The sequence below is a fragment of the Erinaceus europaeus genome, chromosome 5 (genome assembly GCF_950295315.1).
Source record: "Erinaceus europaeus chromosome 5, mEriEur2.1, whole genome shotgun sequence".
In the NCBI taxonomy this organism is placed as follows: domain Eukaryota; kingdom Metazoa; phylum Chordata; class Mammalia; order Eulipotyphla; family Erinaceidae; genus Erinaceus; species Erinaceus europaeus.
In genome coordinates, this window is record NC_080166.1 from 29,158,055 (window position 1) to 29,230,143 (window position 72,089).

Consider the following 72,089-nt stretch of genomic DNA (forward strand, 5'->3'; position numbering starts at 1 on the left):
TGTTGAAGACTTTAAAATATATATATATATGTATATATATATATTTTTGTTGCCCTTGTTTTATTGTTATAGTTATAATTGTTGTTGTTATTGATATCATCATTGTTTCATATCTTGCCCTTGCGCTACCTGCACTTAACCTGCTGTGCTACCATCTGCACTGTCCCTCCTCCCCATTGCTGTTGAGTTTTGTATTTAACCATAAGACCTTTTGCCAAAGACTCACCAGGCTATATGATGAGGTTATTTATTATAGTAACTCTAGTCTCATCCAGAGTTTAAGCATTTTAGTGTAAGTGGGACATAAAATGAAGATAAATAAAAGTAAATAATTAAATGAAATATTGCAATGGAGGGGTAAGTGTTGGCACACCAAGTTAAGAGCACATAGTACGAAGTATGAAGTGCAAAGACCCATGCAAGGATCTCGGTTTGAGCCCTGACTCCCCAGAGGCAGGTCTGCATGTGTCTATCCTTCTCTCTCCCTCTCTACCTCTCCCTCTTCTTTCAATTTCTCCCTGTCCTATCCAATAAAATGGAAAAAAAAATGGCCTCCAGGAATAGGGGACAGAGCCCCAGCTATAACCCTGAAGGCAAGAAAAAAAAAAAAAGATTGCATTGACCATGATAACTTCCTACCTTTTTCTAGCCTCTCTTGTTGGTTATGAATATTAGTTTTATTAACATTTTATGGTTAATTGCTCTCACATTTTTTAAGCTACATGATGAGAAAGAAAGAAAGAATCTTATCTTGCTGGCATTTTCCCCCAGATTAAATTCTTTTTCAGATCCATTTACCCTTGAAGAAGTAAACTTCTCAACAAACCAGGAGCAAGTCCACAAGGAGAAGGAAATGAGTTATCATTGACTTAATAATGGTCAAGTAATCAAAAACAATCAGCAATGGCCAAGATAAGAACAGAACTGTTTTCATTGGAAGATTTCCACTGGCACTTAGTGACTAGAACCTATTCAGTTTCTAGAAGTAAAGACAGAATCAAATGAATCAAATGTCCAAGTATTTAAGCTATATGATTTCAGCAGCATGAGCAGTAAATAAGCATACAAATATTCTTTTCACTTACAAATTACATGACACAAAAATTAATACATATCATTTAAATATTGAGGGTAGGAAGAACAAAACAGCTCATCTGCTCTCTCATGCATCTTATCCAAGTTCATCATATTGACGAAGGATTAGGTGTCTTTGGTGTCTTCCTTTCTCTCTGTATGTCTATAGCTGAAAAAAATCAACTTGAACAATAATATTGTGGAAAAGACAAAAATGACTGCTACATTAATATCTAGTCATAAGGTGTGTTTGGAATTTTATAAAAGTTAGTTTAAGATTTCTTATTTGCATTTTGTGAAAAAAAACTATCTTTTTTTTTTGCTTGATTTTTTTTTCTTTTTATAGAGGATGAGAGACAGATTAAGAGGACAAGAGAAGTGAGACATATGCAGTGGTGCGGCACCCTTTGTACAGCTCCTCCCTACAGGTGGGGACTAGAGATTAAACCTGGGCCCTTTCATATGGTGGGCCATATATGTACTCAACTAGGTGTCCCACCATCTCTTTCAGAGCCGACTTTTTGCATTTCTCTCTCTGCGTGTCTCTCTCTCTCTCTCTCTCTCTCTCTGTGTGTGTGTGCATAAAATTACCTGAAGACAGTTCTAAGCAAGGTTTTGAAGGAGTACCTTGGTTTCTCCTGAGTGCTTAGAATAGATTATGATAAGTGAAACTGTTAACTCAAAGTCAAAGTTATTTCAGATTGTAAAGAGTGAGGGAGCCTGTTCTAAAGAAACACTGCGGGCATGGCTGAGCAACCACTTAATAAACAGATCATCAAATCAACCATTTGATAAAGAACACTTTTGTCAGAAACTACCAAATAGCAGTGGGTTCTACCAGTAAAAACATTGTCATCTTGAACTCAAAGAGATAGACCACGCTGAAGACAATGATGAAGAACTATTGGATTTCTTGAATTCTATAAGATAGTTTTGCTGTGAAGAGACACTGTTCCTCAGAAAAAGGAAAGAGTAGTGTCAAGAACAATACAGAAATCATTAAATCCTCAACTTTGAACACAGGCTCAAAGAATTTGTCTAGCTCCTTCTGTATCCTGAAGGTTGGAGGTGCCATATTTTCAGCAAGTTTGTTACCAGGTAGTTTTATAGAGCATACCACCAAACCCAGGACTCTTCTACATTAACATCTATAGTTTGCAGTGAGTACCCACCAAAACTTCATCTGCACTATTTCCAACCTTTAGGTTTATGATTATTCAACAATTAGTTTGACTTTGTATGTTAACTCTCTCTTCAGCCAACAGGTTCCAGATGCCAGCATGATGCCGACTAGACTTCCCTGGACTGAAGATGCCACCAATGTGTCCTATAGCTCCGCTGCCTGAGAGCCGCACCCTACTAGGGAAAGAGAGAGGCAGGCTTGGAGTTTGGATCGACCAGTCAATGCCCATGTTCAGAGGGGAAGCAACTACAGAAGCCAGACCTTCCACCATCTGCATCCCACAATGACCTTAGGTCCATCCTCTCAGAGGGATAAAGAATAGGAAAGCTATCAGGGTAGGGGATGGGATATGGAGATCTGGTGGTGGGAATTGTGTGGAGTTGTACTCCTCTTATCCTATGGTTTTGTTAATGTCTCCTTTTTAAAAATAAATAAAAAAATTTTAAAAAGATCTAAGGATTCTCCTTACTGCATTTTGAACTTTATCAGAATACATCAATGTTCTTAATCCTATTTCTCTTTGGAATAAGAATGTCTATGCTATGTCAGTCCTGCCATTGGGCTTTAAACGTACATAGTTTGGGGGCCATGTGATAGCACACCTGGTTGAGTGCACATGTTATAATGCACAAAGACCATTGTTCAAGGCCCTAGTTCCCAACAGTAGGAGGATATCTTCACTAGTGGTAAAGCAGGGCTGCAGGTGTCTCTCTGTCTCTCCTCCTCTCTATCTCCTCCCTCCCCTCTTGATTTCTGACTGACTCTATCAAAAAAATAAAGATAATTTAAAAAAATAAAAGTACATAGCTTTTGTTCTTTCTCACGAGTGCACATTTGGAAAAGAAATTCACCTCAAGATGAAATGTGCTTTGTATATTACTCACAATCAATTTATGCACTATTTAAATTAAATTTTGAATTTTAAAGTTGATTATATAGTGGATCAAGACTTTTAATGGTATGGATACAGAGTATATATATATATATATGCATATATATATATATATCATTATTATTATTACCAGAGCACTTCTTAGCTCTGGCAGATGATGATGGTGGAGTGGGGGAGTGGGGATATGTATATACTTTAATGCAAGAAAGAATTTGGTGAATGAGGTGTAAAATATAATTGCCCTAATTATGTTCCTTCAGAATTCATATTGAAACAATTGTTAATTTCTACAACTGTGAAACCCTTAAGTACCTTACTTAGATATAAGTCAATCCAAGCAAGAGTGATCAGTAATTTTAAAAGTACTGAGAAGGGACGTCACAAAATACTATGTAAAATGGTTAAATCAACAAGAAGATATATTGGAGAAATGAACCAGGTCAAGAGACCAACTAAAATCCCCCCAAAGGTTGAACCACAAAATAGTGAGGTCAAGATCCAAATGCATGTTAAGGAAATAGTGACAGGGTGAGTAAAGAGATTGAAATAATTATCATCAGTAATGCAGAAACAACAAATGAGACTCTGGAAGAAAACATTAATTATCTCAAGGTTATTAGAGAGATGAAAGCTGAAATAGTTGAGCTAAAAACACAACTAGCTGAACAAGCTAAAACAGTATCAGAACAGGATAACAAAATAGAGGAAATCCAGAAAAAAGTAGAGGGGAGAGAGAATAGAATAAATAAGGCTGAAGACAGAATTAGCAAGATTGAGGGGGACTTAGAGACAACTAAGAAAGAAGTAAGATATGTCAAAAAATATTAAGAGATACTGAAAACAAAAACAGAGACTTAAGGCACAACTTCAAAAGAAATAATATCCGTATTATTGGCTTACCAGAGAAAGAATGAAAGGGAGGGGAAGAAAGCATTCTCCAGGATATAATACCTAAGAACTTCTCAAGTCTAGACAACAGAAAAGACATATAGGTTCAAGAAGCCCAGAGGGTCCCAAAAAGAATTAACCCAGACTTAAAGACACCAAGACACATCATATTTAGAAGGAACAACTATAAGGACAAAGAAAGGGTCGTGAAGGCTGCAAGAGTAAAACAAAGAGTCACCTACAAAGGAAAACCCATAAAATTAGCAACAGAGTTCTCCACACAAAAACTACAGGCCATGGGGAGGGTAGATAGCATAATGGTTATGCAAAAAGACTCTCATGCCTGAGGATCCAAAGTCCCAGGTTTAATCCCCCGCACCACCATAAGCCAGAGCTGAACAGTGCTCTCGTAAAAAAAACAAACAACAACAAAAAAAACTACAGACCAGAAGGAAGTGGCAAGAAATGTATGGCATGCTCAATGAGAAAGGCTTTCAACCAAGACTAATGTATCCTGCTAGACTGTCATTCAGACTAGATGGAGGCATTAAAATGTTCTCAGACATGTAACAGTTGAAAAGAATCAGCTATCACCAAGCCTGCCCTGAAAGAAGTTATGAAAGTTATCCTATAAACAGTCAGATCACCATAAATAGGCCATCTATCAGAACACTAAAAATCTACCAGAATGGCATTAAAATATTTTCAAGCTTTAATCAATAAATGTCAATGGCATGAATTCACCTATTAAAAGGCACAGAGTAGGAAGATGGGTCAGAAAACACAACCCAACAATATGCTGTCTACGGGAAACCCACCTAACTCAACAAGACAAACACAGACTCAAAGAGAAAGGATGGAAAATTATCATACAAACCAATGGCCCACACAAAAAGAAGGGGAATAACTATTCTTATATCTGATACAATATACTTTAAAAGAAATAAAATTTAAAAAGATAGGGATGGACACTACTTAATGCTCAGAGGATCAGTCAACCAAGAGGACTTAACAGTTATTAACATCTATGCACCCAATGAGAAGCCATCTAAATGCATCAAACATCTACTAAGAGAGCTACAGCAATATATTAACAGCAACACAGTCATAGTTGGGGACTTCAACACCCCACTCTCTCAACTTGACAGATCATCCAGGCAGAAAATCAATAAAGAAATGAGGAAGCTAAATGAAGAGATAGATAAACTAGAACTATTGGACATTTTCAGAATCATTCACCTAATAAACTGGAATACACATTCTACTCAAGTTCACATGGGTCATTTTCAAGGATAGACATTTTATTAAGCCACAAAGATAGCATCAGCAAATTCAAGAGCATTGAAATCATGCCAAGCATCTTCTCAGACCTCAGTGGAATTAAAGTAACACTTAACAATCAACAAAAGATTAGTAATAGTCTCAAAATGTGGAAACTCAACAGTATACTCCTTAACAATTACTGGGTCAAAGAGGAAATAAAGGAAGAAATCATAATGTTTTGAGAGTCCTGTAAAAATGAAGACATAAACTATCAAATTATTTGGGATGGGCTAATGCAATTCAGACAGGAAAGTTCATAACCATACAAGCACACATGAGGAAACAAAAAAAAGCACAAATAAATTGACTGAATGCATACCTTAAAGGCCTAGAAGAAGAACAAAGGAACCATAAAGAAACTAGAAGGACAGAAATAACTAAAGTTAGGGCAGAAAAAAATAACATTGAAAATAAGAAAACCATACAAAAGATCAAGGAAAGTAAATGTTGGTTCTTTGAAAGAGTGAAAAAAATCGACAAACCTTTATCCAGACTCACAAAACACAAAAGTGAGAAGACCCAAATAAATTGCATTGTAAATGGAAAAGGAGATATCACAACAGACACCATAGAAATTCAACATATCATGCAAGACTTCTATGAATAACTATATGCCACCAAGCTAGAGAACCTGGAAGAAATGGATGATTTCCTAGATGCCTACAAGCTTCCAAAATTAAATAAAGAGGAACCAGATAACATGAACAGGCCATCACAGCTGATGAAATTGAAATAGTTACCTAAAATCTTCTCAATAATAAAAGTCCTGGACCAGATAGTTTTACAAATGAATTCCACAAAACCTACAAGAAAGAGTTAGTACCTCTAATTTTAAAGTTCTTACAGAAGACTGAGACACAGGAATACTTCCTTCCAGCTTCTATGAAGTCAGTATCATTCTGACACCAAAAGCAGACAGGGATACAGCCAAAAATGTGAAATACAGACCAATATCTCTGATGAACATAGATGCTAAAATATTGAACAAAAGTCTAGCCAACCAGATACAGCAGTATAGTAAAAAGATTCTTCATCTTGACCAAGTAATATTTACCCCATGGATGAAAGTTGGCTTACTATACATTAATCAAGCAATGTGATCCACCATATTAATAAAAGCAAGAACAAAAACCATATGGTTATATCAATAGATACAGAGAAAGCTTTGACAAAATCCAACATCCCTTTATGAACAAACACTAGAAAAAATGGGAAAACATGGAAAATTCCTCAGATAGTGGAGTCTATATATAGGAAACCTATAGCCAACATCATACTCAATGGTGAAAAACTGGAAGCATTTCCCCTCAGATCAGGTAGTAGACAGGGCTGCCCACTATCACCATTACTATTCAACATAGTGTTGGAAGTTCTTGCCATAGCAATCAGGGATGTCCACTATCACCAATACTATTCAATATAGTGTTGGAAGTTCTTGCCATAGCAATCAGGCAGGAGTAAGGAATAAAGGGATAAAGATTGGAAGAGAGAAGTCAAACTCTCTCTATTTGTAGATGCCATGATAGTATACATAGAAAAACCTAAGGAATCCAGCAAGAAGCTTTTGGAAATCATCAGGCAATACAGTAAGGTATCAGGATACAAAATTAACATTCAAAACTATTGTATTTACTGTTGAATGTAAAACATTAATCCTCTAATAAAGAAATTAAAAATAAAATAAAATTCTGGTTAAATCAAAATAATAATAATAATAACAAATAAAACCCCAAAGTAAAAATTACTATTATAGTGGATGGGAAGTGGTGTCCTGGGTAGAATACCTATGTTCCTATGCTCAAAGACTAAGGTTAAAGGCTCTGTTCCCCTCCTTCTGGGGGGAAGCTTTATGAATGGTGGAACAATGTAAGTGTCTCTCTTAATCTCTCCTGCTCTCTATCTCTCTCCCTTTCTCTGTCTCTTTATTTCTCTCTATTTCTATAAAGAAGAATGAAAGGAAGAGAGAGAAAAGAGAAAAAGATGGAGCAGTAGATTTGTCAAGTCCTAACAATAACCCTTTGGAAAAAATATATATATAAAACTTCTATGTCAAGATAATTTGCAATTAAAATTATGTAGTTAAGGTTATTCTTATAATAAAATTATGCTCATTAGTAGAAACCCCCACTTTAATTATATAATTTTACATTATAATAACATCTCTACCTAATGTGTTTACTATACAACTTTAATACTACCAGCCAGCCAGTAGGACACTCTCTCATAAGACTCAAGGAGTGATCCATCTTTAAAAGTTCACCTTAATAAAGTATTTGTAGAGATAATTAGAATACAGGATCTGTTCATTAACATTTCAAATCTCATTTAAATGTAAATTGTAATATTCTCTTTTTCTGCAACACTAGGTAGTTAGTGTCTTTCATGAGTAATAAGTAATTTGTTCCCCATTAGTTCAAGAATGGTTAAGGATATAAATCAAAGTCTGATAAACGTCTCAGTTGAAATGGGAACCTACAGAAAAAAAATTAAATACTTGTTTACACTATTATTTCACATCTAATGTAAAATTAATTCAGATTACAATAGCTTTGTTATTAATTTGCTCTTATCGTGGTATATGTAATAAATATATAAATATTCTGTAAACTCTATAAAATTGGTTTATTTTACAATATTTTCCTTATTAACATAGCTTAAGCAAATCTGAAATGCAACGCTATGAACTGATATGCAGAAAAATCATACAACATTTAATATTTTGATAATTTTTCAAAATAGAGGGCCAGCCCAAGAGGAGGCTACAAACCTTAAGCTTTACATATATGATGGTCTAAGTTCTACTAAACATACCCCATAATAGTAATAAAAAAATTTTAAGAAATGAGTAATGGAGGAGTTATCTAAATTCTCTCCATCTCTAGTTTATTTTCTCATTAAAAAGTGAAAACAAAATAAATTGGTTTGTCGGTAAAGCACATGCATAAAACCTTGAGTTTAAACTTTTGCATGAGAAAAGAGAGTTGTAAAGAGAGAGAGGGAAGAGAGAGATGTGAAAACTTAGAGCAATGTGGATAAATTTTGAGTATGTTATAGTAAATAAAGTGTGAACTACATAGAAATAAATATTTTTCCCATATTTGGAATAATAATAACAATAAAAAGCACCCCAAGCCAAAGACTCATAAACATTGAGATGCCAACCTGTACTAACTTGTTAAAATAACGTTTTCATGGGTCAGGAAGCTCACTAAACAAGGCACATACCTGCCATATGTATGAACCACGTTTGAATCCATACTCCACGTGGCAATACCACAGCAGCACAGGGGAAGTTCTTTTTTGTTTTGATATATAATTTTTTATTTGTTTTTCCCCCTTTTGTTGCCTTTTTGTTGTTGTTGTTGTTGTTGTTGTTGTAGTTATTATAACTTGTTATTGATGCCGTCGTTGTTGGATAGGACAGAGAGAAATGGAGAGAGGAGGGGAAGACAGAGATGGGGAGTGAATTATGCCTACAGATCTGCTTCACCACCTGTGAAGCGACTCCCCTGCGGGTGGGAAGCCAGGGGCTCAAAGGGATACTTGAGCCAGTGCTTGCTTCAATGGCTTCAAGCCATTTGCGCTTATCCCGCTGCACTACCGCCGGACCCTGTTCTGATATTGTAGTATCTCTTCTTCTTTCTGTGTTTCTCTTTCCTTAGAACTATCTGAATGAAATCACACTTAAGTAAAACAGTTGACTTTTGGTAGTGAAGTCATGTGTGTAGGAAGTACAGGGTTAGCGAAAATAATGACTAATAATAATAACAATAATAATAGTAATTTCTTATCACTAAAACTATATTCTCAGGACCAGGTACTGAACACATTAACCTCCTGTCCTCACCTTCAGTGGGAAAGTTTCAATAACAGTGAAGCAGTATTGCAGGTGTCTCTCTCTCTTCCTCTTTATCAGTATCTTTATCTCAATTCCTCTCTTCTGCCTAATAGAAGAAAGTCCGAGGTTCAGTGCCCAGTACCACCAGAAAATAGAGTTGAACAGTACTCTGGTCTTTCTCTGAATCTTTCTCTACATATTGCTCTCTTTAAAATAAAACAAAATCTATTTTAAAGCAATGAATAAGCCATTTCTATTAGTTTCTAATATAATCTAGTAGAGAGATTTTCAACGAAAAATCCAAAGGATGGTATTTTCTTTTTTAGATTTCTTTGTCACTGAATATCAAATTTTGCCTTATTTTTTCATTTTTAGAATATTTTAGAATAAGTTGATGTGACTACTGATTTATCAATTAGCTGAGCTTTTCTGTAAATGACATAAATTAACATAAAGAGGGAACACTCATATTTTATTTGGTTATGGAATTTGAGAAATCTGAACTCACTAAATGATGAAAAACACCCCTGAAGTTAATATGAAAATAATTGATTGGATTTAAATTTTGAGTCCTATGACAGCAAATGTTATGACACTGGGACAAATAAAGATGAAAGAAAGATTGAATGAGCTGAGGTAATTTACCTCTTTTAGAAATAGGGGGACTCTTAATTTCATTTTTCCCTGAATCCCACAATTTATGTAAGTAAATTGAAACAGGAGATTTCCCTGTATTTCAGTCGGCTAATACCCTCTGAAGTCATGGATTAAACATGGATAGGTTCTCTCTCTCACCACCAGCACTGTGTGTTGTGACACTATGGCGTTCTAATTTGTGTTTGGTTTCCTTCCCTGAAACACCTTCTCACCCCACCACATACAGGAGCACCCATCTGAAGCCGTGGCTCTACTGCAGATATCTCGATTTAGTTGGTGAGTTTTCTTAAGTTGGATAATTGCTGATATTTGTTGTCTTGGGAGAGTTCTGTTCCCTGTTACTCCATGAGAGATCGATTGAAACATTCATCGTACTAAGATACGACACCAGTTGGCATTAGAACTAAGCTTAAAGAAATCATTGTGTGGGTCTGCAAAATAATTCCCTTCAATAGAGTGCTACTTTGCCATGGGCTCCATCCAAGTTTGCATCGTGTTCTCATTGCATTGAAGAGAACCTTGGTGTTCTGGTTTCTTTCTATCTCTCTCTCTCTCTTAAAAGAGAAGGGGGAGGAGGAGGGGAATAAATTGTTATTGTGTGATTATTCTTCTTATTACTATTTAGTGGGCTTATCTGTGTCCTAATAAAACATAATATGTTCTTCATTTAACTTATATGTGTTATCTTCTATAACAAGATCAGAAAAATGATAGAATTCAAGCCTTGATATGTATCAGAAACTGGAAGATTTTTCTCTTTTTTCATTTTTTTTCCCTTTCTGTTTTATTTGATAGAACAGACTGTAAGGAAGGGAGGGGAAAACAGAAAACAGAGAAAGACAGATACCTGCAGATGCACTTCACTACTTGTGAAACTCCCCCCTGCTAGTGAATAGTGAGGGCTGAAACCTGAGTCATTGACCATGACAATGTGTGCACTCAACCAGGTGTATCACTGCCAGGGGTTCTTGGGTCCTTAGAAGGCTTTTATTCAGTTGAAGAGTTGTACTTATAAAACCTCATTGCATATTTGTTTTTAGAAGTACCTATCAAGGTACGTTTTATAACTTTCTATTCTTCTCTAAAAAAAATGTGCTTGGATCTTAGAAGTTATTAGAAAAGTCTTAAGAGTGAAAAAAAAAAAAAAAGAAAAGATACTTGTGATAAATATTTGTTGGAAATTTGTTGGACTGTTGGAAAACCTCATTACAAATGGATTGATGTGGGTCCAGGTGGTGGCACAACTGGTTAAGTGCTCACATTGAAGTGTGCAAGGACCCAGGTTCAAGTCCCTGGACCCCACTTACAGGGGGAAAGCTTCATGAGTGGTGAAGCAGGGCTGAAGATCTCTCTCTCTCTCTTTCTCTCTCTCACTCTCTCTCTCTTTCTTTCTCTCTCTCTCTCTTGCTTTCCCGTTCTCCTTTCAATTTTTCTCTGTCTCTAACCAATAATAAATAAATAAAAATACTTTTAAAAAGGGATTGTTTTTTAGTAGTTAATTAGGCATTTTTTTATAAATCCTCCCAATTACAATAAAGAGGTATTCCAAGTGTGGAGGAAAGAATTCAGGAATGTGAATATTTTGTGATCAAAAATCTCTCAGCTACCACCACTGTGTAGACAAATATTCTACATTCAAATTACGCTGTTTATCACATTTTCAGGACTGTAGATTTTTTTCTTTTTATTGAAATGCACATATTCAATGAGCTCAGTCTAAGATGAGTCTTTCTTCTGACAGTGATATGTGTATACATTTATAATGGAGACTAAACTTTGCTGTTAGTAGGAAGTGCCTATTTTACCATTTAGCATGTAGCCTTTAAAATGTATTCATACAGCCCCACCTCCCCAGAGCCCTACCCCAGCTCTAGAAACAGGCTGAGGTTATAGACTGACCTACCAACATTCATGTGTAGTGGAAAATAATAACAGAAGTCAGACCTTCTAACTTCTGCACCCTCCATACTCCCAGAGGATAAAGAATAGGAAATCTTCTAATTGAGGGGATAGAATATGGTACTCTGGTGGTGGAAATTGTATGAATTGTACCCCTCTTACCCTATAATTTTTTCAATAATTATTAAATCAATAATAATAGCAACAACAATTATAATAATAATAGAAGTTGAAAAATAAGAAAACACAAAGTAGAACTTGGACTGGGTTTGGTGTATTGCACCAGAGTAAAATAAACTCTGGGATTGGGAGGAAGGTTAAAGTCTTGGAACATGATGGCAGAGGAGGACCTAGAAGGGGTTGAATTGTTACTTGGAAAACTGAGAAATGTTACACATGTACAAACTACTGTATTCTACTGTTGACTGTAAACCATTAGCCACCCCCCCATAAAGAAAAAGTAACAGTAAAAAAATATGCTGTTGGCTTTGTCACTGGCTGTTCAAACATTAGCCCAAAGCATGTGACATTTACAGATTTGGTTTTAACTCTTAGAAAATTTCCCATAGGAAAAGGATGACAGAGGACCTAGTGGGATTTGTATTGTTCTATGGAAAACTGAGAAATGTTATGCATGTACAAACTATTGTGTTCACTGTTAAATGTAAAACATTAAGCCCCAATAAAGAAAAAAAAAAGGAAAACAAAATGTATCCTTATAGATAGTTTGTGTTGATTAACTTTGCTTCTCAGAACAATTATGTAGTACATAGAATCTTTCTACAAATTCACACTTTTGGAAATATATATATATTATTGTTGTTGTTGTTATTGTTGTTATTGATATCGTCATTGTTAGATAGACAGAAATGGAGAGAGGAGGGGATAGACAGAGTGTAGGAGAGAAAGATAGACACCTGCAGATCTGCTTAACTGCCTGTGAAAGGAACCCCTGCAGGTGGGGAGCCAGGGGCTTGCAGGTCCTTGAACTTTAAGCCATGTGCACATAACCCACTGCTCTCAGACTCCTGCAAAAGAAAGCATGATTATGCAAATATGGGACTTCTAAAAGATTTAACTCCTTCGAAACAATCGACTATGTGCTGCAGACTATATGAATACTTTAAAGACATATACATTATGGAAAGTATCACAAACAATAACAGTGGAATGTCCTGGAAGAAACTGTTTCATCTTAGATATTTATTTCTATCCATCTGTTGGCCTCATACATTTGAAATTTCACGACTCTAGGACCTATATTTTTGTTCAAAGAAAGGTAAATACAATCACATCAGGATTTATTCCAGTGCCCTGACATCCCTTATATGAGGGTGAAACTTGGGCTGGGTGTATGGAAAGGCTTCCATCCTGCACAAAGAACTATCTCTTCAGAATCTAGAAGAAAATTTTAACTATTATTAAGCACATTGCATCTATGTTTTATTTTTAGTTCTATAAAGTATAATCAAATAAAATGTATATATACTTAAGGGGCAAAATTTGCTCTTTCATATATGTATACACTATGAAATGATAACCACAATAAAATTAACACTTCCAGCCATATTAAACAGCTTGGCTAGTTATAATTAGCATTATCTTATTGTATGTAAGTGATAAGAACAGTTAAGATCCACATTCTTCCTTTAATTTTTTTTTTAGTTTCACCACCCCACTCCAAGCATACTTTTTTTTTTTCCAGAAAGAGACAGAGAGACAATAGGAGATCAAGAAACACACCAGGGCACTGAAGTTTGTCCTGAGTTGTGCACATGGCAAATCAGACACAGTATCCAGGGAAGCTATCTTGTTGGCTTAATATCTATATTCTTATATAGTATACAAGTAAACAATGTATCAGCAATGTTTATTCTCAAAGAGACAAAAAATTGCACAGGTAATGAGACTGTAAAGGAAAACTCACAAAATGGTAGTATGAATGCTGACTGATACATTTTTGAAAACCGAATGCATAGTAGTTTAGTGAAGTCATGTCATTAATTAAGCCTATGCCCTTGCCAGGCCACTTAAACTATAGGGGTTTCTATTTTCATACTTGTAGATAAAAGTGATAATTGGGTTGTCATTTCTCAAAGTATGAAATTATTGTACTTCTTACTTATATTATGGTAATATTAGTTTGCAAGACTACATGGTTTAGGCATAGGATTTTACCTCTGTTCAAATTGCATGCCACCAGACCACATCTTTCCCCAAGGTTTCGACTTTTCTCCCAACTAATAGACAGTTTAACTTGTCTCAAACTTTTAGTGCTTATTTTACTTTCCTTCCTTCCTTCCTTCCTTCCTTCCTTCCTTCCTTTCTTTCCTTTCTTTCTTCCATCCTTTCTTTCTGTCTTTATTTGCTTCTTCCCCTTTTTTTATTTTACTTGATTTCCTTTTTCCAGCGCATTGTTCAGTTTATAGCAGTGAGGTTGATTGAACCCAGGAATTTAGAGCCTCAGGCAGGAAAGTCTCTTTACATAATCATTATGCAACTTACTCTCATGCTACTTTGTTCTTTTACTTTCTTTTACTTTGTTTACGTTTTCTTTCTTTTCCAGAGCACTGCTCAACTCCAGCTTATTTGTGGTGCTGGGGATTCAACCTGAGATTTCAGAGAATCAGGCATGAAAGTTGATATTTATTTGCATAATCATTATGCTGTCTCCCCAGCTCTGCTGTGTTTCTTTATATCTCACATACTAATGAGATCATATAGTGTTTGACCTTCTGGTTTACCTTGCTTAGCATGACCCCCTCCATTTCTATCTAAGTTGTAGCAGAAGATAAGTTCTTCTCTGTCATATTGACTGAGTAGTGAATACCATATTCCTATATGGAACGTTCACATGCTAAAAAACTTGGTATGTTAATTGAAATAATACTACACATATTTTTATTCCTCACACTTTCTTTTCATCTTTTTCCATAGATACTGAGAAAGTAAGAGAAAGGAAGAGACAGAGAAAGAGAGATATCACAGCACTCAGCACTGCACCACCACTGTGCTCCCAAGTGGCGAGTGGAATTTAAACCTGGGTCCTCACTCCTGGTAAATCACACACTGTTGCTCTTACTCTTATCTAAATTTATAACAGAATGAGGAAAAGTTTTCTCTTTACACTTTCTGCACAAATGTTAAAACTGTTGGGCAGTAGTGCAGCGTGTTAAGCACAGGGCTCAGAGTTCAAGGATCCCAGTTCAAGCCCTCGGCTCAGCTCCCCACCTGCAGGGGAGTCACTTCACAAGCAGTGAAGCAGGTCTGCTGTTGTTTATCTTTCTCTCTTTCTGTCTTCCCTTCTTCTCTCTATTTCTCTCTGTCCTATACAACAATAAAACAACAACAATAAACAACAAGGGCAACAAAAGGAAAAAAATAGCCTCCAGGGGCAATGAATTCATAGTGATAGTGCAAGCAATGAGCCCCAGCAGTAAGCCTGAAGGCAAAAAAGAAAAAGAAACATACATTCTCAGTGAAAAAAAAAATACAGTACTATTTTATCTGGGCAAGTTAAACTCAAATCAATGCTTATGTATTGAGTTTTGCCATTTTGAGTTTCTTTTAAAAATTCACTCCTATGCTTTATAAGCCTAATGTATAGCAGTAGAAAGATTGCATTACCTGTTTTACCCTCTGTTGGGGAATGGAGTATGAGTGTAGCAAAGGTGATTGCTACAAGTCCCACTGTGTGATCAAACCTGGGAGTGTGTAACGTGGAATAATCATTACAGTATTCTTATTCTTTGATTTGTTTTTAATTCATAGACTTTATCATCTAAAGTATTGAGTTTTTCCTTGGTTACAAATTTCCACACCTAAACTGACTTTATATCTTTTCTTTTTGAAAATTCTCCCCTAAGGGAAGAAAAAGTTCCAAAGAATCAAAGATTGTTGTATTGCAAGACAATAAATGAACTATATTTATAAGATTGCTGTTACAAATTTGACATGTCTATGTTACTAAATAACAAATTTAGCCTTTTGAGAAATATCCATTCTGTAGTTAGTATTCAATATCCATAGAAGTATACTGGAAGCACGATATGTGGCCAAAGGGAAAAGAGGTTTATATATTTGCCCATGAAATCACTTGTAAATTGAGCTTAGAAGGATCTCAAGAATTGATACCTTTCATATAAGGGAATACTACTTTTTTCCATTTTATTAAATCAACTCGCTAGTGAAAGATATTAATTTTCTGGTGGAAGACTGTTTTCATAAGCAAGTCTTTTTTTCAGCTTCAGTGGTTTTGTTGTATTCTACAAGCTGGTACAACTGCTTCTTGGATTCTCTACCCATTAAAAGTCTCCATTTGTTCCAGATGCTAATAAAATGGAGCTACTTCAGTGAACTTTGTTCTCACTACTTGCCATGACTTAATTCTAAACTCTCCAGAAAGATTGTGAACTACAAAATTCTCGGGCTTTGAACTTATACGTATTAGAATTGCTTTTGAATTAAAAAATAAGTGATCCTGATTCAGCTACCCCCCCCAACTTTGTATTTATGTTGAATGTGAGATTTTTATACTTCTTAAACAAAAACTTTCACAGTAAGCTTCTATTTCTTTTTTTGTATTCAGTTTTCTTAACAGTTATAGTTAAACATCTGCTTCTTGCTTGGCAACATGCCATTAGTGACTAAATTTTCCCCCCAAAAGAACTTTTTCTTTGCCTCATACATTTGTCATCTGATAAACAATTCTGTAAATATATAGTGAGTGTGTCCAAAATAAGCCTCCCCAATTTCTCTGGGCTGATCCCCTCAGCATGCTCCATTTTGACATGTATATCTTCAAGTTAGACCCACTGAAGAACTGTGCACTCCAGAGAGATTCTTGTTTTTCCTCTCACTAAGGAAGTAGTAATCTGTCCCTTACTTAGCTAATGAATATTAGGATAATTATCCAGATGTAAGAGTAACTCTGAGGAAGTCTTTCTTATGGGAACAATGTGTTTCTATTTGTAGAAAAACCTCAGCAACTCTGTTCTCTCATTTATTCCCCGTATCGTAGTCTAGGGTAACAGTTCTGTCCTTCAGTACTAAACACAAAAATCTATGTGATTTTTCTTCTATGAAATTCCCTATGTAATCTACTTTACTTTAAAGAGGTATCTATAGTTGTTACTGTTGTATGAAAGTAATTAAAATGGGTCAGAGAAGGTGGGTTCATTGTTCTTCATATCTGCATAGTATTCCATTGTCTATGTATACCAAATGTAAGAAATAGCCCTGTTGGTTGTAGCCTTTTCATTGATGTCTATCAGTCTAGTCTGACTACAGACCCCTGACTTTTACATGTCTACGTGACTATAACCATGCCTTGTTTTTCTTCAAAATTAGCTTAGAATTCCCGCCCCCTCCTCACTCTTTCTTTCCCATTATAACCACATTGTAAACTCAAACTTCCTGGCCAAAAGCCCCTTCCTCATTCTTCCTTTCACATTATAGCCACATTGTCCTGGCCCAAATCCCCTTCCCTGCACTTCTTTTCCCATTATAGTAGACCCCTGGCTCCAACCTAATTTCTGCTCCCATCCCCTTTTTCTGATCATGGTTAGACTGTGAGCCAATTCCCTCTAGTCAAAGGGGAAGAGGACAGGTTGTTCCCATGTCCAGTAATGTATAAAAAGGCTCTGAAGGTTGCCTTTGGTGTACTTGCTGGCTTACACCCTTGCATCTATATATCTATATCAATATCTATCTATCTATCTATCTATATCTTTATATAAATGTAAGATTATTGCTTTGTTCATGACTCTTAATATTTCAGTCCTTGTTTTAAGGCATAGACAGAGTGCATTTTGTACTGTTTCACACACCAAAGCTTTCTCAGCTATTCATCTGTTGTTGGGCACCTGATTTGCTAACAGGTTTTAGCTATTATGAATTGTGCTGTTATGAACATAGGTGTACACATATCTTTTTGGTGGGGTGTTATGAGTCCTTAGGATATATCCCCAGAAGAGAAACTACTGGGTCATATGGGAGGTCTATTTCTAGTCTTGTGAGAGTTCTTCAGACTGCTCTCCACAGAGGTTGGACCAGTTTACATTTCCAACAGCAGTGCAGGAGGGTCTTGTTATCTCCACAACTTCTCCACCTCTCCAACATTAGTTTACTGATGTCATTTTTGATGTATGACATTCTTACAGGGGTGAGGTGGTATGTCATTGTCTTTATTTTCATTTCTCTGTCAATCAGGGTCCTGGAACAATTTTTCATATGTTTGTTAGTCTTTTGGATCTCTTCTGTAGTGAATATTCTATTCATATCCTCTGCCTATTTTTGGATGGGATCATTTGCTTTTTTGTTGCTAAGTTTACTGAGTTCTTTAATATTTTGATTATTAGTCTCTTGTCCGATGTATGGCATGTGAAGATCTCCCATTCTGTGAAGATAACACCCTCTTTAGTCATCAGCCACCAAAGACCAAAAATAAAGAATTATTATTATTTTTTTATTTGGGGGTGGGTGAGTAATGATTTGTAATATAGTATTTGTGCTTGTTTTGGCAGCACATATGATAATATAATCTTTAACACATAGGCACAGCCTCTCATCTGCAAGGAATCCTTTGAATTTAATCAAAACATGTCAGTCTTCTGGAGCAAAAGTAAAAGTAGGACGAGGAAAATATCTTTCATAGCACACTGTTTTTGTACCACAACATCCACTATTGTCCATATAATAAAATGTTGAAAACCACAAATTATCAGAAAAATACAAATAAAGTCAACAATGAGATACCACTTTACATCTGTGAGGATATCATACGTTAAAAAGCACAGAAACAACATATGTTGGAAGGATATGGGAAGAAAGGGACACTTTTTTAGCATTAGTAGGAATGCAGTTTGGTCCAACACATGTGGACAATAGTCTGGAGATCTCTCAAACACTAGAAGTTGACCTGCCTTCTGAACCTATCTCCCCTGGGGATTTACCCAAAGGAGACAAAACACTCCTATCAGAAAAGCTCTACTTATACCAATGTTCATAGAACCACACTTTGTAATAGTCAAAACTTGGAAGCAGCTCAGCTATCCAATGACAGTTGAATGGTTAAAAATTTTTATATTCTCTTTTCAGCCACCAGGTTCCAGATGCCAGCAAGATGCTGACCAGACTTCCCTGGACAGACGACCCCATCAATGTGTACTGGAACTCCGCTTCCTCAGAGCCCCACCCTACTAGTGAAAGAGAGAGGCAGACTGGGAGTATGGATCGACCAGTCAACGCCCATGTTCAGTGGGGAAGCTATTACAGAAGCCAGACCTTCCACCCTCTGCAACCCACAAGGACCCTGGATTCATACTCTCAGAGAGAGAATGGGAAGGCTATCAGGGGAGGGGATGGGATATGGAGATTGGGTTATGGGAATTGTGCGGAATTGTACCCCTTTTACCCCTCTTATTCTATGGTTTTGTTAATGTCTCCTTTCTTAAATTAAAATATATATATTTTAAAATTTATATATATAACTATATAGTGAAATATAGTTATATATAATTATGTATTATAATACACATATATGTATATGTATGCTACTAAAATAATGAAGTCATCTCTTTTGCTTCATCTTGAATGGAACTTGAAAACATCATGCTAAGTGAAGTAAGTCAGAAGTAGGAGGATAAATACTGAATGATCTCACTTATAGATGGAGCTTAATAAAAAAGGACAGAAAAGGAAATCACAGAGTGAAACTAGGGCTGGGTGGGGAGAACTGCACCAAAGCAAAAAACTCTGGGAAAGAAGAAGGAGGGCAGAGGGAATTTTGAGGCCCTGTTGCATGATGCATGAGGAGATAAGAAATTGTATTTGTGTTTCAATAAAAGCACTGCAATCATTAACCCCCCCCCAAAAAAAAAAAAACTGGGGAAAGGGAAATACAAAGAAAGAAAAAGCATCCAATTAAAAACACAGCAAAAAAAAAAAATCTAGTTCTAAAAGACCCTCTTGAAGTAATAGAGTAAGGAAAGGGGAGAGATTTTTCTGTCCCCTTTCTTGATGCTTTTAGGTTGTCAAATAATCAGGTTAAGCATTTAGATAGATTGATATATGTAAAGAGAGACAGCTCAGTGACAACACCTAAACAAACTGCTGCAGTCTGAGGAGTGAAGCAATGGGTAGAGGGTTGATGTGGTGCTGTCAAGCTTGATATATCAAGTATGATCTGGTATCACATGAGCAAGAGTGATGCTCTTGTTTTCGCTCTCATGTGAGAGAGCACAAAACAAGCTGAGTAAGTTTGAGCAAAGAAATAACTTAAATCACCTCCTTGAACACTTTCAGCTAAAGATCAATGATGTAAAGTTAAAGGGATGAAGTCAGTGAGAGCAGGTCATTAGGAAGGGTAGAGATAACAAATTAAAATAGTGCTTGAACTCCAGTCAGTCAAGACAAGGAAGTCTCTGACTACCTATTTCCATTCAAGCAAAACTCAGGACTCCCCTTGAGGAAGTCTTCATAAACAGTAATGAAACCCAACTACCAGAAGTTCCTATGCTTTTGAAAAAGCAACCAGAGCTTCTGACACCCCTGACTGATGGACTTAGTCTGATTGGATTGCCTTGTCTACTCACCTCCTATGCACTAACTGGAAAACTCAGTCTGATACTTCTCTCTATAAATGTTTATTGGATAAACCCATCTGTCTACAAGCTGTCTGTATGGCTCTGGCCCTGAATGTCTGGATATGGCTCCTCTCATGGAACTAGCTCTTGGACCTGCTTACTGAGCTATGTCTTGTATTCTGTATAAGCACCAGTGAAGCAAGCTAAGTCAAATAAATGCCTTAAATAATATATCCTTCAATAATGTTTTTGACCATCCATACCCACTGTGGTCATTGCTGGGCTTGATGCCAGCAGAAGGAATCTGCTGTTCCCAGTGGCCTCCTCCTCCTCCTCCTCTTCCTCCTTCTTCTTCCTTTTTTGAGTAACAGAAAAATTGAGAGGAAAGACCAATAGGGATAAAAAGAGACACCAGAAGCACTGATCCATTAATTATGAAGATTATGCCCCTATGGATTGTGACAGGGGTGGGGTTTGAGCCATGTGCATGTATACTGGGCCCCAGCTCTGTAAATAACAACACAAGTTTTTTTGTTCTTTTGTTTTTGTTTTTTGCTTACAGGGTTATTCTTGGGACTCTGTGCCTTCACTAAGAATCCAGTACTTCTGGTGGCCATCTTCTTTCCATTGTTGGTGTTGTTGGATAGGACAGCGAGAAATTGAGAGAGAAGGCAAAGACAAAAAGGGGAGAGAGAGACACCTGCTGACCAGCTTCACTGCTTGTGAAGTGATGCCCCTGCATGTAGGGAGCCAGGGCTCAAACCAGGCTTAGCTCTGAGTGCTTAACTCAGCACTACTGCTGGCCACCCAAAAAAAGATTTGTTCTTTGGCCATAGTCCATTGCAAGAGAACCTAAGGACAGTGGTCTGAGAACATTGTGATTGGTATGCAGATTGAAATTGCAGGCTTTCCTGTTGTTTCTGCCAGGCTGGCTTCACAGGCGGGTAACAGACGAACCGGGACTCATGGCTGAGTTGTACACAGTATCTCTTTATTCATGCAGGACGCAGCACAATCTATACCAAGCTAAGCTAAACTAAACTAACTAACTACAAACAATCTTGTCTTTATAAATATACTAGCCCAGTAGGGTGGGAACAGGATGCGATGCAGAGAGGGTGGAGAGAAAAGTGACTGGTGAAAATCAGGGTATGACAAGGAGAGGGGGCGGAGCAGGTGAGAATTCTACCACTAAACCACCAATGCCCTGGAGGGAAGGTGGTGCTTGTTAACAGAGGTTATGTAAATAGAATGAAGTGGTTATGTAAATAGAATGCAGTGTTAAGCAGGGGGGATTTAAACCAAATGAAACAGAAGGGGTTTTTAGAAGCATACCAACACTTTCCTATTGCTGAGATAAAGATATTTGAACTTCCCTGTTGGGCAAGGAAGACATTCTTTCAAATGGTAATTTTTCTTTAAACTTTCATCAAGCTAAAGTAGTCTCTACCCAGTATTCAGAACACTTCCACTAAAAGGAAATCCATAATGATTATGCAAAGAGACTCTCATGCCTGAGGCTACAGTCACCCAGGCTCAATCCCCCACACCAACATAAACCAGAGCAAAAAAATAAAATAAAATAAAATAAAATCCATATATGCTCACTAGGTTAGACATATTATAGGTGGACAAATTTTGCTCCACTATAAATTTAATGTGGTTACATGTCCACCTAAAATTTACCATGTTAGATAACACCATTCTTTATACAAAACTCATATTAATAAAAGGAATTTTATTTAGCTTTATAGGCAGTGCCTATTCTCTCACTTCTGCAATTGATCATGAGTTTGGTAATCACTACTATTCCTTTTTTTCCAGTTTTTTCTTCACATTTCATTTCTCATCCACTGGTACCACAACATGCTCTTTATCTTCTGAGTGATTTAAATGTTTAATCTTAAAAAAGTTGAATTCCCGATGATCTAGTCTTTTGGTGCCTGTTATTCATTCATCAGAAACACTGAAACTGAAAATAATAGAAGGCACTTAAATGAACTCTCAGTATTTCAGACCGGATTCTCTATTCTTTCAGTGTGTAGAAACAATGCACTTTACCTTTGATAATCAAAATTCTCTGGTCAGTGACATATCCATCTGCTTGAAAACCAGTAGTTCAAGGACAATTTCCATTGAAACTGAAACAATTGGTCTCAAAGGGTAGAAGCTATCTTACTTGGTCTGAGATGGATGAAATGAACTGAAGTAGACAAATTGAATTAGACAAAGATAGTGGTTCTCAGTAGTCTGCTTACAAGAACTGTGTCCTCCCCCACCCCTCAAAGAACAGTTATTGCATTAAAACTTGGGAAATGGCAACAAACTGAAACTTAAACATCCCCTACTTTATGCCCACCCAACCCCAGCTCATACTTGTATGGCCAGAGAACAGAATCATCTTACTTCAGTTCTTGTTCTTTTTTATTTTTATTTATTTATTTATTTAGAAGTAAAGATAACTGTCCAGGCATTGAAGATAATAAACAACAAGGACTTTTTGCCAAACACAGATTAGCTATGTATAGTACATCCCAAAGAATTGTAGAGTGAGCTCTTCCCAATAAGAGAGAAAAGACACAGTGGCAGGAGGCTGGGAGAAGGACCCAAGGCAGAATTCCAAAAGCTCTTTAGTCCCATGTTATCAGAGACATCATGCTTGAGTGGTTCCAATGAATCAAACAGATAATACTCATGAAACTGTAGAAGTTACCACATTCAGTTGTGTAAAGGACACACTTCCATGCAGCCATCAGAGAGACCATTTCAGGAGCTGAGAGTGTGAGGACAACTTGTGAATCCACTGCCTGGATCAAGAGGCAACAGTTCTTTGTAAGAACCCCAGTCACTGTAAATAGCAGACACCTCACTGAAGGACATCCTCCTACTTCTTTGCTGGAAACTCTCTTCACCTTCCTTCCTATCCCTCATGAGTGGGCTACTCTGTACAGCAAAAGAAACCATCACTCAAACAAAGAGACTCCTTACAGAATGAGAGAAGATATTAACATGTCATACATCAGACAAAAAACTAGTAATACGCACACACATAAACACTAGACTCAGGAACAAATAAACAAAAATGACCACATCCAAAAGTGGGGAGAGGATATGAACAGAACAATAGAACAATCAGACCAATTTTATGAATTCAAACAATACTTTTTTTTTTTTGAGTTAACCACATTCACCAAAGAAGCGATCCAAAAGGCCAACAGACATGTAAAACAATGTTGTAAGCCAGGAATTTTCAGAGAAATGCAAATTAATACAACAGTGAGATACCACTTCACTCTTTTGAGAATATCATATATGAGAAAGGACAAAAAACACTGGAGAGGTTTCAGGGATAAAGGGACCCTCTTATGATAGTAGTGGGAATATAAATTAGTACAACCTGTATAGAACACACATATGGCTACCCTATGACCCAGGAATTTCTCTCCTGTGGATATATACTAAAGGATGAAACATACGCATAAAAAAAATCTGTGTATACCCATGTTCATAGCAGTACAATTTGTAATAGCCTAAATTTGGAAGCAACCTAGGTGTTTAACAGGAGATGAGTGGCTAAGAACATTAGGGTCTATATACACAATAGAATACTACTCAGCTATTAAAAATGATTAATTCACCTTCTTAATCTCCTCTTGGATGGAGGTAGACAGAATCATGTTAATGTATTCCACCAGTGTAAATGACTCCAGGGAGAGAAAGGAACTTTCAGGTCCTGGTGCAGGATGGTCGAAGAGGACTTCTGCTGGGGTGAGTGTTTTGCAGCAAAGGTGGGCACGAGGAATAACATCATCGCAAGACTGGCCAGCTCCTCATGGGGCGCGAGCGCTTCCACACTACGATCATCATCTCTGGCATTATGCTATTCCACTGCAGAATACTGTGCCCCAGTATGGTTCCGTAGCCCCCATGTCCACTTGGTCGATTCCAAATTATATTCCTCCATGAGGATCATTTCTGGAACCATCCGTTCCACCCCGGTTCCATGGCTGCCAGTTCTTAGCAACATCGCCCCGCCATATATTCGTCGGGATGCGGCATCATCTAAGTTCATTTCCCACGTCTATGCTCGACCGCACCTGCCAATATACGCGGATATCTTCACCCACCCTGTCCAACGCTTGACGTCTCGTCACCCAATCTGGTCCCCTACGCCTACACTGAACTATTATGTTCCAGACTCTTGGAAACAGAGTTGGCAGTCAGCTGAGGTAAAGAACAAACACCTCATCACAGACCCCTGCAAGCGTCAACCTGGCTTTGACCTAGCACGTTATGATTGGGCCCTCCTCAATCGCTATCGAACAGGCCATGGCCAGTGCGCTGCTATGTTCCATCGCTGGGGAGCCAGAGACGACCTGAACTGCCCCTGCAGCTACAGACAGACTATGACCCACATAGTCAATGACTGCCACCTCTCCAGATTCAAAGGAGGTCTCAAAACTTTACATCAGGCTCAACCTGACGCTGTTGACTGGCTACAGAAGAAGGGCAAACGCTAGAAGAAGAAGAAGAAGGGAGAAGAGGGTAGGACTGTGGAAGAAGTGTATATAGATATATAGATATAGATACAGATATTTATAGAAATAGTAGTTGACCCACATCTGTGATTTCCAATCTGTGGTTTCCAATGGAAGGAATGGGGACTCAGAACTCTGATAGTGAGAATGGTGTTGAATTATATCCCTATTGTGCCATAATTTTGTAAATCAATATTAAATCACTAATTAAAATAATAAAGTAGAAAATGATACCCCCTCTAGATTTCAGGGAAATGCAATCTGGTACTCCATATGTGCCTCTTTGGCAAATGAATTTTTTTTCCAAAAGGCATCAGACACAGCAAAAAATTAGTAAATAGAGCAGAGAAAAATACACTTAATCAAGAGAAAACTACATTTATAAGAGAACTCTTTATTAATATGAGTGATTCCCTCTTAGTATTATGAAGATAAATGTGACTAAATCTCTTCAAACTCTTAGCAGTGGAGAAGGCAAGTACTTAAATGATCAGAACAACTATATTTTGTTATTCTTTTTCCTGCTTTTCTGGTAATTATAAATAAACTAGACATTACTCAAGTCTCAAAATCTTTCTTTTAGCATTAGTTGAAGGTTGTATGTAAGGTAATATATTGGATCATTGCAGAAAGTTACTCAATGTTTCTAGGTATCTTTCATGTAGCCAAGAAATATAAATATGAAAACTTCTATTTGTGTTTTTCATGATGCTCTGTCTTTTTATTACAAGAGAATCTCAACCACAATCCTAGAGTAGGTGGAAAATTGTTTTTGTTCTCCTATAAAATCAACCAAGTTATAACTTTCTATAATAATTATTTTATTATCTACGCAAAAGTCATAACTACATGGGGTTATTTTGTTTGTCTGTGTAGTTTCTTTATTTCTATGAAGTTCTACAAGGGAAATGTTTTCCAAGTCTTTGTACACCTGGATTTCCACTAGCATAAAATGAGAATGCAAGACAAAATATCATATGTTGTTAGATGTCTAGTATTAGATTTCAAATGAGGGAAATGTTGAATGAATATATCTACTGGAGTTGGTTTCTAAAAATTTATAAAGGTTAAAAGTATATTTCAGTAACATTGTAGTAATAGATATACAAAGAAATTCTCGTAATTGCAGATCTCCTGAAGAATCCACTAAGGTAATATTCAAGGTTGAACACATACAGTTCAATTACGTCATGTAAAAATACTCTAATAAAGTGTTTTTAATGACTATGTCAAATTTTATATAAAATGATTGTAGGAACATCTACTAAGGCTTGGGCATAAACCATATGGCCATATTCACAGTTATTACATTATCTAAGCAATCTGTAAAGTACCAGTTTCATGAGAGTGAACTATTACTTTAATTTTGGCCAACATCTGTGGTTTTTGCATTAAAGAATAACCTGGCAATAAAAATAACAATGGTCTATATTAGGGATGCTGAATGTTTTTTTTTTTTTTCCTTCTTACACAACATATTTAAAACAAAGCAAGATGATTGCACTTTTATTAATGTGACAGACTGACAATGGAATGTTCATGGTTCTCATCTTTGGTTATGGTATTTCCAAGTACCCAATTATCTTTTACTGTATGTGGAATTGAAAGGTACCACTTCTGTTTAGAAGGAGGGAAATGAAACATGTTAATAGTAAATAAAGATTCATCTAAGGAATGTTAATATGTTTCCTTCCAGTCTTCAGTGCTTCTCAAGTTATGTGTTCCAAGAATAGGTATTCATACTTCAGAATAATTAGACTAATATTTCATGGAGACAGAGACATATACAGCTCAGAAAGTTAGAAATGACCTCACAAACTCATCTAATAATTCATCATAATTACTTTTTTCTCCTTTCTTACTATAAATGGAGTTTCCTTGTTAAATTATCACTCAAATTTAGTTAGGCTGTTATTACTTTCTAAGTTCTCATGCTTTACTACCTACTGCATATTTAGAAAATTGCCTCTTAATCTGAGTTTCTCTAAAATTCCATACACATTTTTATTGTAGAATTCATTCCATGATATTAAGTATTATATGTTCATCTTTCCTGTTTAATTATGAAGTCTTTGATGGTAGGAATTACATTAATTCATACTCAATCAAGTAAACTTAAGTCATTTGGAAGAAGGATTCTGAAATCAAATGACCTTGAATTAAATTTTCAAAATATAAGATACATGACATTCAGAAGATTAGGTACTTACTTTATTCTTGTTTTCCATCTATAAAAGAATATTAGAATCCCTGAATTATTGACTATTATGGCATATAGAGTAAAATAATTTTCAACTCCTATTTGTAATCTAAGTTCTCCATTGATTATTTCTTTGATTTTATGTAAGTGGATATTCATAAATTTATCACTAAAATTCTATGACATGCTTCAGGCATACACAATTTCACTTTCTGATACAAGTAAATATGCAGGAATTACTTCTTTGTTTAATGAAAGCACTAACAAATGACAAACTAAAGAATATTACAAAGCTAATCATTTGGATAGGGATTTTTAAAAAGGAGTAAAAAGGGCCACTAATAGAGTTAACATGGAAATAGTAAGCTGCTTTTTTATGTTTGAAATTTCATGTTTTTTTTTTTGCTAATTACATATGTAGAAGTTGTGAAATATTTGCTAACTATACTAAAGTGTAAACAGATTTATATCTGTATGGCATATTTGCATATGAATTACATGATATTTTTATTCTTCCCTTATATTTTCATATTTTATAGTCTGTATTCTTTTTTCTTTTATATGAGCAAAATGCAAACTTAATCTACTAGAGTCCACAAATCACACACTTGTTGTTAATTCTGTAAGTATCAAGAAGAATCTAGCACATTAAATCACCAATATGTATTGAAAATTTACTATGAGCCCACAACTTTTCCAAGTGCTCAAGAGAAGCAACTTCTTATTCAAAAATTATTCTACAATAAGATTTTAGACATCTTTCTCTTATCAATACATACCTTCAAATTAAAAATAATGTTACATGTAATTTAAAATTATTTTAAAATATTATCTGAAAACTAGCTAGGAATTTTTCTGTATACCACTGTGTCTTAAAATATAAAGAATGGGAACTTCTACGGTTGGGCTCACTTTCTTGCATGCCTCTCTTAATTCATACCAGACAATATTATATCTACTGGTCCCAGCCTAATCAACCTAACTAGTACCACCTTGGCATGCTTTACTTTGGAATGTGTCCAGAGACATCAGGCATGGAATGTCAGCCCTGTAGCCTCATTACTTGGGTGAGTCCTTTCTTTTCATGGGATTCTCTAATTCCATTTTTGGTGGTCCACTTCCTAACAAAGTCCCAAAACCTAGATATAGACCAGGTCCCATGATATAGGGCATATGTTCACATGTATCCACACATTAGGGCAAAATATATGCCTGGTAGCAAAAGTGCACAATAGTCTGCAGTGAGTCAATATATGTAGCAAGCAAGTAGAAAATACCTAAAAAGACACCATAAGGTTCCTAATGAAATAGTGTCTATTTAGACTTAGATACCCTCCTCACCTACTTCATGTTACACTTCCTTCACTCACTCCAAAGCTAACATTACCAAAGTAAGGACTACAAAGCTGAATAAGGGCAAGAGACTGGCATACTTTAATGATGACTCTAGTCACTATCAGACCACCCCATCAGTTGGAGCCCTAGTCGGGGAGTCATGAGATTCCCAAAAAGACATGATGGCCCTAGACCTCGAAAAATTCCCTCTCTCCAACTGTGACCTGCCATCTCTATCAGGAACAATGCAATAGACACCTTTTTGGGCCCCCATAGGACCTTGACCTCAACTTGAATCAACAAAAGTAGAGAATGTTCCATCCTCCAAAGGGAGGCTAGACAACATACTCTATGCTACACCTGAGGAAGATGGGTACTGATATTGGGGCATCTTGGAACATTCCTACTCATGACTATAGAATGTGAACTCAGATATACAGGGATGCAGAAGTCACATAGGCTCCTAAGCTGAATATGGGCCCCAGACCAGATCAAGTTGATGGGGTTTACAGTCAAAAATATTTACAAAACTTTCCCATATTTGGGAGCTACTCTTTTTCCTAATCCTAATTTCTGGTCCTTTTTCCAGCCATGATATCATCTCCCCAGACAATAACTTGGATCCACCTTCATATCAGAGGTCAGGTTCAGGAAAAACAAACAAACAAACAAACAAAACTAGTATAGCCATGTGCCCTTTGGAATATAACTAAAACAGGGCTACTAACTATCTACAAAATGGAGACCCCAAATCTTCATGTACTCTTTTGCACTATTACAATCTTTAGGGTCATGATTAGTTAACAATTTGTTTGGCTTTATATGTTAACTATTTTTTTCAGCCACCATGTTCCAGATGCTACCATGATACCAACCAGACTTCCCTGGGCAAACGACCCCACCAAGGTGTCTTGGAACCCCACTTCCCCAGAGCCCTGCCCCACTAGGGAATAGGAGAAAGGCAGGCTGGGAGTATGTATTGACCTGTCAATGTCCATGTTCAGCAGGGAAGCAATTACAGAAGCCAGACCTTCCACCTTCTGCTCCCCATGATGACCCTGGGTCCATACTCCCAGAGGGATAAAGCATAGAAAAGCTATTAAGGTAGGGGATGGGATATGGAGTTCTTGTGGTGGGAATTGTGTGGAGTTGTACCCCTCTTATCCTATGGTTTTTGTCAGTGTTTCCTTTTTATAAATGAAAATTTAAAAAAAAATAAATGGAAAATAATGTAGAACTCTATGTCTGTTCTGAGATGAAGATACATTAAGTGCTAACAAATTACATAACAACTTCACATAAGAGCAAACTTAAGGTAAATTGACCTATAAAATACACTAACCCAGTATATTGATATCAAACTAAACTCAAACACTACTTGAAGTCCACTACAATTTCTGCATGTGACAATTCTACTTAGTTGTGATGTAATAATAAGCTCTCCACTAAATCCTATCTGTGACTTTGATGCAATATAATGAAATAGAGAAAAGAATTTGTACTTAAAACATCCAAATTCTAGTCATGTTTTACCATTTATAAAATATGTTTTCTTGAAAAAAAATTGAACTTTCCTAATCTCATTTTTATTTTCTCATTATATAGTGTGCATTACTCAGATTTGAGCTTGGACCTGATATTGAAGAAAACTTGAATTAAAAACTATTTAAGGGGAAAATTAACACCAGGCTATTAGGATTAGTCAGTTTTGGGAAAAGGTTATACGAAATGACCATAAAATGCCCCATTGCCAAGGTGACAGACAAGGCAACCCAGTGTAGCTGGAGTGGAGAATATGCATAAAAAGTTCTGGGAGATGAGATGAAAAAGGGATGTGGAGGCATATCCTAAAGGGTATTTCAGGATGTCGTTAGGAGTTTAAATTTAATATGCATGGATTCAGAATAAATTAAACAGTTCTGAGCAGTGAAATGACATGAACTAATTCAAGTTTTAGCATAATAATTTGTGCTGGCTCTGTTGAGAATAAACAGTAAGAAGACGAGAGGGAGTGATAACCAGAGGCAATGAACAGACTGGATTAACCAGATGTTTGTACCAGAATGACACGAGTGAGAATCACCCAGGACTTTACCACCGAAGAAGATACTAGTGAGACCTCTTGTCAGAAACACCTTTGTAAATTCAAAAAAGAATGCAGGACACAAAGCACATATGAGCACTTATGCCCTTGCTTATGAAAGAAATTCACATATAATGTATTTTTTCTTTCTGTGAGATCCATTGTAAGAATTATATTATTGAACATAAAAAGAAATGTTATTCTCCCTACCTTTCTATTATGTCAGTATAAGCTAGGATATGAATCGTGTCAGTAGACAATGACTAAAATTTTTCAGGAGAATCACAGTGAACTCTAATAAATAAATAAATAATAAATAAAAATAAAAATAGCTAGCACTTATCTTTAAGATAAATTCTCTAGTATGTAGGCAGAAATTGAAAAACAAGATCAGAAGAGAAAACACAAGTAGAACCTGAACTGGAATTGGCATATTGCACCAAAGTAAAAGACTCTGGGGTGGATAAGCGGAGAATACAGGTCCCAAAAGGATAACAGAGGACCTAGTGGGGGTTGTATTGTTATATGGAAAACTGAGAAATGGTATGCATGCACAAATTATTGTATTTACTGTTGAATGTAAAACATTATTTCCCAATAAAGAAATTAAAATAAATAAATACATTAATTAATTGATTAATTAAGAACATTAATTCCCTAATAAATTTTTTAAAAAGAAAAATGTGTTAATATTTGAAACAAACAATTTACATTTTAGTTTATATTATATTCAGCTGTGTTAGTTTTAAGTCTGTGGTAATAAAAATGCATATTAAAAATTCTCTAATATGTAAATCAAATCTTCTTCTACTATTGATTTAACGCTTTGATTTCTACTTAGATTTCTACCATGTATATTAGCTTTAAATAATAGTAGAATACCCTACTTATTTCTATCTTAATTTAATATTTCTCATATGAATATGTTGCACGGGGTACTGGCCAGGGTCAAAGAGAAGTCTACTTCTAGTTTACTCCCGGAAGGGTTCAGTCATGGCAACTTCTCAGAAAAAGAATTACAAGAAAGTCCATAATTAGGTGTGCACATTTCTTATTTCTTGTTATAAGGATGTGAATCTGTACAGAAGTGATATGAAAGTGCAAAAGTACAGAGACAGCTTGTGAGGACAGAGCCCTGTGAGTGTCTTCAACAGGGCAGCCTGGTCTTTCACACGTCCCTTTCTCAACTAATCAATCCTTTTTTTAATTTTTTTTTATTTAAGAAAGGATTAATTAACAAAACCATAGGGTAGGAGGGGTACAATTCCACACAATTCCCACCACCCAATCTCCATATCCCATCCCCTCTCCTGATAGCTGACCCATTCTCTATCCCTCTGGGAGCATGGACCCAGGGTCATTGAGGGTTGCAGAAGGTGGAAGGTCTGGCTTCTGTAATTGCTTCCCCGCTGAACATGGACGTTGACTGGTAGGTCCATACTCCCAGTCTGCCTCTCTCTTTCCCTAGTAGGGTGGGTGTCTGGGGAATCGGAGCTCCATGACAAGTTGGTGGTGTCTTCAGTCCAGGGAAGCCTGGCCGGCATCTTGGTGGCATCTGGAACCTGGTGGCTGAAAAGAGATTTAACATACAAAGCCAAACAAATTGTTTAGCAATCATGGACCCAAGGTTGGAATAGTGGAGAGAAAGTGTTGGGGGGATACTCACTGCAAACTCTAGTGTACTTCTGCTTTCAGGTATATATTCTGCACTAGTTTATGTATACGTGTGAACATATGCTCTCTCTCACAGAAACTGGTCTATATCTAGGTTTTGGGACTTTGTTAGAAAGTAAACCATCTGGGATGGAATAGAGGATACTATGAAAGGAAAGTTCTCACCTGAGTAATGAAGCTGAAGGGTTGTCATTCCACACGTGAAGTCTCTGGAAACAGTCTGAGCTTAAGCATGTTGAGGTGGCAATAGGTGCGTTGATTAGGTTGTGATCGGCAGATGCAATATTATTTGATATGGATTGGGAGAGGTATGTGGGAAAGTGGGCCCTATCCTAAGGTTCCAGGACTGGGACAAATATAGGCTCTATAGTGGAGATGTGAGTTTCCTCCTGTCTTAGGGTTCAAAAAGACAATGGATAGTTAATGCTATCATCATATTATTTGGTAATTGGGTTAACTTTGAAAAGTCCTTTTGTTAGGGTTTGCTGTATAGTACCCAGTATCTTGTATATAGCTGTGCCATTGGTTGCTTCTGATCTACTTGGTCTAGGCTTTTGAGAGAGTCTGCATACCAAATACACAGCCTATATATTTAAAAAGACTCAGTCTGTGTTTTAAAAACTTTGAGACATACAATTAATTTTCCCCCTCTCATATTAATTAACTAGTGATTTATATGACTACATTTTACTAGGAGTGTACATAAACACCATTCCCACCACCAAAAGACTGTGTCCCATCCCACCCACGCACTCCCAACCCCCACCTGCCCAGGAAGCCACATGTCCACTCACCCCTCACCACAGGGTTTTTACTTTGGTGCCCTACTTTCAATTTAGTTAGATCCTGCTTTTAGTTTCCCTTTCAGATCTTCTTTCTCAACTTCTGTTGATGAGTGGGATCATCCCATACTCATCTTTGCCTTTCTGACTTAGCTCACTTAACATAATTTCTTCTAGCTCTTTTCAAGATGGGTCAGAGAAGGTGGGTTCATTGTTCTTGATACCTGTATAGTATTCCATTGTGTATATATACCACAGCTTTCTCAGCCACTCATCTGTTGTTGGGCACCTGGGTTGCTTCCAGGTTTTAACTATTATGAATTGTGCTGCTATGGACATAGGAGTACACACCTTTTTTTGGTTGGGTGTTAAGGAGTCTTTGGGGTACAACCCCAGGAAAGGAATTACTGAATCATATGGAAGGTCCATGTCTAGCCTTCTGAGAGTTTGCCAGACTGTTCTCCATGGAGGCTGGGCCAATTTACATTCCCACCAGCCATGCAAAAGGGTTCCTCTGTCCCCACAGCCTCTCCAGCACTTGTTGCTGCTCTCCTTCTTGATGTATGTCATTCTTACAGGAGTGAGGTGGTATCTTAGTGTTGTCTTAAATTGCATTTCTCTGACAATCAGTGACCTAGAGCAGTTTTTCATATGTTTGTTAGCCTTTTGGATCTTCTTTGTAGTGAATGTTTTGTTCATGTCCTCTGCCCATTTTTGAATGGGGTCATTTGCTTTTTTGGTTCTTCTTCTTCTTCTAGCGTTTGCCCTTCTTCTATAGCCAGTTAATGGCTTTGAAAGTGACTGGGATCCATGTGGATTCAGTCGGCTAGGAAGGATCGTCAGTTTCCCCAATGAATGGGTACTCACGGGATGCACCACGGGAAGGTCGATCCAATGCATCCCTTTTTGGTCCTAAGTTTGCTGAGCTCTTTATATATTTTCGTGATTAGTTTCTTGTCTGATGTAAGGCATGTGAAGATCTTCTCCCATTCTGTGAGGGGTCTTTTTGTTTGTTTAATAGTTTCTTTGGATGTGCAGAATCAACATATGAATCCTAACCGCAGCTGGGCCTACATTCTTACTGATTCATTGAGATTGCCTGTGTTTCCACAGTCTCCCAAAGGTAATTATCTTCCAGAGATTTCTTTAAAATGTACAGGATACTTTTTATCTAAGTTATTAGAGGTTTTAGACTCTGTATTCTTGCATTGTCCCTAAAAAAATATTTATGAGTTAATAAAACCCAGGGGAAACTATAAATGTTTTAATAAAAATGAAATTCTTTAGGGAAATAAACTTTTATATCCAAACATTATGTTTGAAGTTATGGCCATGCCTCTCTTCACATGCATGTCAAAGAATTTTTACTTTTAATTATTCAATAATTTATTTTACAACAAGTTGTAAATCCTCTGTAGCTTTCATTTATTTTGTGTTTTACATTTTCTATACTTTTGTGTTCAGTTTTCAACTCTCCAATTTACTCCCTCCCCTCTTTGTTAATGAGTCAAAATTTACAAATATCACTGCATTGTATACTTAAGCATGTACGTATACTTAAGCATGCATCTCATCAGAAAATATCACACAAGTTTAACAACATTCCTATATTCTGAAATGTATTGTCCCTTTTCAGATATGCCATTATATATTTATAGTTATACATATAGTTATATATTTATATTTGTATGACTCCAGGACCCCACAATTCATGCTTTCAATTTGGTTACCACTCACTAGAATACTTTAATTTACTTTGATCCTGCATGCCCAATGATATGTGTTATTCATGACTCTAGTAATTCTGAAGAGTTGATCAATGTGAGTTATCAACTTTGTCCAAAATATGCCAACATGTGTAAATAATTTGATTACTTCATACTTACAGATTTTGTTAATTTACATAATGACTTTGACCTTTTTTCAAATACAAATTAGCCAATTTGGGGAAAACTGGACAGCCACATGCAAAGGAATGACAATAAGCCACTCTCTCAAATGGTATATAGAAATTAATTCAAAATGCATAAAAGAATTGTACATAAAATAGATCTGGAGCCAAAGATTATGTCAGAAAGCTTTATGGATAAACTCTGTGATATTGGCTTTATGATTGTGTTTGGAGACTTAAATTCAACAGCATCGGCTACAGAGGTAAACATTAATTGGACTGTGCCAAACAAAGAAACAAAATCTAGACAGAAAAGAAACCGAGATTAAATAAAAAGACTTCTTACCTTGTGAAAGAAAGTATTTCCAAGTCATCATCTGTCATCAAGCTAATAGCCAAGATATATAGAACAAATAAATAAGTAAATAAATAATAATAATAATAAATAAATAAAAGTTATGAGTAGATAGTTGTCCACAGTAGATATCCATAAAAATAACAGACACAGGGAAGATGGCGGACTGAGAAGCTGTTAACAGAGAGTGCTCTGATCACATCGTCAGCAACGGTAGGATTTTCTGCCTTTAGCAGGCCAGTCAATAAGGGGTGACACCAAAGAGGTGATTATAATTTAATTTGGGTTAAGAATTAGAGTAAAGGTGACACGGTTTCCTGGAAGATGGTGGACTGAGAAGCGGCTAGCCGTTGAGCTCCAGACACATCTCATGTAAACAATAGGATTTTCTGCCTTTAGCAGGCCAGCCAATAAGAGGCCATAGCGGTGACACCAAGGAGGTGACTATAACTTAATTTGGGTTAAGAATTAGAGTAGGGGAAAAAAATTCTTTTTTCTTCCTTTTAATTTTCAAGCATACATCCTTCCCGCCGCCCCCCACCCCCATAAGCAGTCCCTGGGAACAGCTCCTAGCAGGATACCCCATACCACCAAACAGGGTGTTTTTTTTTTTTTTTTTAATTCACTGATACACATTTGGAAAGTTCCTTGCACTGCTCTTTAATTACAATTCTTCTTATCTTCTCCCTTTTCTCTCTCTTATCTCTCTCTCTCTCTCTTTTTTTTTTTAATCTTGTCATACACTTTTTTCTTCTTTGCCTTTCTGAATTTGTGAATTACTTTGGGGAAGAAATCTGATTCAGAGTGGACTCTCTCTGCTCTAGTTCCCTTTCCCCTCTTGTTACCCCTAGAATATACACTGGATAGTAGATTTGCATGACTGTCTATTCTTGCTATCCTCTCTTTCTTTTCTCTTTCTTCACTGGGATTTGGTTACTATTTTTTCACGGACTGGAGAAATTGTTTGGCTAACTGGTAATGATTAAACTACTTCAATACTTACTTCAGTTGCTACTGTAATTCCTGAGGTTAGTGAGTGCAATTGTCATAAAGGTATTTAGTACAGTGATACTTGTACTCAAGACACAACAACTGAGGAACAACAGAGCATAAAATAAAAGAGAGAAACACATAAATAAAAAAATGGGTAGATTAAAAACAAATAAAACTACTACCCCAATGAATGAAGACAAGAGCCCAGAAGAAACTACAAATCAGTCAGAAGTAACCATAGATAAGAAAAATATGCAAGCAATAATAAACGTATTAATCACAGAAATGAAAACAACATAGGAGGAAAGCAATGGCAGTATTAGGGAAACAACAGTTGAGACTCCCAAGGAAAATACTGATTATCTTGAGGCAATTAGAGAACTGAAAGCTGAAATAGCTGTAATGAAGAAAGAAGCTGAGGCAAGGGAAAGCAGACTAACAGAAGCAGAACACAGAATTAGTCAGACAGAGGATGAGTTAGAGAAAACTAAGAAAGAGGTGAAAGAGCTTAAAAAGAGATTGAGAGACACTGAAAACAACAACAGAGACATATGGGATGATCTCAAAAGAAGTAACATTCGTATAATTGGCCTGCCAGAGGAAGAAAGTGAGGAAGGGGAAGCAAACATTCTACAGGAAATAATACAAGAAAACTTCCCAGACCTGAATAACAGAAAGGACATCAAAATTCAAGAGGCCCAGAGAGTACCAAACAGAATCAACCCAGACCTGAAGACACCAGGACACATCATGGTCACAATGAGAAGAAGTAAGGATAAAGAAAGGATCCTAAAGGCTGCAAGAGAGAAACAAAAAGTTACATACAGGGGAAAACCCATAAGATTATCTGCAGATTTCTCCACTCAAACTCTAAAAGCCAGAAGGGAGTGGCAAGATATCTATCGAGCCCTGAATGAAAAAGGGTTTCAAACAAGGATAATATATCCTGCTAGACTTTCATTCAAACTAGATGGAGGGATCAAAACCTTCTTAGACAAACAACAGTTAAAGGAGGCAACCATCACCAAGCCAGCCCTGAAAGAGGTACTAAAAGACCTCTTATAAACAAGAACATCACTATAATACTTGCAATATATCAGAGTAAACAAATTGTTTTTTAGAACAATGGCACTATAAAACATTAAATCCATAATATCAATAAATGTCAATGGCTTAAACTCACCCATAAAAAGGAACAGAGTTGGGGGATGGATCAGAAAACATAACCCAACCATACGCTGCTTGCAAGAATCCCATCTGTCACAACAAGATAAACACAGACTTAAAGTGAAAGGATGGAAAACTATCATACAGGCTAACGGTCCACAAAAAAGGGCAGGCACAGCCATTCTCATCTCAGACACGATAGATTTTAAATTAAATAAAGTAATAAAATATAGGCAAGGACATTACATAATGATTAGAGGATCAATCAGCCAAGAAGACTTAACAATTATTAACATCTATGCACCCAACGAGGGACCATCTAAATACATTAAGCATATACTGAAAGAATTTCAAAAATACATCAATAGTAATACAATAATAGTGGGAGACTTCAATACACCACTCTCACACTTAGACAGATCAACAAAGCCGAGAACCAATAAAGATACAAGAGAATTGAATGAAGAGATTGACAGACTAGACCTCTTGGACATTTTCAGACTCCTCCACCCCCAAAAACTGGAATACACATTCTTTTCAAATCCACATAACACATACTCAAGGATAGACCACATGTTAGGCCACAAAGACAGCATCAATAAATTCAAGAGCATTGAAATCATCCCAAGTATCTTCTCAGACCACAGTGGAGTAAAACTAACATTTAACAACAAACGGAAAATTATTAAAAGACATAGAATTTGGAAACTAAACAACATGCTCCTTAAGAACCACTGGGTCAGAGACTCACTCAAACAGGAAATTCAAATGTTCCTGGAAACTAATGAAAATGAAGACACAACTTATCAAAATATTTGGAACACAGCTAAAGCAGTACTGAGAGGGAAACTTATAGCCATACAGTCACATATTAAACACCAAGAAGAAGCTCAAATAAACGACCTTACTACACACCTCAATGACTTAGAGGAAGAGGAACAAAGGAACCCTAAAGCAACCAGAAGGACAGAAATCACTAAAGTTAGAGCAGAAATAAACAACATCGAAAATAAAAGAACCATACAAACGATCAATGAAGCCAAATGTTGGTTCTTTGAAAGATTAAACAAAATTGACAAACCCCTAGCCAGACTCACCAAACAAAAAAGAGAGAAGACTCAAATTAATAGAATTGTAAACGATACAGGAGATGGCACAACTGACACCACAGAAATCCAGAGAATCCTGCGAGAGTTCTATAAAGAACTATATGCCACCAAGCTAGAGAATCTGGAAGAAATGGAACAATTCCTACAAATCTATGCACTTCCAAAACTGAACCAAGAAGAACTACAAAATCTAAATACACCAATCACAGACAAAGAAATTGAAACCGTTATTAAGAATCTCCCCAACAACAAAAGTCCAGGACCACATGGCTTCACAAACGAATTCTACAAGAATTTCAGGAAATAGTTAATACCCATACTTCTTAAGCTATTCCATAAGATTGAAGAAACAGGAATACTCCCTTCCACCTTTTATGACGCCAACATTACCCTGATACCAAAAGCTGACAGGGACAGAACAAAAAAGGAAAACTACAGACCCATATCTTTGATGAACATTGATGCCAAAATATTAAACAAGATCTTGGCCAACCGGATACAGCAACACATCAAAAAGATTATTCATCATGACCAAGTGGGATTCATCCCAGGAATGCAAGGCTGGTTCAACATCCGTAAGTCAATCAATGTCATTCACCACATCAATAAAAGCAGAGCCAAAAACCACATGATTATCTCAATAGATGCAGAGAAAGCCATTGACAAAATCCAACACCAATTCATGCTCAAAACTCTACAAAAAATGGGAATAGATGGAAAATTCTTCAAGATAGTGGAGTCTATATATAGCAAACCTACAGCCAACATCATACTCAGTGGACAGAAGCTGAAAGCATTCCCCCTCAGATCGGGGACTAGACAGGGCTGTCCACTATCACCTTTACTCTTCAACATAGTATTGGAAGTTCTTGCCATAGCAATCAGGCAAGAGAAAGAAATCAAAGGGATACAGATTGGAAGGGAAGAAGTCAAGCTCTCACTATTTGCAGATGATATGATAGTATACATAGAAAGACCTAAAGAATCCAGTAGAAAATTACTGGAAGTTATTAGGCAATATAGCAAGGTATCTGGCTACAAAATCAATGTACAAAAATCAGTGGCATTTCTTTATGCAAACACTAAATCTGAAGAAGAAGACATCCAGAAATCAGTCCCATTTACTGTTTCAGCAAAATCAATCAAATACCTAGGAATAAAGTTGACCAAAGAAGTGAAAGACTTGTATGCTGAAAACTATGAAATAAAACTGATACCAAGAAATGGAAAGATATCCCATGCTCATGGATTGGAAGAATAAATATCATCAAAATGAATATTCTCCCCAGAGCCATATACAAATTTAATGCAATACCCACCAATGTTCCACCAAGCTTCTTTAAGAGAATACACTACAATCATTTATCTGGAACCTGAAAACACCTAGAATTGCCAAAACCATCGTAAGGAAAAGAAACAGAAATGGAGGCATCACACTCCCAGACCTTAAACAATATTATAAAGCTATCATCATCAAAACAGCTTGGTACTGGAACAAAAATAGGCACACAGACCAGTGGAACAGAATTGAAAGCCCAGAAGTAAATACCAACACCTATGGGTATCTAATCTTTGATAAGGGGGCCCAAAGTATTAAATGGAATAAGGAGGCTCTCTTCAATAAATGGTGCTGGGAAAACTGGGTTGAAATATGCAGAAGAATGAAATTGAACCACTTTATCTCACCAGAAACAAAAATCAACTCCCAATGGATCAAAGACCTAGATGTCAGACCTGAAACAATCAAATACTTAGAGGAAAACATTGGTAAAACACTTTCCCACATACAACTCAAGGACATCTTTGATGAATCAAACCCAATTGCAAGGAAGTCTAAAGCAGAAACAAACCAATGGGACTACATCAAATTGAAAAGCTTCTGCACATCCAAAGAAACTATTAAACAAACATAGAGACCCCTCACAGAATGGGAGAAGATCTTCACATGCCAGACATCAGAAAAGAAACTAATCACCAAAATTTTTATAAAGAGCTCAGCAAACTTAGCACCAAAAAAGCAAATGACCCCATCCAAAAATGGGCAGAGGAAATGAACAAAACATTCACCACAGAGGAGATCCAAAAGGCTAACAAACATATGAAAAACTGCTCTAGGTCACTGATTATCAGAGAAATGCAAATTAAGACAACACTAAGATACCACCTCACTCCTGTAAGAATGGCATACATAAAAAGGACAGCAGCAACAAATGCTGGAGAGGATGTGGGGACAGAGGAACCCTTTTACATTGCTGGTGGGAATTTAAATTGGTACAGCCTCTGTGGAGAGCAGTCTGGAAAACTCTCAGAAGGCTAGACATGGACCTTCCATATGACCCAGTAATTCCTCTCCTGGGGTTATACCCTAAGGACTCCATAACACCCAACCAAAAAGAGGTGTGTACTCCTATGTTCATAGCAGCACAATTCATAATAGCTAAAACCTGGAAGCAACCCAGGTGCCCACCAACAGATGAGTGGCTGAGAAAGCTGTGGTATATATACACAATGGAATACTATGCAGCTATCAAGAACAATGAACCCACCTTCTCTGACCCATCTTGGACAGAGCTAGAAGGAATTATGTTAAGTGAACTAAGTCAGAAAGATAAAGATGAGTATGGGATAATCCCATTCATCAACAGAAGCTGACTAAGAAGATCTGAAAGGGAAACTAAAAGCAGGACCTGATCAAATTGTAAGTAGGGCACCAAAGTAAAAACCCAGTGGTGAGGGGTAGACATGTAGCTTCCTGTGCCAGTGGGGGTTGGGAGTGGGAGGGATGAATGGGTCACAGTCCTTTGGTGGTGGGAATGATGTTTATGTACACTCCTAGCAAAATGTAGACATATAAATCAGTAGTTAATTAATATGAGAGGGGGAAATCAATTGTATGTCTCAAAGTTTCTCAAAAGACAAACTGAATCTTTTTAATATATACGCTATGTATTTGATATGCGGACTCTCTCAAAAGCCTAGACCAAGTAGATTAGAAGCATCCAATAGCACAGCTATATACAAGATACTGGGTACTGTACAGCAAACCATAACAAAGGGACTTTTCAAAGTTAACCCAATTAACAAATAATGTGATGATAATATTAACTATCAATTGTCTTTTTGAACCCTAAGACAGCAGGAACCTCACATCTTCACTATAGAGCCCCTACTTCCCCCAGTCCTGGAACCCTTGGAGAGGGCCCACTTTCCCGTATACATCTCCCAATCCAAACCAAATAATATTGCATCTGCCGATCAAAACCTAACCAAAGCAACGATTGCCACCTCAACATGCTTCACCTCAGACTGTATCCAGAGACTTCACGTGTGGAATGACAACCCTTCAACTTCATTACTCGGGTGAGACCTTTCCTTTTACAGTACACTCTAATTTCATCTCAGCTAGTTCACTTTCTAACAAAGTCCCATAATCTAGATATACACCCGTTTCTGTGAGAGAGAGCTTATGTGCACACGTATCCATAAACTACTCCAAAATATATACCTGAAAGCAGAAGTACACTAGAGTTTGCAGTAAGTACCTCCCTAACACTTCCTCTCCACTATTCCAAGCTTGGGATTCATGATTGCTCAATAAATTGTTTGGCTTCATATGTTAACTCTCTTTACAATCACCAGGTTCCAGATGCCACCAGGATGCTGGCTAGGCTTCCCTGGATTGAAGACCCCACCAATGTGTCCTGGAGCGCAGCTTCCCCAGAGACACACCTTACTAGGGAAAGAGAGAGTCAGACTGGGAGTATGGACCGACCAGTCAACGCCCATGTTCAGCGGGGAAGCAATTACAGAAGCCAGACCTTCTACCTTCTGCAACCCTCAACGACCCTGGGTCCATGCTCCCAGAGGGCTAGAGAATGGGAAAGCTACCATGGGAGGGGGTGGGTTATAGGGATGGGTGGTGGGAATTGTGTGGAGTTGTACCCCTCCTACCTTATCTTTTTGTTCAATAATCCTTTCTTAAATAAAAAATTAAAAAAAATAACAGACATATTCTAATCTACTTGGTTTAGGCTTTTGAGAGAGTCCGCATATCAAATACACAGCCTCTATATTAAAAAGATTCAGTTTGTGTTTTGAGAAACTTTGAGACATACAATTGATTTTCCCCCTCTCATATTAATTAACTACTGATTTATATGTCTACATTTTGCTAGGAGTGTACATAAACACCATTCCCACCACCAAAGGACTGTGCCCTATCCCTCCCACCGACTCCCACCCCCCACTGGCCCAGGAAGCTGCATGTCTACCCCTCACCACAGGGTTTTTACTTTGGTGCCCTACTTACAATTTGATCAGGTTCTGCTTTTAGTTTCCCTTTCAGATCTTCCTCAACTTCTGTTGATGAGTGGGATCATCCCATACTCATCTTTATTTCTGACTTAGTTCACTTAACATAATTCCTTCTAGCTCTGTCCAAGATGGGTCAGAGAAGGTGGGTTCATTGTTCTTGATAGCTGCATAGTATTCCATTGTGTATATATACCACAGCTTTCTCAGCCACTCATCTGTTGTTAGGCAACTGGGTTGCTTCCAGGTTTTAGCTATATACAAGGTACTGGATACTGTACAGCAACCCTTAACAAAAGGACTTTTCAAAGTTAACCCAATTACCAAATAATGTGATGATAATATTAACTATCGACTGTCTTTTTGAACCCTAAGACAGCAGGAACCTCACTTCTCCACTATAGAGCCCCTACTTCCCCCAGTCCTGGAACCCTTGCATAGTGCCCACTTTCCCGTATGCGTCTCCCAATTCATACCAAATAATATTGCATCCGCTGATCACAACCTAACCAACGCAACGATTGCCACCTCAAAATGCTTCACTTCAGACTGTGTCCAGAGACTTCACGTGTGGAATGACAACCCTTCAGCTTCATTACTTGGGTGAGACCTTTCCTTTTATAGTACAGTCTAATTTCATCTCAGCTAGTTCACTTTCTAACAAAGTCTCATAACCTAGATATACACCAGTTTCTGTGAGAGAGAGCTTATGTTCACATGTATCCATAAACTACTGCAAAATATATACCTGAAAACAGAAGTACACTAGAGTTTGCAGTGAGTACCTCCCTAACACTTCCTCTCCACTATTCCAAGCTTGGGATCCATGATTGCTCAACAAATTGTTTGGCTTCGTATGTTAACTCTCTTTTCAATCACCAGGTTCCAGATGCCACCAGGATGCTGGCTAGGCTTCCCTGGATTGAAGACCCCACCAATGTGTCCTGGAGCGCAGCTTCCCCAGAGACACACCTTACTAGGGAAAGAGAGAGTCAGACTGGGAGTATGGACCGACCAGTCAACGCCCATGTTCAGCGGGGAAGCAATTACGGAAGCCAGACCTTCTGCAACCCTCAATGATCCTGGGTCCTTGCTCCCAGAGGGATAGAGAATGGTATAGCTATCATGGGAGGGAGTGGGTTATGGAGATTGGGTAGTGGGAATTGTGTGGAGTTGTACCCATCCTTCCTTATAGTTTTGTTCATTAATCCTTTCTTAAATAAAAAATTAAAAAATAAATAAATAAATAAATAAAAACAGACACATTAAAAATGCTTGCCGTCCTCACTCAGAAAATGTAAAAAAACCCAGAAATCTCACAATGGCAATTTCTCTCATATCTATAAGGATAGCATACATCAAAAAGGCCAAGAATAACAAGAGTACCTGAGTGTATGGAAGAAGAGAAATTCTCAATGTGTGTTGATGGAAAATTAAATTAGAGCAACCTGGATGGAAAATGATATGGAGATTTACTAAAATTAAAAAAAAAAGAAAAAGAAAGGAGAAGAAAGAAAAAGTAATAGAGCCATCTGCATCTGGTTGTCTAGTTATGTACATATTACCAAGAGCAAGGACCTGGGTCCAAGCCCCCACTCCCTAAGTGTGGAGACAGGACTTCACAATCTGTGAAGCAGATCTGGATATTACTCCCTATCTGTCCCTGCCCTCTCAATTTCTCTCTGTCCTATCTAAAACAAACAAAATGGAAATTAAAAAAAAAAGGCAAAAATGAAATGACCACAGGAAGTGGTAGATTCTTATTGCTGACAGTGTGCCCCAATTATAACCCTGGTGGCAAAAAGAAAAAATAAAGAATCATGATTCCTATTCCATACAAATATCATCTCAATATTCAATAGGTTACCTTTTCATTTAAACAATGGTTGGTTTCACTGTCCAGATTTTAATTTTGATGTAATCTCATTTGCTTATTTTTGCTTTTCTTGCCATTGGAGAGGAATCCAGAAAAACAGCTGTTAAGAACACTGTCAAAGAGCTTACTGTTAATGATTTATTTAATTTTTGTATGGATAGTTTTGGTTTCTGGCCTTACATTCTTACTGAATCGGTATTTGTTAATGGTATAATGTGTTTATGCAGTTAAATCCCCTTTAAGTGCATTTGACCAGTTTTTTCCAACATCTTTTGTTGAGGAGACTTCTCCATAGTACATGATCTTAGAGTCTATGTAGAGACTAGGCTTCAGATGTGCCTGGGTTTAGTTCTATTTATACTTTAGTATTTATTTGCCTCCAGGGTTATCACTGGGGCTCAGGGCAAGCACGATGAATCTACTGCTCTAGGTGGCAGTTTTTGTTCCTTTTTTTTTTTTTCCAAGTAACCATTTTACTCAGTAGGACAGAGAGACATTGAAAGGAGAAGGGGAGATAACCAAGGAGAGAAAAAGATAGACCTGCAGACCTGCTTCACAGTTTGTGAAGTGTCCTCCTTACAGGTGGGGAGCCTGGCTCTAAGGGGCCCCTTCTCTGGTCCTTCTGCTTAGTTTTCTCTCTCTCTCTCTCTCTCTCTCTCTCTCTCACTTTTGTTCTATCTCCCCCTCCCCTTTCAGTGTTTCTCTGTCCTAACAAATAAAAGAAGAAGGGGAAGAAAATTGCCACCAGCAGCGGTGGATTCATAGTGCAGGCACTGACTCCCAAAAATAACCCTTGTATCAATAAAAATGTTGAAAAAAAATCTATCATATTATTGAGAAATTCTACTTACAAGTGTTTATCTGAAGAATATAATATGCTATATTCCTAAAAATTGCACATCACTGTAAACCAGTAATAGCTTAATATTAAATACGTAAATTTTTATTGATTCAATAATGATTGACAAAACTGTAGGATAAGAGGGCTACATGTATATGTCTTTTTAAAGAAGGCACTAACATTTGATTTATAACAATGTTGAATATATAATATGCAAGCATATTAGTAAATGTATATACTATGTTTATCTACATTATTTTTCTTAAGATAAAGATACCACCACTTTTTCTATAATATGGCAAAGCAGCTCAGAGCTAGGAATATTAATCAAATTATCTATAAATGGAAGTTGGATTTTTATACCAGGTGCTTTCCATGGAAACAGTTCTTGCTTATTGAACAACTTATTGACAGAACAAATTTATCGAGTATCATTTTCTGTAAATTAAATCAGCAGGAGATCACAGTGGTTTCCAAGTGTGATGAGATTAAAAATATCCTGATATATATTGCTCAAAGTTAGAAATGGGCTGGTTGAGGGGACTGGTGGACAAAGAGCATACAAGCAAATTTATTTTCAACAAAATTCTATTCAGTAAACCTTTAGGGAGAAATAATTCACTCAGTAAAGAATAAATGTATCAGACCAGGTGGTGGTGCACCTGGTTGAGCTCACATGTTAGAATGCTCAAGGACCCAGGTTCAAGCACCCGGTCCCACCTCTAGGGGGAAAGCTTTGCAAGTGGTGAAGCAGGGCTGCAGGTGTCTCTCTTTCTCTCTTCCTCTCTATCACCCCCCTTCCCTCTCAATTTCTGACTGTCTCTATCCAATAAATAAAGATAATAAAAAATTGAAAAAGAGTAAATGTATCTACTCTACTTATAAATTGTTTATTTCATTTTTTCAATGCACATAATTCCACTGAGTATTTTTTTAAAGTCTGCTTCTATGTATTTTCATGAGAAAGAGAGAGAGGGCTGAGAACACTTCTCAAGAGTGACATATGGAGGTATTGGCAATTGAACCTAGGAATAAAGAACCTAAGATATATTATAGTAAAAAAAATAAACTTAAAAAAATAAAATAAATAAACTTGAAAAAAATAAACATCAGCTTTTTTATAAAAACCTAGTTTAAACACACCTGTATGTAAGGACCTGAAGGTGGCACATTTGGTAAAACACATATGTGAGAGGACGGAGGTTCAGGCCTCTGGTTCCCACCTGCATGAAGAAGATTTCTGACCTGTGGAGCAGCATTGCAAGTGTTTATCTGTCTCTCTTTCTCTGACTCTAACTTTCAGTCAAAGAAAAAATCCACTGAATACAATGGAGCCACAATGCAGGCAATTATGGTTATCTCCCCTTCTCCTTTCAATGTCTCTCTGTCCTACTGAGTAAAATGGTTACTTGGAAAAAAAAAAAAAGGAACAAAAACTGCCACCTAGAGCAGTAGATTCATCTACTGCCTGTGATAACCCTAGTGGTGAATATAAATAAATAATAAATAAATAAAGTGTGTGTATTTTATTTGAGGGACAAAATAATTCTAGTCAGGAAAATTATATTTTCTAAGGCAAAATCATCATCATTAGTAAATACGTTGTTTAATAACATATGTCTTATGCCTTCTGAAAACATATATGTGTTATAACTCACAAAGACAAAAACTGGTAGGGAATCTTAATTTTCAAGCTTAATTTCCCCTGGTGTCAATATTCACTTTTCTCTTCCAACTTCCCATTTTATTTGTTAATAGAAATAATTTACAGACTGTGTTGCAAAAGTGGCTCACCTGAATATTGCTCCTGTTTTGTCATAAGCAATAGATTTGAGCTTGGACTTCATCATAAATGGAAGAAACCTCATATGTTGCGTTGCATTTTCCTCTCTGCCTCTATCTCTCTCTAAAATATAGATATAGAGATATAGATATATAGGTAGTTATACAGAGTGATAAGAAAGAGAGAGAGAGAGAAAGGAAAAAGAATGTGGCTACTTGTTATAATTCTTTTTAGATAATTGTATTAGGTAAGTGATTATTTACAAGAGAATGTCACATTGGTACAGTTTCTTTTTTCTTTTCTTCGTTTTTTTTCCTTCAGGGTTATTACTGGGGCTCTTCGGTGCCTGCACTATGAATCCACTGCTCCTGGAGAATATGTTTTCCCTTTTGTGGCCCTTGTTGTTTATCTTTGTTGTTATTATTATTGTTGTTATCGGTGTCATTGTTGTTGGATAGGACAGAGAGAAATTGAGAGAAGAGGAAGACAGAGATGGGAGAGAAAGACACCTACAGACTTGCTTCACCACTCGTAAAGTGACCCCCTGCCCCAGGTGGGGGATCCGGGGGCTAGATCCAGGATCCTTATGCCAGTCAGTGTGCTTTGCATTCTTACCTCTTTGTGTTAGGTTTCTGGGCACCATTTCTACCACCAACTTGTTGCTAGGTATTTCTCTCTACGAAACTGTTTCAGTTTGTTTAAGCTCTAGAAATTTCAGTTAGCAAGCATGCCAGTATAGTCTAGTGTCCAATCATTGTTTTTGCATGTTGGTTTGTTTGTCTTTGATAGAGACTAAGAATACAGAAAAGCAGAGTGAGGTTTAAAGAGATAACACACAGCTCAGAAGGCTCCTTCAAAGAGGTGGGAGGGCAGGCTTGAAACAGAGCTATTTTGCCAGACCAGTACTGTCTGGAAACAACTGCTCTGGGTACTCTTGATAAAGAGTGACTTGAATGACTTTAGCTACAGTCCCATTCATTCAGTCATTCTACAGCTACTAATCTTATTTCTTTGCTGCTCACAATTCTTGGTTCTATCTTGGGCTACTAAATAAATTTTTAATAGAGGCCAGATGAAACAAAGCTGGAGCTAAACTGTTTACTTGCCAAGTGAGTCTTCTTCAAGACCAGTTCCTGCAATACCAGCCAGTTCAGTATATTAACTGCATGGTTTTAATGTTTCATCCATAGAACCTATGGTAAACATATTTTTATCTCATTTTCTCTGTAAACACTAGAAATCATTATTCTCTGTATTTCTAGTTCTACAGAATCTAATTTAAGAACTGATTTCTAAGTCACAGTATACAGGATGACTAACTGTGTGTATATTTTAATCCCAGTGGATACTTCTTTAGTTAATCATTTTAGAAACTTCTATTTATTCAAATAAACCCTAAATAATTAAGTACTTATAAAATTATATTAACGCATTTGGCACTTCTCTTTTTTTTCTTTGTTGTCTTTTCAACTATTCTGGAATATAAAACCATTAACATCTATAGGTCTGTATCTATAGTGTTTTGTCACTTGGGTGATTTGGCTCAGTGTTTGCATAACTCCAAGATTCCTGGTTGCTGACCATTTTTTTTTCCTTATATTCTTGATAAAGGGTAAGGGACTGGAATAAAAAGAAATGACTTAAGAAAAAAATGATAAGAGTTCTTTAGTTCCCATGAAGGACAGATAAATATTTTAGAGGTAATTTAGACATAGATAAGGTTCTTGTGAATGAGAGATGAGAAAATGTATAGAGTTTTGAAAATCAGAGACTTATGGGCTAGCATTCATCACTGGCTTCTCAATGCCAGAAAGTCTAGGTTCAAAATCTAGGCAGAGTTGGTCTAATACCAGGCATCAGGTTTCTAGAAGCCACTAGAGATTTTTTTCTTCAAATTCCAGGAAGAGAAAGAGGAAAATGATATTCCAAGAGTTAAATTAAATTTATTCTGTTTCTAATATTCCCAGTCAATTTTAAGCCCACATGTATGATTTGTGCAAGAAGCGAGAGTTTAATGAGTCAATAAAATGCTGCTGTATCCTATATAGTGGGGAAATTATATTTACTTTATTCTGTTCTCCTTATGGATCTGATCTGTAAGCCTATCTATGGCTCTAGACAGTTAAACCTTTTGAAAGGTTCAGAGCTGACTTTTCTCCAAGTGGAGTTTTGAACAATGGTCCTACTTACCATGTCATCATCAGTCAAGGAAACAGAGTCATTGTTGGCCTACAACTGATCCTTCACAGTTCTTTAGCACAAATGACCTTGTCATACAAATTCCCAATGAGTAAACTTCTTCAGACTTTCTACTTGAGTACATCCTACATCTTCCATTCTTTTACCTGAAAATTAATCCTCAACTTTGAGGTCAAACAGCTCCGTTAAAGCTTTCATATGATGGCTGTTCATTTGCTCACACCTTTATTACTTTTAGTGTATGAGGTGGAATTGATATAATATTATGATTCATATTTATCCAAAGTGGACATTTGGGCTTCTATTATCCACCAAGAACTGCTGCTACATTGAACCTTCTGCCAAAAATAATGAAGCAAAATACTTTATCACTCCTTCTTTGTTTGTTTGTTTGTTTAGCTATTCCCAACCAACATGCAGAACATTTCTCTTTTACTGAATAATAATAACAGACTAGTAACAGAAGCAAAAAATAAATAAATAAAAATAAAAGAAGGAAAATGAGCGAACAAAGGAAAATGTATGAGAGAAGGTAAGGAGAGAAACAGTATTACTTAACAAAGTATTTCTGAGATCCCTATATTTATAACTTTTGACCATCTCAGCATTCAGGGAATAAACTGTCAAACTTATTAGCATTTCAGAGGTACATTATTCATGTACAATTTGTTCCTATTATTTTGAATATTAAATCAGAGATCATATCCAACATCCTTTGAACCCCAGTGTACTATGGTAGAGAAAGTTTTTAGTTGCACAATGGCTGAATGGTATAGGCACCTATTCTGGAGAAGCAAGAAGATGTACTCATATGAAATCTAACATGTTGCTAATTATCATTTTCCCCAATAAAATTAACTAAACATTAGTAAATAGGATAGCTTGTATTTTATAACTGTCCTACTTCCTTCTTCAAAACTGTTCCTGCATACCTCTTACTTTCTACATACAATCTCCTACCTTTTATTTTTTTTGCTTAGCTTCTTTAACTGTTCCTCTGTGCTAACTCAGAGTATTCTACTTTTACTGTATGTAATTTTTTTACTGTCATTATTATTATAAAAATTTTTGTTCCATCACTTTCAAAGCAGTTTTGCATTACTCTAAACTCTCTAACCACTCTGTTATTTTGCTTCACAGCTTAAAGATATTTCAAACCCTACATGAATTCTACTTTTGGCTCTCTATATTGCTGAAGCAGAACAGCCTGATGGTGTTAGGGAAAGTCACACAATTTGAAATATGGGCATCTGAGACTGTATATATTACACAGGCAATATGCCAATCTCAAAAATTCTATGAATTATCTCTGATAAATAGTGTCTCCTATAACTCTTAAATGCCCTTTCACCAAATATATATATACATATATATATATGTGTGTGTGTGTATAAATATGAAAAATCTGATTGAAATGTCCTTATTTCAGTGATGCAAATCATAAGAATTGATTTCTACTCCAATTCTTTGAATAAAGATATCTTATTTGATAATATTTACCAAACCTTACTTCCATTTAAATATTTAATAAGTATTTTATTATATAATAATTATTTTCTTACTGGGGTGTGTGAATGCCTGACTCCATCACTTCCAATGGATTCCTTTTTTTCCCCTCTGGGGAAAAACCATTTATTGAATGAAACAATTAAAAATACTAAATTGCTGCTGAATGAATGGAGGAAAGAATGAGGGGAAATATTTATTTTTAAATTTGTGTCAAATGTTTTGCAAATCATTTACATGAACAAGACTTCACTAAGTTGACAAAGTAATTCACTTGGATAGTGCATTTGTTTTGCCATGTGCTTGACCCAGGTTTTAGTTTTACTCCTCACTGTGTTGGAAGAAGCTTAATTGCTGTGGTATCTACTCCCTTTCTCTCTACACCATTCTACTGCTCATGAAGCTCCCTCTGTACCTGGTAATATGTGTGGTTCAGAGGACTTCAATTACTTGGCAACGTGTGTGCCAAACTAGATGACCCATCTCTCGACTCATATCTACCAAATAGTTCAGATTTCCTCACGACTACTAATTTTTTTCTCCTAAACATCATATATTCAAACTTCCCCATGCTACAAGAAAGAATATACTGATATTTTCCTTTTTGACATAGCAGGGATGTACATATAAACTGATTGAGAGAATGAGGTCTATTTAGCTTTTTTTTTTTTAAGTGGGGGTTTTCCACCCTGTCTCCAAGCCTTTAGTAATTTAGAATTACATTATTGAACTTATCATTTGACTCCTGCAAAGTGAAATCAGTTACTAGTGATTTTCTAAAGGTTCCCTTGTATGGTGTATCTAACACTTCCTTGAGGAAAATAAAACGGAAAATATTCTAAATTTGTCACTATTTGTCGCAAAAAGAAATAGATTTTAAGGGAGTTGGGCAGGCGGTAGTGCAGTGGGTTAAGCGCACTTGGCTCAAAGCACAAGGACTGGCATTAGGATCCTGGTTCAAGCTCCGCTCCTACAGGGGAGTCGTTTCACAGGCTGTGAAGCAGGTCTGCAGGTGTTTATCTTTCTCTTCCATTATCTGTCTTCCCCTCCTTTCTCCATTTCTCTCTGTCCTATCATACAACAATAATAACTACAACAACAAAACAACAAGGGCAACAAAAGGGAATACATCAATAAATTTTTAAAAAGAAATAGATTTTAAACTAACTTAATAGGGGTCAGGCAGTAGCACACTTCTTTGAGTGCACACATAACAGTGAGCAAGGTGCTGGGTTCAAGCCCCTGGTCCCCAACTGCAAGGGGGAAGCTTCAGAAGTGAAGTGGTAAAGGAGTGCTACAGGTATATCTTCTTCCCTCTCTACCTTCCCTTCCCTGTCAACTTCTCTCTGCCTCTATCAAAAAGTAAATAAAAAAATAATATGATTTAATGGAACTGGAAACTTGTAACATCACAAGTCTAATAATAATTTTGGGTAAGGGAGACCTAAGTTAGTTGCGGGATTGATTTTTGGACATTAGCACAGAAGTTTGAGATGCTGTATCCATGTGATAACTGTCCTGTAAATCATTATTTCCCTAGTAAAACATAAAATCAATGTTTGATTTTTATATAAGGATACTATGTTCTTATAGAACCTTCTTATTGGCTGTCACAGTTCAAAACTACTCTGTTTAATTTAGGAGTATTTATTTTTGTTGTTTTATGAAAATTGGTAAACTAAATATACTTATCCATGACAGTTTTAAAAGAAGGACTAATCCAGAGAATTAAAAGAAAACATTTGCAAAATTGCATTTCCTTTATCTTAATGATTACCACACACTTAAATACATCATCATAGTTGTAAGTACCTAAACTTTCTAAAACCGATTTAGAATCTTTTGGTAATATGCATACTGAGTAAGAACAATGAACACTGAATGCTTTATGAATTAGAAATCAGTGCTGTAAAGACTGTTCAAAAAATAAGCAGCCATAGAAACAGCTGGGAAAAAATTATGCTTATCCAGCCTTATGAAACGTAGTTTAAAATGAAAGAAATGAGGAAAACACTATTCATAATTTCTTTTAGACACAAAGGATTAATAAAAAAAAACCCTCCCAGAGGACTAGTGTACTCAGTTCTTCTTAATGCCAAAGAACAGATTCCCAAAAGATTCTTTAAGAATATAATAACATGACTTGTCAAAACTGGACTTGTTTTTAGTTCTTATAATTTAGAGGGGAAAAAATTAAGCCCTTGTTCCAAAATGCAGAACAAAATTAAAGTTATAATTATACAAAAGGCTACACAGTGGCAGCTGCAAAATCCCTTATATTACTCACCAACTTTAATTCTCAGAATTAATCCTGATCTTATTGACTACTTTATTAGCTGCTGTAAATAGCAAAGTGAAGTATATTTGTAGGAGGAAGTTGGAAGCATTTGAGTATAGGATGACAAATGGCATTATGGTAATGTGTTCTCCCCATCCTGAGTGGTATATTTAATTCCTTATGAAATAGCATGTCAAAATTATTGATAATCATATCGAAAACTTATTCCTTTCATAATTACATGTGAACTATTTAATATATTTTTAACTTTACTAGAACTAACAGCACCTGCCCTCCTGATTTGTTAAAGAGTACAAGAGGTTATAAATATAGTTTTCTTCCTCTAGTAATTCAATTCTTTATTCTTTTGGGTTAAACAATATTTTTGCCCTTCAGTTACATATGTTAATTGTTCATAACTGTTGATTGTGATGTCTCTGAAATCCTTATATTTGCAATAAGTATGTACATGTCAGTCTTCTGATTTTATTTATACTATACCAAATATTCACTTATCTATTATCTCTCTTTGGGGGTCTTTAGCTTTGTGCTTTATGTAGTGGATTTAAAAAATGTTCCTAATATGTATTTTATATCTTGCCTAGGGTGTCAAAGTAATAAGGTTAGAATAATTTGATCAACTTGGTGTTTTAGTTTATCATTATAATCACACACTCCTATCAGTGGGTTAGTTAGGAAATCAATCCTAGGGATTCAGGTAAGCTTGCAACTAGTAAAGCATGCTAGTTAGGAAGAGTCTACCAGGTTTGAGGTGCTAGACCTCACCTGTTGGAAAAAGCTTCATGAGCAGTGTTCCTGTCTACAGGTTTTTCTTTTTTGCTCTCCCTCTCTACTTCTCTCTCCCTCTATTATTATTATTATTTTTTTTTAACCAGAGCACTGCTCAGCTCTGGCTTATGGTGGTGCAGGGGATTGAACCTGGGACTTTGGAGCCTCAGGCATGAGAGTCTCTTTGCTTAACCATTATGCTATCTACCCCTGCCCTCTCTCCCTCTATTATTAAAAAAAAAAAGAAAGAAAGGAAAAAAATGGCCACTGGGAAGAGTGGATTCATCCTACAGACACAAAGCCTTAGCAAGAACTCTGTTGGCAGGAAAAATATATATAACTTATTATTATTATTATTTTTAAATATATATTTTATTTATTTATTTTCCCTTTTGTTGCCCTTGTTTTTATTGTTGTTGTTGTTGATTATGTTGTCGTTGTTGCATAGGACAGAGAGAAATGGAGAGAGGAGGGGGGAAGACAGAGGGGGAGAGAAAGACAGACACCTGCAGACCTGCTTCACCACCTGTGAAGCGACTCCCCTGCAGGTGTGGAGCCGGGGGCTCGAACCAGGATCCTTAAGCCAGTCCTTGTGCTTTGCACCACGTGTGCTTAACCTGTTGTGCTACCGCCCGACTCCCTATTATTATTATTTTTTATTTTAAATGAGCGATGGCATTTTACCCACTTCTGTATATGATATGTTTGGAAAAAGACACATGATACATGCTTGTTAATCTTGATTTTTAAACACTATTTAAATTAATGTTTATTTTATTATTTTGCTTATTTAATAGGACAGAAAGATATTGAGTTGGAGGAGGAGATAGGCAAAAAGGCGGAGAGAAAACTGTAGCACTTTTTCACTGCTAGCAAAACTCTCCCTTGCAGATGAGGATCCGGTATTTGAACCTAGGTCCTTGAGCATGCTAATGTGTTCCACTGCCTGGCCATCTTGCTTTTATTTGTTCTCTAGTACAACCCTTGCTCAAAAGTTTATAAATATATACATTTCTGGGGCCTAGCAGTGGCGTACCTGGGTGAGTGCACAAGTTGACATACTCAAGAAGCTGGATTTGAGGCCCTGCTTAACCCCCTGCAGGGAGGATGCTTCATGAGAGGTGAAGCAGGTCTGTAGGTTTCAGTCTCTCTCCCCCTCCCTTTTCAATGTCTCTCTGACCTATCAAACAAAATAGAAGGAAAAAAAAAGGAAAAAGTGGCCATTAGGAGCAGCAGATTTGTGGAGCCAGCACTGAGCCCCAGTAATAACTGGTGGCAATTTGAAAAGTCTATACTCCTGAAGCCAGGTGGTGGTGCACCTGGTTAAGTGCACATATTACAATGCGCAAACTCCAGTGTTCAAGACCCCGGTCCTCACCTGCAATGGGAAAGCTTCATAAGTAGTGAAGGAGGGCTGTAGTTCTCTCTCTCTCTCTCTCTCTCTCTCTCTCTCTCTCTCTTCTTCTTCTCTCTCTCTCTCCCCCCTCTCAATTTCCGGCTGCCTCTATCTGATAAAAATATTATTTTTTAAATAAATCTATAGCATCATGCAAAGAGAACTCCTTACAGAATCTTTACATACCATATATCAAAAAAAAATTAAGCTAATAACCAATGAGCATTCTATTGTGTGTATATATACTACAACTTGCTCAGCCACTCATCTATTGTTGGACACTTAGATTGCTTCCAGGTTTTGGCTATTACAATTTGTGCTGCTATGAACACACACACACACACACACAAACACACACACACACACACAAACACACACACACAGGTGTGTTTGACTCATTAGAATACACACCCAGGAGGGAAATTGCTGGGTCATAGGTAGGTCCATTTCTAACCTTGGGAGAGTTCTCTAGACTGTTCTACACAAGGGTTGGACTGATTTACTTTTCCACTAGCAGTTCAGGAGGGCACCTTTGTCCACACAACCTCTCCAGCATTTGTTATTACAATTGTTTCTGATATATAACCTTCCACAGGGGTAAAGTGTTATCTCATTGCTGTCGTTATTTGTATTTTCCTGACAATGGATGACTTGAATTATTTTTTCATGTCTGTTGGCATTTTGGATCTCTTCTTTGGTGAATATTCTGCTCATATCCTCTACACATTTTGGTGGGGTCATTTTTCTGAGTTTGAAGAGCTCTCTATGTATTAAGGTTCTTAGCCTTTTGATTAATGTACGGCATGTAAAGATCTCCCATTCTGTAAGGAGTCTACGTGGTGATTTATTTTGCCATGTAGAAGCTTTTCAGTTTGATATAGTCACATTGGTTTATTTTTGTTTTAGTCTCCCTTGCAGTTGGATTTGCATCATTTATATCTTACTGGCTCTCTGCCACCAAGTTTCATATGGTACTATGATTCCATCCTGATTATCCTGGGCATATGACCATACCAGTATGTCCAGTAACCTCATCACTCCAGACTCCTACCCAACTAAGAAAAGATAGTAACAGACTGGGAGTATGGATCAAACTGCTAATGCCTATGTGCAGTAGAAAAACAATTACAGAAGTCAGAACTCCCACCTTCTGCATCCGCTAAAAGAATTTTAGTTCATACCCTGAGAGGACAAGAATTGTTGCAGGAAGATGATCAGAGGGCTCTGAACTCCAATTCCATCAAGACCCGGAGGGGACAGGAAAAAAGGAAGGACATTAGGAGTGACAATAAGTGTAGGTGTAACTTAGAATGGGAGAGAAAGCAGGGCCATAGAAAAAAAAGTGGGCAAAGGGGCTAGATAGTGGCATACCTAGTTAAATGCATGTATTATCATGCATAAAGACTCAGGTTCAATCCCCTGGTTTCTATCTGCAGAGGTGATTAATTGGGGCTTAATCATGAATGATTAAGCAGGGTTTTAAGGTGTCTCTCTGTATGTTTCTCATTTTCTATCTCCCTCTCCTTTCAATTTTTCTCTATTCTAGCAAGTAAAACAAAGTTGAAATAAAAAAATGGGGAAATATATGTGTAAATATAGATAGTTACAGAAATAATACTCAACGTTTATTATCTGTGACCTTCAGAGAACTGCAATTTCCAATGAAAGAAATGGTGACAGGGAATTCTGGTGATGAGAATGGTGTGGAATTATCCCCCTGTTATCTCATGATTTTGTAAATCAACATTAAATAATTAATGAAAGTGCTAATAACAAAAATATACAAAGACCTGGGGGCTGGGTGGTAATGCAGAAGGTTAATCTCAAATGGCCCAAAGTGCAGGGACAGGCATAAGGATCCCATTTAGAGCCCCTGGCTCCCCACCTGCAGAAGGGTCACTTTACAAGTGGTGAAGCAGGTCTGCAGGTGTCTGTCTCTCTCCATCTCTGTCTTCCCCTCCTCTCTCCATTTCTCTCTGTCCTGTCCAACAACAACTTTGACAACAACAATAATCACAACCACAATAGGGACAACAATAAGGACAATAAAAATGGGAAAAATGACCTCCAGGAGCAGTGGATTCTTAGTGCTGGCACCAAGCCCAAGAGATAACCCTGGAGGCAAAATAAATAAAGAAATGAACAAAATTAAAAAAATAAAATAAAGATATAAATACCTACCAAACTCAGCAAAAACAAGAAAAAAATGACTCCATCCAAAAGAGGAGAGAGGATATGAACAGAATATTCACTGCAGAAGAGATGCAAAAGACCAGTAAACATTTGGAAAAATGAGTCAAGTCATGGATTGTATAGAAAATGCAAATATAGAGGGCAATAAAATCCCTCTTCATTCTTCATACATCAGAAATGACAGAAACAATTAAAAATGGTGGCTTCACCATTTTCAGCCAATCTAGGATGGAGCTTAAAGAAATCATGTTAGGTGAAATAAGTCAGAAATAGAAGGATGAATATAGGATGATCTCACTCTCAGGCAGAAGTTGAAAAACAAAATTAGAAGAGAAAACACAAGTAGAACCTGAACTAGAGTTTCTGTATTGCACCAAAGTAAAAGAGTTGGGGTGGAGGGGGAAGTACAGGTCCAAAAAGGATGACAGAGGACCTAATGTGGAAAACTGAGAAATGCTACGCATGTACAAAGTATTGTATTTACTTATGGTTGAATGTAAAACATTAATACCCCAATAAATATATACTTTTTAAATCACACACACAAAAAAGAAATGACAGCAACAATAAATGCTGGAGATTTTGTAGGGGTAAAGAAACCCTCCTGCACTACTGGTGGGAATATAAATTGGTCAAATCACTGTGGAGAGCAGTCTGGAGAACTCTGACAGGGCTAAAATTAGACCTATACTATGACCTTGAAAGTCCTCTTCTGTCCAAGATGGTTCAGAGAAGGTGGGTTCATTGTTCTTGATAGCTGAATAGCATTCCATTGTGTATATATACCACAGCTTTCTCAGCCACTCATCTGTTGTTGGGCACCTGGGTTTCTTCCAGGTTTTAGCTATTATGAATTGTGCTGCTATGAACATAGGAGTACACACCTCTTTTTGGTTGGGTGTTATGGAGTCCTTGGGGTATAACCCCAGGAGAGGAATTACTGGATCATATGGAAGGTCCATGTCTAGCCTTCTGAGAGTTTTCCAGACTGCTCTGCACAGAGGCTGTACCAATTTACATTCCCACCAGCAATGTAAAAGGGCTCCTCTGTCCCCACAACCTCTCCAGCATTTGTTGCTGCTGTCCTTTTGGATGTATGCCATTCTTACAGGAGTGAGGTGGTATCTTGGACAGAGCTAGAAGGAATTACATTAAGTGAGCTAAGTCAGAAAGATAAAGATGAGTATGGGATGATCCCACTCATCAACAGAAGTTGAGGAAGAAGATCTGAAAGGGAAACTAAAAGCAGGACCTGACCAAATTGTAAGTAGGGCACCAAAGTAAAAACCCTGTAGTGAGGGGTAGACATGCAGCTTCCTGGGCCTGTGGGGGTGGGAGTGGGTGGGAGGGATGGGTCACAGTCTTTTGGTGGTGGGAATGGTGTTTATATACACTCCTAGTAAAATGTAGTCATATAAATCACTAGTTAATTAATATGAGAGAGGGAAAATTAATTGTATGTCTCGAAGTTTTTCAAAACACAAACTGAATCTTTTTAATATATAGGCTGTGTAATTGATATGCAGACTCTCTCAAAACCCTAGACCAGGTAGATCAGAAGAAACCAATAGCACAGCTATATACAAGATACTGGGTACTGTACAGCAAACCCTAACAAAAGGACTTTTCAAAGTTAACCCAATTACCAAACAATGTGATAATAACATTAACTATCGATTGTCTTTTTGAACCCTAAGACAGTAGGAACCTCATATCTCCACTATAGAGCTTCTACTTCCCCCAGTCCTGGAACCCTTGGATAGGGCCCACTTTCCCGTATGCCTCTCCCAATTCATATCAAATAATATTGCATCAGCCAATCACAACCTAACCAACACAACGATTGCCACCTCAACATGCTTCACTTCAGACTGTGTCCAGAGACTTCACATGTGGAATGACAACCCTTCAGCTTCATTACTCGGGTGAGACCTTTCCTTTCATAGTATACTCTAATTCCATCTCAGGTGGTTCACTTTCTAACAAAGTTCCAAAACCTAGATATACACCAGTTTCTGTGAGAGAGAACATATCTTCACACGTATCCATAAAGTACTGCAAAATATATACCTGAAAGCAGAAGTACACTAGAGTTTGCAGTGAGTACCCCCCTAACACTTCCTCTCCACTATTCCAAGCTTGGGATCCATGATTGCTCAACAATTTGTTTGGCTTCGTATGTTAACTCTCTTTTCAGTCACCGGGTTCCAGATGTCATTAGGATGCTGGCCAGGCTTCCCTGGACTGAAGATCCCACCAATGTGTCCTAGAGCTCCGCTTCCCCAGAGACCCATCCTACTAGGGAAAGAGAGAGGCAGACTGGTTTTATGGACCGACCAGTCAATGCCCATGTTCAGCGAGGAAGCAATTACAGAAGCCAGACCTTCTACCTTCTGCAACCCACAATGACCCTGGGTCCATGCTCCCAGAGGGATAGAGAATGGGAAAGCTATCAGGGGAGGGGGTGGGATACGGAGATTGGGTGGTGGGAATTGTGTGGAATTGTACCCCTCCTACCCTATGGTTTTGTTAATTAATCCTTTCTTAAATAAAAAGAAAGAAAGAAAGGAAGGAAGGAAGGAAGGAAGGAAGGAAGGAAGAAAGAAAGAAAGAAAGAAAGAAAGAAAGAAAGAAAGAAAGAAAGAAAGAAAGAAAGAAAGAAAGTCCTCTTCTGGGGATATATCTAAGGAGTCAAACAACCTATCCGGAAAGTCCTTTGTATACCTATGTTGATAGCAGCAATATTTGAAATAGCTGAGAGTAGCACCAGCTGTGTCTCTCTCCCTAGTCAACTAGGAATAGCAAAGCATATCACCTGAGAATGCAACAAGACAAGACTTAAATTACTTTGGGAACCCAACAAGTCACAGGTGAATGCAAACATGTGTGGTTCATGGACAGAGAGTAATCTCTCACAGCAGAGATTACTGTGGCTAAAGCCCTTATCTATTCCAGAGTAGCCAGCAGTTTGCCAGTTGAGGCACTGTCGCCAGTATGAGATTTATCAACAAATAGACTGCTGAAGGGAGGAGAGGAACCCCTAAGCCTCACCAAATGCAACAGTGAGTCTCCACTGCTGCTGTTCTTTGGAGGCTGGAGCAGCAGTGGGTTGGTCCTTTGCTGACATGGGGGCAGAGACTTGATAGGAAAACTCAAAAGAAGATATACACTCCCATTGTTCAGGAAGTGGGGCTGTATAGTGGGAGCCTTTCGATATTGTTCTCCCCATGAATTTGGAGACACCTTGAATAACTGCCTCAGAACCCACAAAGTACAAACAAGATTTTTTTTTAGAAAAATCACATGGATGACAGAAGGGAGAGAGAATAGAATAAATGAGGCAGAAAACAGAATTAGCAAGATTGAGGATGAATTACAGCAAACTAAGGAAGAAGTAAGAATTATCAAAAAGAGATTTAGAGATACTGAAACAACAGAGATATATGGAAATACTTAAAAAGAAATAATATATGCATTATAGGTCTACCAGAGGAAGAAAGAGAGGGAGGGGAAGAAAGCATCCTCTAGGATATAATTCATAAGAACATCCCTAGTCTAGACAATATAAAAGACATATAGGTTCAGAAATCCAGAGGGTCCCAAACAGAATTAATCCAGACTTTAAGACACCAAGGCACATCATATTTAGAATGAAGAGGAATAAGGATAGGGAAAAGATCCTGAAGGCTGCAAGAGAAAAACAAATAGTCACTTACAGAAGAAAACAAATAATATTATCCACCCAAAAAGATATGGGTGGATATTACTTAGTGCTCAGAGGATCAAAACTCAAAAGGACTTAATGACTATCAACATCTATGCACCCAATAAGAGGCCATCTACCTACATGAAACATCTACTGAAAGAGCTACAGAAATATATTAGCAGCAACACAGTAATATTAAGGAACTCCGTCACCCCACTCTCTCAACTTGACAGATTATCCAGGGAGAAAATCAATAAAGAAATGAGGGAGCTAAATGAAGAGAAAGATAAAATAGAATTCTTGGATATTTTCAGCGCCATTCTCCCCAAGAAACTGGAATACACATTCTGTTCAAGTCTACATGGGTCATTCTCGAAGATAGATCATGTTAAGCCACAAAGATAGTGTCAGCAAAATCATGAGCATTAAAAACATCCCAAACATCTTCTCAGACCACAGTGGAATTAAATAACCACTTAAAATTAATAAAAGTTCCCAAATGTAGAAACACAACAGTATTCTACTTAACAACTACTGGGTCAAAGAGGAAATTAAGGAATCAATCAAAACATTTTGACAGTTCAATGAAAATGAAGACACTAGTTATGAAAATATTTGGGACAGGAGCTAAGGCAATACTGAGGGGCAAATTCATAGCCATACTAACACAAATCCAGAAACAACAATAACAACAAAAAAAGCTCAAATAAACAACCAGATTGCATACCTTAAATACTTAGAAGAAGAACAAAGGAGCCCTAGAGCAACAAGAAAGACTTAAATAAATAAAGTTAGGGCAGAAATAAATAGTACTGAAAAGGAGAAAACCATACCAATGGATCAATGAAGTTAAATGTTGGCTCTTCAATAGAGTAAACAAAACCAACAAAGCTTTAGCCAGACTGACAAAACAAAAAAAAAGGAGGGGGGGCTTGAAAATGAAAGAGGAGTTATCAGAACAGATACAAAGATATGCTACCAAGCTAGAGAATATGGAATAAATGTACAAATTCCTAGATATTTACAAACCTCCAAAATTAAATAAAGAGGGACTATAAAATATGAGCAGTCTAATCATAACCAAAGAAATTGAAACAGCTTTTATGTACTCTCCTATTAATTTTTAGTAATATAAATCACTATTTAAGTAATATGAGAGGGGAAAACTGATTGAATATCTCAAACTTTTTAAACCACAGACTGAGTCTTTTTAATATATACGCTGATACGTTGACTCTCTTAGTCCAGGGAAAACTGATACAAATAATGTCAAAGAACATAAAATACGGTGATGTTGTGTATGATACAGCAAATCCTAATAAAGGGATTTTACCTTAGTTAACCCAATTGCCAAATAATGTGACTATAGCAATAATTATGAATTGTCTTCTTAAACCCTAAGAGGACAGGAACCTCCCACTTCCTCTATATTTCCCCCAGTCCTGGAAACTCTGGAGTGGGGCTCACTTTCTTGCATGCTACTCTCAAGTTATACCAAATGATATTGCATCCACCAATACAAACCTAATCATTGTAATGAGTACCACCTCAGCATGCTTCAGTTCAGACTGTTTCCACAGACATCAGGCATGGAATGTCAACCCTTCACCCTCATTACTCAGGTGAGACCTATCCTTTCTTGGTGTTCTCTAACTCAATTCCAGGAGGTTCACTTCCTAATAAAGTCCCAAAACCTAGATATAGACCAGATCTATAGAGCATATGTACCCATAAATTAGGGCAAAATATAAACCTGGAAGCAAAAATACACAATAGTCTGTAGTGAGCCAGTATCAAGTTCCTAATGAAATAGTGTATACTTAGACTTAGATACACTTCTCACCTACTTCCTATTCTCTCATTCACTCCAAAGCTAACCTTAGCAAAGCAAGGACTGCAAAAGCTGAATAAGGACAAGAGACTGACATACTTTAATGATTACTCCTTAGTCACTATCAGGCCACCCCATCAGTTGGGGCCCTAGTAGGGGAGTCCTGAGATTCCCAAATAGACATGATGGGCCTAGACCTCAAATAAATCCCTCTCTCCATTGATACAGGTCATCTCTATCAGGAACAACAAAAAAGATCCCTTTGTGGGCCCCCATAGGACCTTGCTTTCAACTTGGATCAACAACAGTAGATTGTTGATCTACTGTTGGAGGATCTACCCTTTGATTGTTGATCTACCCTTTGGAGGGTGGACAACATACTCTATGCTATACATGAGGAAGATGGGTCGATACTGGGGCATCATGGAGTGTTCCTACTCATGGTCACAAAATGTGAGCTCAGATCTAGAGGGATGCAGAGGTCACATAGGCTCCTAAGATGATTATGGGCCCCAGATCACATCAAATCGATTATGGGCCCCAGATCACATCAATAATGTCTATGCCCTTTCCCATATTAGGGCACTTTCTTCCCTGATCCAGCTTTCTGTCCCTTTTCTAGCCATGACATCATCTCCCCAGACAATAACTTGGATCCACCTGCATATCAGATTTCAGGCTCAGGAAAAAAAACAAAAAACTAGTATAGCTACAAGCTCTTTGAAATATAACTAAAATAAGCCTACTGGTTATCTACAAAATAGAGGAACCCCCAACCCTTCATCTGCACTATTCCAGCCTTTAGTTCCATGATTGTCCAACAATTTGTTTGGCTTTGTATGTTAACCCTCTTTTCAGCCAATAGGTTCCATATGCTAGCAGATGTCAATCAGACTTCCCTGGACAGATGACCCCACCAATGTGTACCGGAGCTCCACTTCGCCCATGTTCAGCAGGGAAGTAACTACAGAAGCCAGACCTTCCACCTTCTGCATCCCACAAAGACCTTGGGTCCATACTCCCAAAGGAATAAAGAATAGGAAAGCTATCAGGGGAGTGGAGGGGATACGGAGATCTGGTGGTGGGAATTGTGTGGAGTTGTACCCCTCTTATCCTATGGTTTTGTTAATGTATCCTTTTTTAAATAAATTAAAAAAAAAAACAAATTGAGACCTAAGGGGGAGATAGATATAGACACAGGGAGAGAAAAGACACACCAGCAGATCTATTTCACTGCTCCTGAAGCTTCACCTCTGCAGATGGGAAGGGGGGTCTTGAACTAGGCCCTCATGCATGGCAATGTGTGCTCTTACTCAGGTGTGCCTCTGCGTAATCCCCTGTCTGCTACTCCTTAATCAAACTCTCTATCCTCTAGAAACCTAACAATGATTATAAGTATTAATATATATGGAGCTGGGTGGTAGCGCAGCTGGTTAGGGGCACCAGGTGCAAAGTGCAAGGACCAGTGTAAGGACCCCAGTTTGAGCCCCTGTCTCCCCACCTTCAGAGATTCCCTTCATAGCAGGGGAAGCTGGTCTGCTGGTGTCTTTCTCTCCCCCTCTCTGTCTTCCCCTCCTCTCTCCATTACTCTCTGTCCTATCCAACAGCAATGACATCAATAATAACAATAATAATAACTACAACAATAAAAACAAAGGCAACAAAAGGGAATATATCAATAAATATTTTATTTGTTTGTTTGTTTATTTATTTATTGAGAGAGATGCAGACAGAGAGAAACACCGGAGCACTGCATAGCTCTGGTTTATGGTGGTGTGGGGGATTGAACCTGGGACTTTTGAGCCCCATGCCTGAGTGTCTGTTTGCATAACCATTATGCTATCGCCCCCACCCATAAATAAATATTTTTTAAAAAATTGTGAAATCACATGAATTGTTCACCACAAAAATCTGTGAGTCAGTTTGGTTTCTGCAATGTTTTAATAAACTTCCAACTTGTTACAACAATCTACAAACTACATTTTGATAAAAATGATAACTGAATATCTTATGTACCACTTTTTTTTAGTAACTTGTTGGTCATGGCTTGATGGAGTGCTACCTGTAACACACATGTTTCCAAATTAATATATCTAGGATAAAATTTTTTTAGTAGAGGAATCTCCATAATGGCAGATAATCTTTGTGGTATTTTTCCACAAGGGGTGTACTTACTCCAAAACTCGAAAGATAAAAGTATTTGACTTTGTTTCAGGTAGCATCCCCAATACATATAACTAGATTAGTAACAGCTAAGTCACTAATGATATTTGGTGAATGAATAGACTGAGTGAGTAATAAAAGTCCTTTGATGGAATTTGGTGGTGGTGCACCTGGTTGAACACACATGTTATAATGAACAAGGACCTGAGTTCAAGCCCACTGTTCACATCTACAGGGTGGAAGTGAGGGAGACCTTTGCAAGTGGTGAAGTAGTGTTGCTGGTCTCAGCCTCCCTATCTCTCTCTCTCTCTCCCCCTCTTTCTCTCTCTCTTACTGTCTCTCTCCCCTTCACTTATATTTCAATATACCAAATAAATAAATAAAATATTAATAAAACTACTTTTATGATATTTGACATTTTTCACCTTCTAAAGATTCTTTCTTTGTTTCTTTAAACTCCTAAACTATTCTCTTTCAAGAAGCAAAATATTCTGTTAGTTCTCAAAGACTTTTACTTCTGTGAAATGCTTTCTTACTCCGTTTTTTTTTTTAATGCAATTGACATATAACATTGCATTAATTTAAGGTGTACAGTATGACTTGGCATGTATATAGTATAGTTATTACAATAAGTTTGGGTAATGTCTATCACTTGATGTCAATATATAATGTATCTTGTGGTGAAAAACTGTACAACTACTCTGTTAGCAACTGTCAAATAAATTAATGTTAGCAGTAATCATACTGTACTGAATTCACTAATCCTGTAACTAATTTGTACTCTTACTTACCCATTTTCAACTCATGCCTCTGGTAATCACCTATGTGTACTGTGCCCTATGTTTTTGTGTTTGTTTGTTTTGTTTTGCATCTAGGATTATCTCTGGAGCTCAGTGCCTGCATTACGACTCCACTGCTCCTGCAGCCATATTTTTATTGATTTTTTTTTTATAGGTCAGAGAGAAATTAGAGGGGGAAAGAAAAGGGAGAGAGGAAGGGAGAAAGAGAGAGAGAGGGAAAACACCTGCAGACCTGTTTCACCTCTTGTGAGGTGACTCCCCTTGCAGGTGGGGAGCCCGGACCTCGAACCATATTCTTATGTGAGTCCTTGCTTCATACTGTGTGCGCATGATCTGGTACTCCACCGCCTGGCCCACTGCCCTACGTATTTTTAACAACACTCTTGGGCTGACAAAATAGCTCACTGAGACTGTGTGATACTTTAACACTTGTGAGATTTATTTTGAGGCTGGTCTCTGCCACACTGAAGTACTATTCAGTGTTTCGAACTCTCATTTTCTCTCTCTCCATCTAAGAAAAGGAATAAGGTAATTTATTTGTGATTTATATATATGGCAAAAATATATAAATAAGAGGGAGTGGTGGATTCATCATGCAGTCACTGAACCCCAACAATAAGTTTAGTGGCATAAGTAAATAAATGAAAGTGAATGAATGAATGAATGAATGAATGAATAAAACCAGCATCCAGAGATGTGGGCACTTCAGTAGAGCACAGGGTTTCTTTAAGATTCCAAGTTCAAACCTTGTACTAAAATTATTTTATGGTCTTCCTGTCTTTTTCCTTCCCACTTAAATTTTATTATAGAATGAATATAAATAAATATCTAGAAAGGAGACTGAACTAAAATATTAGAGGAAAGATACAGAAGTGTTAATTTTAGAGAGAAAAAAAAAAAGAATGAGAGCACACACTGAAGAGGTGGATAAAAATCTCTCATTTTGGTTTTCTAACCCAGGGGAGATAATTTTAGGAAAAGGATGTGATCAGAGCTTAGAGACAGATGCTGCTGGTAGGCAGGGAGAGGGCTTTTTGTTCTTACACATTTCATACTAGAGACTAAACAATCTACTTAAAATAAGTGCCACAGAGTTTCTAAACTGTACATATATCTATTTCAGCAACCAAAAATATTTTATCGCTTTCCTTACTTGTTTGGATATGAAGTCTCTGGAAAAAAAATATCAGCTTCCAAGACAAAACTTTGAAGAGCTTTGATTTCTCTTTCCTAGAAAAAAAAAAAGTGCTTTTTGAAAAAAAAGCATATTAAAAATTTGAGCATCTACATTTTTTTAAAATCTAATCACATTGGAGCATTTGTATGGAATATGCTAGCTCTCACAAAAATATGAAACATATCAAGAAGAAATCAAATCTAAAGCATAGATATTTAGAGATTAGAAGAGGAATATTTCTTGGATTAAGACAAATTATAGGTTAATTTTTTCTCATGCTAAAATTGGGTATCTCTTCTGGATTAATAATGCTCTTTAATATCATTTTAATTTAAATCATTCAGGACATAAGTTCTAAGGGATGAGATTTTCACTGAGACTATAAAACTTCAAATCACCAGATCTGACTCATTTGCCCAAATGGAGTGTGTATTTTATTTTTCCATTGTGTGAGCCTTTAAAATAGCTCATTCAGGAGAATGCCTGCTTAACCATGCATGCAACCTGGGGTCGAACCTAGTCCACACTGTACTAAGGAAAGATTTGGTATATTTTTCTTTTTTAATGAATTTAAAATTTTATCATCTTATTGAAGAGTTAATGTTTTTCAGTACAGTTGTTGACACAGGGTTATAATTTATCATTTCCCCTTGAACGGTGTCTTCAAAATACTCTCCCTCCAATTTAGGTCCCCCAAAGCATCATGTCCTCTCCACCTCCTCCCATCCCACGATTTTTTTTTTTTTAATCTAGTGCAGTGCTGCCTTTCCCATTGTCTGTATCTATCTCTTTCTGTCAAAAAATGTCAGCTGTGAGTGGTGACACCTGAATCGATGATGAAAATAAATGACCTTTCTGCAGGTTAAAATGCAAAAAAAATTCATAAATTCAAGATAATCCCAATTTTCTGATCTATACTGGAAATTACATTAAGAAAGGAAGGCCCAGGCTGGGGGCATAGATAGCACAAGTTTTTCATGTCTGAGACTCTGAGGTCAGTCTTCTGCATCACCATAAAACAGAGCTGAATAGTACTTTAGTATCAGTCTCTCTCTCTCTCTCTCTCTCATTAAAATAATATATTAAAAAAAAAAAAGAGTCCAGCGGTAGTGCAGCGGGTTAAGTGCACATGGCGCAAAACGTAAAGACCAACTCAATGATCCGGATTCAAGCCCTCGGATTGCCGCCTGCAGGGGAGTTGCTTCACAAGCGGTGAGGCAGGTCAGCAGGTGTCTGTCTTTCTCTTCCCCTCCTCTCTAGATTTCTCTCTGTCCTATCCAACAATGAACAACATCAACAACAATAATAACCACAACAAGGCTGTAACAAAAAGAGAATAAATAAATATTTTTTTAAAAAAAGAAGAAAGAAATACCTCATTTATATCCTGAGGGGAATACAATTAAAAATATTTGTATACTTCTAAATTATGTTAGATTGTCCAAGACTCAAATGTTATATTGTTAATATTATTGTTGTTTAAATGCTTTAAAGAATAGACTCTACTATTTTTTTTCATTAACTTACAGCTTCATTCATTCAATAAATATGCCTGACATCCCAGAAGTGTTCTGGGATCTAAAGAAGTTTATAAACATTTTTAAAACGAGAGAGAAAGAGAGAGAGAGAGAGAGAGAGAAATAAAGAAAAACTTCAAGGAAACAGCTCTTCTTATGTTTACATTTATAATTATATGCCATGTATAGTTGACATCCAAAAAATATGACATGTTTTGTGAAGATAACAAAATAGAAAACCAGAGAGACAGAAATTAACTAGAGGCTAGGAACCATGCAAGTTGCCTACTTAAGAAAGGCAATTTTGAAGGAATTCACAGTTATGCACAAAAAGTCAAATTTGAGGACATATAAGGCAGACGAAACATTAAGTACAAAATGGCAGTGCACTGTTGTAATAAAGTTCAAAAAAACCTCATTGTGGGAGGTGTGATTCAAGGAGAGGTCTTACAGGGGGAAAGCAGTCTGGTCTTGAAAATAATGGAATCCGCAGGCCAGGGTCAGAAGTTTTCAGTTCAAGAGTAGCACAAATTGGAAAAAGACTAGATCTCAGAAAACTGCTTAAAGTACCAAAAAAAAAAAAAATCATAAAAGAACCAAGAATAAAATACAGAAATTTTCAGACCAGAACTCAACACAGAGAATGAAGATAAAGCATTATTTTTTTGCCACAGAACCCAGAATTAGACATGATATTAATGAACTTTAATATGCACATCTTGAAGAGATTTATTTAAGTAAAAAGAGAGGAAAAGTCACAGAAGGAGGAAAATTGAAACCAAGAAATTAGAAAAGTGACATTTGAACATATTATAGACTATGGGGTATAGGATGAAATAAAACAATATAGGAAATAAAGTTTCATCATCTAAACTAACTTGCACTGCTGATCTTTAATGTATCCTGATAATTCCTTTAGTCTACATGATTGAATTTAATTTCAAATTAGATTAGAATTTCACAGTAATATAAATGTATAAGATCAGTTATTTTTAGCATATATGTATACCTTAAATTGTTGAATGATATTTTTACCTTTGCTTTCAATTGGAGTTTTTAGTCTCCATCTAGAAAATGTGCATTATTCAGTATGTTCAAATCTCAACGTACAACTTTAATAAGAAGATACTGTCAACTGAAATAATTTGTAATTGTTAGATATAACAAAAATATAAAAACAACAGTGATTGTCCTATATTTTTAATTAAGCAATTTATTTATTTATTTGTCTATATAACTTCTTAGTTCTGACTTATAGTGTTCTGGCTTATAGAGATTGAACCTGACGGCTTAGAGACTCAGCTGAGTCACTTTGAATAGCAATAGTGTTATTTCCCCAGTCCATTGATTTGTCTCTTCAAATTCCACATTATGCCAAGAATTTATCATCTAAGTCAAAATATAATTTTATCATTCATACAGGTTTGCCATAAATATAAAGTGGTTCTTTCTTTTTTTTTTTTTTTTGCTACCAGGGTTATTGATGGGGCTCAGTGCCATTTTTTCTTCCTCTCCCCCCTCCCTCTTTCTACTTTATTCTTATTTGGCAGGACAGAGAGAAATTGAGAGGAGAGGGAAGGAAAAAAAAAAAAACAGCCACCTGAAGACCTGCTTCATCTCTCCTGAAGCGTCCTCCCTGCTGGTGGGGAGCGGGGCAGGACTCAAACCAGTATCCTTGCTCAAGGTGATCTGTGCACCTAACCAAGTGTCCCACTGCCTGCTGAACCCCACCATAAATATAAAGTTAATACGTGTGTTGTATAAATACTACAGGAAACTAACCAGAGAAAAGAAACAAGTGTTTCTAGCAAAAATATTCACAATTTTGACATTTTTTGATTTAATATAAAATGAAGCATGACTTTTAGAAGTGTTGGCAATAGAAACATCGAATCATAGGCTATATAAATGACTTTTAAAGGCAAGGTATCAACAGCATAGTTCAGGTAAAATTAAGTATTTTTACATATGGTTGTATAGGAATATAAAAGCCTCTACTGTGGTCGACGATGTTTTATATGTCACTAGTAAAAAAAAAACAAATATTTTCAAAGCATTGTGAGCCATTGTATTTATGTGTTAGACCTTGAATTATTGGCAGTTTTGTATGTGAGACAGGAAATCATTGGGTCTTTTTCTGATCTATAAAACAGTAAGCAACTATTGCAATGCTAACAAGGCCATAGAGTATATATAATAGAGACCCTTAATAGTTTCAGTGGTTGAATTTACTGAAAAATTTCAGCAGAATCACATATTAATTGGCCATAAGATATATGAAATCAAATTTATGAAGAAAATGTCTTGATGTACTTACAGATTTTATATCTCATTAAAGAAACTATGAGGTTAATCATAATTAATATCCTATGATAAAATATTATGTAGTAACAAAATAGTTGAGCCAGACATTGTCCCTTCTGACATTGTCCTTCTGATTACCTTGGTTAATCAACTGTAATCATTTTCTTCTATTCATTAGTGTTTCTGTAGCTGTAGTATTATTGTTGTCAATTTAGTTATTATTGTTATCATTGTCAATGCTGCTGTTACTAGTATGCATAGGATGCTAACTATATGTCAGAAAATCTTCTATGTATCCCTTCATATTGCACATAGTTGGATCCAAACTATGGACCATCTTATAAAGAATACAATACAAAGTCCATACAAACTGTATCTGCTTTATAGAGTGTCCACTCTGTATTGCTTCTTGCTATAAAGCATATATGTATTTATAACAGTTCATCTGAGCAATGTCCTGGAAGCTGTTACATAGAAGGTAAAAAATAATAACTACAAAAACTATAAATTCACTATCGTTATAACTTCCACATCACATTCCAGAAAAAAAAATGATAGCTCTTACATTATAGAACAATTCGTAGAGCAAAAATATAGCCCTATGGAAAATTTCAGCCTTCTTTGGTGCTCAGAAAACTAAGAAAACATTCACTTGTAGATGATATTCTGAGCAAATAAAATCCCCATAGTAATCAATTCTTCAAAAGTAGATTGATGGCCAGGGGTAGATAGCATAATGGTTATGCAAAGAGACTCTTATGCCTGAGGCTCTAAAGTCTCAGGTTCAGTCTCCCATACCACCATAAACCAGAACTGAGCAGCACTCTGGGGGGGGGAGTAGATTTAAAATAAGCCTTGAATATGTTTTTCAACTGATATGGATCACTATTGGGAAAATGGATACTTCAGCAGAGTTTAAAAAACGTACACTTCATGATGAAAAAAAAGAATTC